At 39.8% G+C, this 72,089-nt stretch overlaps 2 protein-coding genes across 6 annotated transcripts in view; both read right to left on the reverse strand.

The window, feature by feature from the left end:
* Positions 1–18,429: 18,429 nt before the first annotated feature.
* On the reverse strand, positions 18,430–46,641 carry LOC100345558 (NXPE family member 1). 5 transcript variants are annotated; one of them, XM_051827204.3, is made up of 6 exons: positions 46,504–46,641; positions 34,842–34,947; positions 27,954–28,687; positions 25,098–25,156; positions 22,334–22,546; positions 18,431–21,592 (listed from the first exon to the last, which is right to left on the reverse strand). In XM_051827204.3, the coding sequence occupies exons 2-6, from the start codon at positions 34,935–34,937 to the stop codon at positions 21,057–21,059; spliced, it is 1,638 nt and encodes a 545-aa protein (XP_051683164.1). In that variant the 5' UTR covers positions 34,938–34,947; positions 46,504–46,641; the 3' UTR covers positions 18,431–21,056. The 5 variants fall into 5 exon arrangements, 4 of the variants coding, with proteins under 4 accessions (XP_069921175.1, XP_051683164.1, XP_089168889.1 ...); XM_089312763.1 differs by having other exon boundaries at positions 21,453–21,592; positions 22,344–22,546; XR_016220173.1 differs by lacking the exon at positions 18,431–21,592 and adding an exon at positions 24,722–24,961 and having other exon boundaries at positions 22,421–22,546.
* A 20,646-nt stretch (positions 46,642–67,287) lies between these two features.
* The window catches only part of LOC100357878 (NXPE family member 4), a 23,768-nt gene continuing 18,966 nt past the window's right edge, over positions 67,288–72,089 (reverse strand). Inside the window, exons 7-8 of the mRNA XM_008261111.5 lie at positions 70,790–70,996; positions 67,288–68,314 (exon numbers count right to left, since the gene is read on the reverse strand). Of these exons, the coding sequence (XP_008259333.3) occupies positions 67,779–68,314; positions 70,790–70,996 (743 nt within the window). The 3' untranslated portion in view covers positions 67,288–67,778. The remainder of the gene's footprint in view (positions 68,315–70,789; positions 70,997–72,089) is intronic.

Genomic DNA, 72,089 nt, shown 5'->3' on the forward strand with positions numbered 1-72,089 from the left:
CTAATAAAAGATGCTTAAATGTATACACACACATTCCATAGTCTTATGCAAAGGACCAAAGGGGAAAATACTGCTGAAAGTGAATAACATTAAAGAACTTTCTTTTGTAGATACCAAGACTAAAGCTATGGAACGTTGGCGCTGTGGCACTTGCACAAAGAGAAATCAAGGACTACTGAAACAAAATAGAAGGAACACACAGAGGCCCTGCATGTGTGAAACTTGCTCCAGTTGGAGCACTGAACAGCAGCGAGGAAAATACAGTCCCTTCAATAAACAGGAAAAAATAGGACATCCCTGTGGGAAAGAATAAAATTGGAGTCCTATGTTATTCTCTTCTCAATAAAGGCCACGAAGATTGTATACCTAAATGTGAAAAACGAAGCAAATCAGCTTCTTAAAGCCTGTATCTCACACTTTCTGTGATAAAGAGTAGTTTTTTTTTAAATCTAAACTCTCAAGGATCTATGCCTAGTCTTACTGCATGAAACTTCCCTGCAGCTTCTGCCACCTGTGACTGACCACGTGAGTTTGACGTTACCCAAAATGCTGATGAAATGAGTCCATTCACCTTGCATCTCATGCTGTTGTAACAAACTCATAAAAGTCTCTAAATGCTTGTTCTCAAATTATTTCAGAATTGAGCACTAAAACCAGTTTACAAACTCACAAGGAAAGAAATGCTGAATTTCAACTATTTCCAATCAGGATTTCCAAAAACTTCCCTTTAATACCAAAAGTCTATACTAGGACTGCTTAATTATGCTAATATCACCTCTGAAATGACTTTCAAAATTGCATCTATGATCTCTCCTTCTATTACTATCCCACAGTCAAGTTGATTTTACAGAAGTGCTTTATTTAGGACTCTTCCAGATGTTGTATCCAATCATATCAGCTAAAGGACAAAGGAAGCTCAATGACTCCTGTGGTTGAGCAGTCTTAAGGAGTTGATCCAGCTGCAGATAAGGCTGAATGTAGTGGTTCAAACAATGCAATGAAGATCCTCTCTTAGTCTCTACTCTCTTCTTTTCTTGTTCTTACTCTCAGTAAAGAGAACCAAAGAGCTTCAGCCACACACAATCTTTCATTAAATCATACACATACAAAACCCCAGCAACTCCAATGGACTCTGTTTAATCAGTTATGTACAGGAGAGAGTGCTTTGATGGACAGTAGGAGCCACAATAACATGATTGGAAGCTCCACTGTGTGATACAAAATAGAGAATGTATAGTTCTCCAGGACAAGAGAGCCTCTGAAGCTAGAAGCAGCGTTGGTCAGCAGAAAACAGCTGATGCTCAGTCAAGAGGCTACAAAGGGCACATACGAGAGTTAGTCTTATTTTTAGTCACTAATCCTTTACCTTTAGGAAGGTTTTTTAAAAATTTACTTTTCCCCCACAAGTCACATAAGATACTTATTTACTCATTCAGTAGTTTATTTAGCCCCAATAATTTATTACATGTGTGAAGTTTCAAGCTTGAGAATAATTGGAATTGCATGTATGGGTGCTTAGTCCTGAGGATAAAGGATTACTTATATGTGAGTGTAATGAGCCATCATGACAGGTATGATTTAGTTATACTTAATGAGGTAGTTCCCTTGGAGTGTATTACATGTAGAAATATATATAAAGACACACACTTAACATTTTTAACATGATGTAGTTACCAATAAAAATAGTACTATGAGTGCATGGAAGATGGAGTGGCTGAGAGGCCAGCCTGGATCCAGGACTCAGAGGTAACTGGGACAGTGAGAGACTTGACTGAGGAGAGCTGTGAAGGATGCTGTGATATTCTGGCTGAAAATGTAGTAGTGCTGGGACCGGCACTGCAGCGTAGTGGGTAAAGCCACTGTCTGCAGTGCTGGCATCCCATATGGGCAGCAGTTCGAGTCCTGGCTGCTCCACTTCCAACCCAGCTCTCTGCTATGGCCTGGGAAAGCAGTAGAAGATGGCCCGAGTTCCCGGCACCCTGTACCCACATGGGAGACCCAGAAGAAGCTCCTGGCTCCTGACTTTGGATCAGTACACCTCTGGCCATTGCAGCCAGAGCTGTACTGAGTGAAACAATGGATGGAAGAGTGAACCAGTGGATGGAAGAGCTCTCTCCCTCTCTCTCTTCCTGTCCTTCTCTCTCTGTGTAACTGTGACTTGCAAATAAATAAATAAATCTTTAAAAAATGGCAGTAGTGGCACCTGCCCACCAGCACCTCTGCTGTCACTTGTCCCTCAAGATAATGCCCCTAGAACACCTGTGGCAGCCAGGGATGCACAAAGGAAGGTTGGAGATCATAAATCTCGGACTAATCCATTCATTTAGGAAGCTGAGGTGCAGAGAGCTGAAGTGAGTTATCCAAATTTTTAACTGCAGGCAATAATAGAACTAAAGACAAGCTCCGTGAATTCCAGGGTGCCAAGATTTCACCTGTGTTATCCTGTGGTTCAAGTATAATAATTGCTATAGAATGAGATGGTACTGTCAGTGATAGTTATTGTCAAGAAAAAAACATCAGAGGTTTTCAGGATCCAGGAGGCCTTAGAATTTTGTTACTCAGGGCCGGCACTGTGGCTTAGTGGGTTAAAGCCCTGACCTGAAGTGCCGGCATCCCATATGAGCACTGGTTCAAATCTTGGCTGCTCCTCTTCTGATCCAGCTCTCTGCTATGGCCTGGGAAAGCAGAAAATGGCCCAAGTTCTTGGACCCCTGTACCCATGTGGGAGACCTGGAGGAGGCTTCTGGCTCCTGGCTTTGGATTGATGCAACCAATGGATTGCAGCCATCTGGGGAGTGAATCAGCAGATGGAAGACCTCTCTCTCTCTGGTTCTACCTCTCTCTGTAACTCTGTCTTTCAAATAAATAAAATAAATCTTTAAAAAAAAAAGAATTTTGTTACTCTTCTATGACAGCAATAATTTCCTACATTTACTCTATTTTTCTAATTTTGCATTCATAAATGAGAAGAACTTTAGCCCATAGTGTCTTTACTCCCCAATGGCAACAGATAGTGTGGCTCAGATCAAGAAGTGAGGTCATTTTCATGAATATTTTTAGTTCGATTTAAAAATATTTATTTATGGGGCCGGTGCTGTGGCGCAGTGGGTTAAAGCCCTGGCCTGAAGTGCCCAAAGCCAGGAACTAGGAACTCAATAAGGGTATTCCATTTAGGTGGCAGGGGCCAATTACTTAAGTCATCACCTGCTGCCTCTCAGCGACTGCATTAGTAGGTGTCGCTCCCCCTCTTCATGGAGGAACGACACTAAACCCTGCCTAGGCTTCATATCCGAGTCACGGCACCATTATGTCACTCCCCCTCTTCGTGGAGGAATGACACAGTTCCCCCTTTCTTTTTATTTTTTGGTGTTGATACTCGCCTGTCTTCAGTGCCCCGCGGCACACACTCTGCTCTGCTTGCTAGAGTTGCCCACAGGTGCTTACAAGCCCTACCAACCAGGCAAACCGAATCCGGGTCCTCTCTTCACCATGTTGTGAGGAGGTTTTTAGGCACTGATGCGTGCCTGTGTTCAGTGCCCTGCAGCGCATGCTCTGCTCTGCTAGAACTGCCTGCAGGTGCTTACAAGCCCTACCAATCAGGCAAACCGAATCCAAGCCTTCTCCTTGCCGTATTGTGGGGAGACTTATTGATGTTAATTCGTGCCTGTCTTCGGTGACCTGCAGTGGATAAGCTGCTAGCCGCCCGCAGGTGCTCACCACCTCCCTAATCAGGCAGACCGAATCCAAGCTCTCTCATTGACATGTTGTGGGGAGGCCTTATTTTTCTCTATTTCTCTATCTCCGGGCATTCCTATCTCTCCTATTTGACTTCTATCTGCCAGCATTCCTATTTCTCTCATTTTACTTCTAAACTTCTGTTTCTCTTATCCCCGAGGTTTCCCGGCGCCCGCCCCGAGGCTGCTTCTCAGCACCTCGCCCCGCGGCGGCTTCCCGGCTCTGCACGGCTTCCCGGCTTCACGCGCGCTCTGCAGTCTCTGCGCCCTTCGCGCCCGCACCACGGCCGTGCTAGCCCCGCGTTCCCTATCTACTTGCGCCTCGTGCACTCTCCCCATTCGTGCCCCGCGCGCTCTCTCTGCGAGCGGTGGCTTCCGCAAGTCACACAGCCTAGCTCACGTTTCTGCCACCAGTAATCAGTCTAAGTTCCCCGGGCTAACCTGGCGAATTCAACCTAGCTCACGTCTCCGCTTCGGTTTGGCTTCCCGTCTTTTGCTCCCCAGGCTAATCTGACGGATTCCAACCTGGCTTATGTCTCCGCCTCTGGTTTTAGATTTTCGCCTTTTGTTCCCTGGGCTGACTTGACGAATCCCAACATAGCTTACGTCTCTGCCTCAGCCTGCCCCCACGGCTTCATTTTCCCTAACATTTTTCTCTACCCGGTATGTTTCCCTAAGTTTTCTTCCAACAATATTCCCTTCTCATTTCTCCTGGCTTCTCCCCACAGTCCGTATCCAAGTCTGTTTGTTCTAGCTTTCACTTTCGCTTTTGATCTCCTAGCTTCCCCGCCATAGTCCGCATCCGAGTCTATGTTTCCTCCAGCTTTCACTTTCGCTTTCAATCCTAACTTCTTCCAGCACTTTTTCCGTCCGGCTTTTCCCTAGGCTCTCTCTAATCTCTCTCCGGTATTTTCCCACTTTTTCCCGCTTCTTCCCTCCTAGGTTTCCTATCCGAGTCACGGCACCATTATGTCGCTCCCCCTCTTCATGGAGGAGCGACACTAAACCCTGCCTAGGCTTCATATCCGAGTCATGGCACCATTATGTCGCTCCCCCTCTTCGTGGAGGAACGACACAGGGCCCTGCGCTGTTCTTTTGTCTGCTCGGCCCTCCCCGGGTTTGCTGCTGGTTCTTCCCGGGTTGGCTACCGACCCTTCCACCTTTGTGGAAGGGCGGTTCCCCTGCCACTTTCCCCACTTCCGCGGGGGAGCGGCACACCGCCGGCCGGCTCTCTCGGGGGCTGCTCAGGTGTTCCTTCAGATAGATGTTCCTGGTGCATGTTGTCTCTCTCCTCCTTTATAGTCCTCTTCCACCAATCCCAACTCTGCTACCCACACGCCGAGTATGCTGCTCTCCTCCAATCAGGAGCAGGATCAGCTCCTGTAGGTCATCACTCAAGTTGGCGAGAGGCAGCTGCGTAGAAGTTGTTACTCCCTTCTCAGTGCCATATTGTGGGAGAGCAGATGCATAGAATAAGTCTTAATTCCAGTAACAGTCTAGTCCGAGTTGCTCCCCACAGTAGGGAATCTGGAGTAAGGAGCAGGAGGTGGGCATCAAACCCACATACTCCTGTACTGGGATGTAGATGCCCTAATCAGTAGATCAACCAGCTGTCTCTAATTCCAAATCGAAACAGGTAAAGGTTGTAGAGTTCCATAGAGGTCCAAGATGAGCCAGGTGTTAAACCTTCATTCATTGGTTTATGAATAGCCTAGGAAACAAGGGAGCAAGGTGGCTTGGATGAACAGAAGCCTATGATGGCTTGGGGCCAATGATTATTCATCAACCAAAGGAAGTAGTTGGATGTTTTTACAACTAGTATGGGTGTATCCATATGTGTAAGGTGAAAACTACCATTTCTGCACATAGCTACATATTTATACTGCTGTAAAGACAAGTTTATTGGCAATTAGCAAGCTTTTAATCCTAAAATTACAGAGACATAAAAGTGTTCCTTCAAATCATTTTAGATAGTGATTTCCCAGGCTGTTTTGCATTAGAGAAATTGAAGTTAAATAAATATAAATGTGGAACATTTTGTATTTTAAAATTCTGTGAAAGGTGACAAAATCCAAGAGGATGGAATTGTAATGAGCTGACTCCTAGATGGCAGGTTGGAAACTGCAAGGTGGTGATTCTAGGGCTAGCAGTGACATGAGAAGTGCTGATGGTTGTGATGTGGAGACAAGTAGTGTGGAGAGGTAAAGAACTGGGTGTAGGACTGGAAGAGAGTTTTTACGTGTGAAGGCTCACTAGCAGGGAACTGGATCAGAAATGGATTAGCCAGTACTCGAACTGGTGCTCATATGGGATGCTGCAGGTGGAGGCTTATCCCAATATGCCACAGTGCCAGCCCACCAAATACTCTTATGAGTCCCAGTAGTCTCTTAGTGGAGTCTTTTGGTTTCCCTATGTATAGAATCACATCATTTGAAAATAGGGATAATTTGACTCCCTTCTTTCCAATTTATATCCTTTTGATTTTTTGTCCTTGCCCAATGGCTGTGGCTAAAACTTCCAGAACTATATTGAATACGAATGGTGAAAGTGGGCATCCTTGTCTCTTTTTGGATCTTATTCGAAATGCTTCCAAGCTTCCCGTTCCAACTTTCCCCACACTATAATGCTGGCTGTGTGTTTGTCATATATTGCCTTGATTGTGTTGAGGAATATTTCTTCTATACCAAATTTGCTTAAGGTTTTCATCATGAAAGGATGTTGTATTTTATCAGATACTTTGCATCTATTGAAACACTCATATGATTTTTATTCATCAGTTTGTTAATGTGGTATGTCACGTTTATTGATTTGTGTATGTTGAACCCCTTCATCCCTGTGATAAATCCACTTAGTCCGTGTGAATGATGTTTCTGATGTGTTGTTTGACTGGGTTGCCTAGTATCTTGATGAGGATCTTTTCATCAATTGTTCTCTTTTCTTTCTTGTATCTTTTCTGGTTTTGGAATTTAGATGATGCTAGCCTCAAATAAAGGGTTTGGGAGCACACCACACTTTCAATTGTTTTGAATAGCTTGAGAAGAATTGGAATTAGTTCTTCCCTTAAAAGTTGTCAGAATTCAGCAGTGAAGCCATCTGGTCCTTGGCTTTTTTTGTCAGGAGGGTCTTTATTACTGATTCAATCTCCATCTAGGTTACTAGTCCATGTATGTTTTCTATGTCTTCAGAACTCAATTTTGGTAGATTGGATGTGTCCAGAAATGCATCCATTTCTTCTAGATTTTCCAAGTTTTTGGCATATAGCTGTAGTAATTCCCGATATTCTTTTTTTCATTTCTATGGTATTCATTGTAATATCTGATTTTTCATCTCTGATTTTACTAATTTGGGTCATCTCCTTTTTTGTTAGTTGGGCAAATGGTGTATCAATTTTGTTGATTTTTTCAAAAAAACAGCTCTTCATTTCATTGACTTTTTGTATTTTTTAAATTTTGTTTATTCTCTAATTTTAATTAGTTTTTCCTCCTACTAATTTTGGGTTTGGCCTTGTTTTCTAGGTCCTAGAGATGCAGTTTTAGATAATTTATTTGATGCCTTTCCAGTTTCTTGATGTAGTCACTGATTGTTATAAACTTTTCTCCTAACACTGCTTCTGCTATATCCCATAAGTTTTGATATCTTGTGTTGTCATCTTCATTCACTTCCAGAAATTTTTGATTTCCCTTTTGGTGTCTTCTGTGACTCACTGTTCATTTAGAAGCATGTTGCTCAGTCTCCATGTGTTTGCATATTTTCCAGCGTTCCTTAAATTGCCGATTTCCAGCTTCAACTATTGTGGTCAGAAAAGGTGTATGTTTTCAACGTTTTAGAATTTGTTGACAATTGCTTTATGGGCTAGCATATGGTCTATCCTAGAGAAAGTTCCATGTAGTGATGAAAAGAATGTGCATTCTGCAACTGTGGGATGAAATATTCTGTAGACATCAATTAGGTCTGTTTGGTTGATAGTCTAGGTTAGCTCTGTTATTTCTTTGTTGATTTTCTGTCTAGTTGATATGCCCATTGTTGAAAGTGGGTGTTGAAAATCTTCCATTATTATTATGTTTGAATCTATCTTCCTTTAGATCCATGAACATTTGTTTTAAGTAGCCAGATGCCCTGCACTGGGTCCACATACATTTATTATAGAGATATCTTCCTGTTGAACTGATCTCTTAATCATTACATAATGCCCTTCTTTGTCTCTTTCAATAATTTTTGTGTCAAAATCTATTTTGTCTGATATTAGCATGGCTATCCCTGCTCTTTTTTGGTTTACATTAGCATGAAATATCTTTTCCATCTTTTAGCTTTCAGTCTGTGTGCATCTTTGCTGAAGAGGTGTTTCTTGCAGGCAGCAAAAAGATAGATAATTTAGGCTATTTACATTAAAGATTATTATTGATAAGTAATATCTTGGTCCTGCCATTTTCATCAATATTCATGTTATTTGCTTTGGATATCCATTTTACTCTTAACAGGAGATTTTCTGCCTTCACATTCTTTCATAATGATGACTACCTTTCTCTGTTTCTGTGTGTAGCACATCTGCAAGTAACATATGTAATCCTGAATGAGTGGTGATAAATTCTTTCCATTTCTGTTTGCTTGGTAAGGTGTTTATTTCACCTTCATTTACAAATGAAAACTTTGCTTGGTACAGTATTCTGGGTTGGCTGTATTTTTCTTTTTCTTTTTTTAAGATTTATTTATTTATTTGAAAGAGCTACACAAAGAGAGGAGATGCAGAGAGAGAGAGAGAGAGAGAGAGAGAGAGAGAGAGATCTTCCATCCACTGGTTCATTCCCAAGAATAGATTGTCCTTGCTCCAGGAATTGGTTTTAGATCCTTAATCAAATATGAGTTGGCTGTAGATGTTTGGATTGATTTCTGGTGTTTCTATTATGTTCCATTGGTCTATCCATCTCTTTCTGTACCAGTACCATGCTGTTTTGATTACAACTGCTCTGCAGTATGTCCTGAAATCTGGTATTGTGATACCACCGTTTTTTGTTGTTGTTGTTGTACAAGATTGCTTTAGCTATACGATGTCTCCTGTGTCTCCATATGAATTTCAGCATCATTTGTTTCATCACTTTCTACTAAGGCATATCTAGTTTGTTTTCCAAGAGTTTTTCTCACATTTTTAAACTTTTATTTGATGAATATAAATTTCCAAAGTACAGCTTATGGATTACAATGGCTTCCCCCACCCCCTATAACTTCCCTCCCACCCGCAACCCTCCCTTTCCCTCTTCCTCCCCCCTTCCATTCACATCAAGATTCATTTTCAATTCTCTTTATATACAGAAGATCAGTTTAGCATATATTAAGTAAAGATTCCAACAGTTTGCACCCACATAGAAACACAAAGTGAACAATACTGTTTGAGTACTAGTTATAGCATTAAATCACACTGTACAGCACATTAAGGACAGAGATCCTACATGAGGAGTAAGTGCACAGTGACTCCTGTTGTTGACTTAACAAATTGACACTCTTGTTTATGGCATCAGTAATCACCCTAGGCTCTTGTCATAAGTTGCCAAGGCTATGGAAGCCTTTTGAGTTCGCTGACTCTGATCATATTTAGACAAGGCCATGGTCAAAGTGGAAGTTCTCTCCTCCCTTCAGAGAAAGGTACCTCCTTCTTTGCTGACCTGTTCTTTCCACTGGGATCTCACTCGTGGAGATCTTTCATTTAGGATTTTTTTTTTTGCCAGAGTGTCTTGGCTTTCCATGCCTGAATTACTCTCATGGGCTTTTCAGCCAGATCCACATGCCTTTAGGGCTGATTCTGAGGCCAGAGTTCTGTTTAGGACATCTGCCATTCTATGTCTGCTGTGTATCTAGCTTCCCATGTTGGATTGTTCTCTCCCTTTTTAATTCTATCAGTTAGTATTTGCAGACAGTAGTCTTGTTTATGTGATCCCTTTGGCTCTTAGTCCTATCATTATGATCAATTGTGAACAGAAATTGATCACCGGGACTAGTGAGATGGCATTGGTACATGCCACCTTGATGGGATTGAATTGGAATCCTCTGGTATGTTTTTAACTCTACTGTTTGGGGCAAGTCAGCTTGAGCATGTCCCAAATTGTACATCTCTTCCCTCTCTTATTCCCACTCTTATATTTAACAGCGATCACTTTTCAGTTAAGTTTCAACACTTAAGAATAACTGTGTATTGATTACAGTATTAAACCAAAAGTATTAGTAGAACAAACAAAAAAAATACTAAGAGGGATAAAGTATTAAGTTGTTCATCAACAGTCATGGCAAGGGCTGATCAAGTCACCGTTTCTCATAGTGTTCATTTAACTTTAACAGGTTTCCTTTTTGGTGCTCGGTTAGTTGTCACCGATCAGGGAGAACATATGATATTTGTCCCTTTGGGACTGGCTTATTTCACTCAGCATAATGTTTTCCAAATTCCTAACAGGGATCATTTTCAGTTAAAATTTAAACACCTAAGAATAATTGTGTGTTAATTACAGAGTTCAACCAATAGTACTAGAACAAAAAATATACTAAAATGGATATAGTATTACATTGTACAACAACAGTCAGCACAAGAGATGATCAAGTCACTGTTTCTCATAGTGTCCATTTCACTTCAACAGGTTTCCCCTTTGGTGCTCAGTTAGTTGTTGCCGATCAGCGACAACATATGATATTTGTCTCTTTGGGATGGGCTTACTTCACTCAGCATGATGTGTTCCAGATTCCTCCATCTTGTTGCAAATGACTGGGTTTCATTGTTTTTGACTGCTGTATAGTATTCTACAAAGTACATGTCCCATAATTTCTTTATCCAGTCTACTGTTGATGGGCATTTGGATTGGTTCCAGGTCTTAGCTAATGTGAATTGAGCTGCAATAAACATGAAGGTGCAGACCACTTTTTTGTTTGCCAATTTAATTTCCTTTGGGTAAATTCCAAGGAGTGGGATGGCTGGGTTGAATGGTAGGGTTAACTTCAGGTTTCTGAGGAATCTCCAGACTGACTTCCATAGTGGCTTTACCAGTCTGCATCCCCACCAGCAGTGGGTTAGTGTCCCTTTTTCCCCACATCCTCGCCAGCATCTGTTGATGGTAGATTTCTGAATGTGAGCCATTCTAACCAGGGTGAGGTGAAACCTCATTGTGGTTTTGATTTGCATTTCCCTGATGGCTAGTGATCCTGGACAGTTTTTCCTGTGCCTGTTGGCCATTTGGATTTCCTCTTTTGAAAAATGTTTACTGAGGTCCTTGTCCCATCTCTTAAGTGGGTTGTTTGTTTTGTTTTTGTGGAGTTTCTTGATTTCTTTGTAGATTCTGGTTATCAACCCTTTATCAGTTGCATAGTTTGAAAATATTTTTTCCCATTCTGTCTGTTTTCTCTTCACTTTCCTGACTCTCATGCAATGCAGAAACTTCTCCATTTGATGCAATCCCAAATGTTAATTTTGGCTTTGACTGCCTGTGCTTCTGGGGTATTTTCCAAGAAGTCTTTACTGGTACCTATATCTTGCATGGTTTTTCCAATGCTCTCTAATAATTTGATGGTGTCAGGTCGTAGATTTAATCTTTAATCCAAGTTGAGTGAAATTTTGTGTAAGGTGAAAGGTAGGGGTCTTGCTTCATGCTTCTGCACGTGGAAATCCAGTTTTCCCAGCACCATTTATTGAATAGACTGTCCTTACTCCAGGGATTGGTTTTGTATCCTTGATCAAATATAAGTTGGCTGTAGATGTTTGGATTGATTTCTGGTGTTTGAATTCTGTTCCATTGGTCTATCCATCTGTTTCTGTACCAGTACTATGCTGTTTTGATTACAACTGCCCTGTAGTATGTCCTACAACGTGGTATGGTGATGCCTTTGGCTTTGTTTTTGTTGTACAAAAGTGCTTTAGCTATTCGAGGTCTCCTGTGTCTCCATATGAATTTCAGCATCATTTTTTCCAGATCTCAGAAGAAGATCTTCGGTATCTTGATTGGTATTGCATTGAAATTATAAATTGCTTTTGGGAGAATGGACATTTTGATGAATTTGATTCTTCCAATCCATGAGCATGGAAGATTTTTCCATTTTTTGGTATCCTCTTCTATGTCTTTCTTTAAGGTTTTGTAATTTTCATCATAGGGATCTTTAATATCCTTGGTTAAGTTTATTCCAAGGTATTTGTTTTTGTGGCTATTCTGAATGGGATTGATCTTAGAAGTTCTTCCTCAGCCGTGGTATTGCCTATGTATACAAAGGCTGTTGATTTTTGTGCATTCATTTTATACCCTGCTACTTTGCCTAACTCTTCTATGAGTTCCAGTAGTCTCTTAGTAGAGTTCTTTGGGTCCCCTAAATAAAGGATCATATCATCTGCAAAGAGGGATAGTTTGAGTTCTTCCTTCGCAATTTGTATCCCTTTAATTTCTTTTCTTTTTTTTAACTTTTATTTAATGAATATAAATTTCCAAAGTACAGCTTATGGATTACAATGGCTTCCCCCCCATAACGTCCCTCCCACCCGCAACCCTCCCCTTTCCCACTCCCTCTCCCCTTCCATTCACATCAAGATTCATTTTCATTTCTCTTTATATACAGAAGATCAATTTAGCATACATTAAGTAAAGATTTCAACAGTTTGCTCCCACACAGAAACATAAAGTGAAAAATACTGTTTGAGTACTAGTTAAACATTAAATCTCAATGTACAGCACACTAAGGACAAAGATCCTACAGGAGGAGTAAGTGCACAGTGACTCCTGTTGTTGACTTAACAAATTGACACTCTTGTTTATGGCATCAGTAATCACCCTAGGCTCTTTTCATGAGCTGCCAAGGCTATGGAAGCCCCCTGAGTTCACTGACTCTGATCATATTATAGACAAGGCCATGGTCAAAGTGGAAGTACTCTCCTCCCTTCAGAGAAAGGTACCCCCTTCTTTGATGACCCGTTCTTTCCACTGGGATCTCACTCGTGGAGATCTTTCATTTAGCTTAATTTTTCTTGCTTAATAGCTCTTTCTAGAACTTCGAGAACTATGTTGAATAGTAGTGGTGAGAGTGGGCATCCCTGTCTGGTACCAGATCTCAGTGGAAATGCTTCCTGCTTTTCCCCATTCAATAGGATGTTGGCCGTGGGTTTTTCATAAATTGCTTTGATTGTATTGAGGAATGTTCCTTCCATACCCAGTTTGCTTAGAGTTTTCATCATGAAGGGGTGTTGTATTTTATCAAATGCTTTCTCAGCGTCTATTGAGATAATCATATGGTTTTTCTTCTTCAGTCTGTTAATGTGGTGTATCACATTGATTGATTTGCACACATTGAACCATCCCTGCATACCAGGATAAATCCCACTTGGTCTGGGTGGATGATCTTTTTGATGTGTTGTTGCATTCTATTGGCCAGAATTTTATTGAGGATTTTTGCATCTATGTTCATCAGGGATATTGGTCTGTAATTCTCCTTCAGTGCTGCATCTTTTTCTGGCTTAGGAATTAAGGTGATGCTGGCTTCATAGAAAGAATTTGGGAGGATTCCCTCTCTCAGTTATGGGTCTGTTTAGGTTTTCTATGTCTTCCTGGTTCAATTTAGGTAGGTTGCATGTGTCCAGGAATCTATCCATTTCTGATAGATTTCCCTTGTTGCTGGCATACAAGTCCTTGTAGTAATTTCTGATGATTCTTTTTATTTCTGTGGTGTCTGTTGTTACATTTCCTTTTTTATCTCTGATTTTATTGATTTTGGTCTTTTCTTTTCTTTTTTTAGTTAGTTGGGCCAATGCGGTGTCAATCTTGTTTATTTCTCAAAAAGACCAGCTCCTCATTTGGCTGATTTTTTGTAATTTTTTTTTGGATTCCATCCTGTTGATTTCTTCTCTGATTTTAATTATTTCTCTTCTACTAGATTTGGGTCTGGTTTGTTGCAGATGTTCTAGATCCTTGAGATACATGGAAAGCTCATCTATTTGGTGCCTTTCCAATTTCTTGATGTAGGCACCTATTGCTATAAACTTTCCTCTTAACACTGCTTTTGCTGTATCCCATAAGTTTTGGTATGTTGTGTTGCTATCCTCATTTACTTCCAGAAAATTTTTGATTTCTCTTAATTTCTTCTATGACCCATTGTTCGTTCAGGAGCATGTTGTTCAATCTCCATGCATTTGCATATGCTCTAAGGATTCCTGAGTTGCTAATTTCCAACTTCATTCCTTTATGGTCTGAGAAGTTGCATGGTATGATTCTAATTCTTTTGAATTTGCTGAGACTTGCTTTATGTCCTAGTATGTGGTCAATCCTAGAGAAGGATCCATGTACTGCTGAGAAGAATGTAAATGCTTTCTGTGTAGGATGAAAAGTTCTGTAGACATCTGTTAGATCCATTTGGGCTATAGTGTCATTTAAATCTACTGTCTCCTTGTTGATCTTCTGTCCTGTTGATCTATCTATTTCTGAGAGTGGGGTATTGAAGTCCCCCAGTAGTATTGTATTGGGGTCTAAGTCTCCCTTTAAGTCCCTTACCAAATCTTTTAAATAAACCTGTGCCCTGTAATTAGGTGCATATTGATAATTGTTATATCTTCCTGTTGAATTGATCCCTTAATCATTATATAGTGCCCCTCTTTGTCTCTCCTAACTGCATCATTTTGATTTTCCATCAACAAAAGAAAATGCATGTTTTTCCTCATCCCCATCAATATAGAATGTTTGAAACTTTAAGGATTTTTGCCAATGTGATGTATGAGAAATGTTTCTCAGTGTAGTTATAATGTATATATGTATTTCTTTTTCTATGTTTGAGGGCCAGTTTAATATATTTTACTGAATTGCCCACATATATTGTGCTAATTATTTTTTATCTAGATCTTTTCATTATTTTAAGGAGTTTTTTCTGTACTATGCATAGTAGTTTATTGTCTAGGATTTAATTGTAACTCCTTCTCTTTATCATTTATCGTTTGATTTTGTTTATAATGTTTTGGGAGATATATTATTTTTATTTTTAAATATATAATGCAGTTTACCAATCTGGATTTCAATTAATAGGCTGGAAAAAGGGAACAGAGATTTCTTTATTCTATGTATTACAAATGTCTTTTCATAATTTTGATTTTTTTCACTTTTTTAAAGCATTATTTGTTTACTTGAAAGTCAGATTTACAGAGAGAGAGAGAGAGAGAAAGAGAGAGAGAGAGAGGTCTTCCATCCGCTGGTTCACTCCTCAGATGGCCACAATGGCTGGAGCCATGCCAATCCAAAGCCAGGAGCTAGGAGCTTCTTCTGGGTCTTCCACATGGGTGCAGGGGCCCAAGGACTTGGGCCATCTTCCATTGCTTTTCCAGGCCACATTAGAGAGCTGGATTGGAAGTGGAGCAGCCGGGACTTGAACCGGTGTCCATATGGGATGCTGGCACTGCAGGCTGGGGCTTTAACCCACTGTGTCACAAGTGCCGACCCCTATTTTCCAGTGGTGTCTTTCTTTTGTAAGGTTTATTTAGTTATTTGAAAGGGGGAGTGACAGAGAGAGAAAGTGAAATATAATGATATATGTGAATGTGTATATGATCTTTCATCTGCTGGTTCACTTCCCAAGTGCTCAACAACAGTTAGATTTGGGTGGGGCAAAACTGGCTAACCTACAATTCCATCCTGGTTCCATGTGCATACCATGTGCAGGAACTCAAGTATTTGGGCCATCATCTCCTACCTCCAGGTGCATTAGCAGAAAGCTGGATCAGATACAAGGGAGATGAGCCTTGAACTTGCATTCTGATATGGATTGTGGGTATTTCAAGAAGCATCTTAACCACTGCACCACCGCACCTTCCTCCTTAATTGTCTGTTTTGATAAGCAGTTTCTAATTTTAATGTGCTTAAACTGACCAGTATTTTCCCTTATGATTATTTCCTTTAGAACTCAATCTAATAAATCATACTCCTCTTTGAAATCATTTGGATATTGTCTTATATGATCTTCAACAGTGCAGGGATTGTTTATTACTTGTTACTCTAACTGTGGTCTGCAGAACCTGTGTGTTTGTATACTGGTTTCAGTGTTCATTTATGAGATAATTTGAGAATAAACATTTACAGACTTTTATGGGCTCGTTACAACAGCATGTGATGCAAGGTGAATGGACTCATTTCATCAGCATTTTGGGTAACATCACACTCACATGGTGAGTCACAGTTGGCATAGCTGTTTTATGCAATAGGACTATGTGTAGATCCCTAAAAGTTTAGATTTTTTTTAGTTTTATTTAAGTTACACAACTTTCATACACTTCATATATACAGATTTAGAAACAGTGATACTTTTCTCCCTACCTTCCCTTTTGCCCACACTGCAAACCTTGTTCCTCCTCCTTCTCCCCTTCCTACTCTTAATTTTCACAAAGATCTATTTTCAGCTTACTTAATTATGGTAAAGTTAACCCTACACTGAACAGAAGAGTTCAACATATAGTACAAAGAAAAAAACTTTGTTACTCAACAGAAGAGACTGGGGCTGTAAACAATCATCAAATCTCAAAATGTCCATTTCACTTCAATATATTACATTTCAGTTACTCTATTAGTTACCTCGCATCAGGAAAAACATATAATATCTGTTTTTTGGGGGACTGGCTTATTTCACTAAATACAATGTTTTCTAATTGCATCCTTCTTAGTGTCAGATACAGTCTTTAAGAAGCTGAATTTCTTTGCTTTTTCACCATTAGGTCTATTATCTCCCTGACCTTTATTGCAAATAGAATAACACAGGGCTGTGGTTTTATTTTTTCCCACATGGGTATCCCATTTTTTTCTTATTTATCGAAGAGACTGTCTTTTCTTCACTACTGTTCAGTGCTCCATTTGTCATGGAGCAGGTTGCACACATGCAGGACCTCTGTGTGTTCCTTCTATTCTGTTGCACTGGTCCTTGGTTTCTCTATGTGCAAGTGCCACAGTTCCAATATTCTATAGCTGTAAAACAAGTCTTGATATTTACAAAAGTAAGTTCTTCAACTCTCTTAATTTTCAGAAGTATCTTGATTATTTTTAGCCCTTTGCATATACGATGATTTGATCTTTCAATTTACAGAACGTGTATGAGTGTTTTATGCATCTTTTATTTATTTACTCCTAATCATTAGGCTACTCAGGTATTTACTTTTGATAGTTCACTGAGCTGTACATTTAACTTTCATGCACATTTCTTTTTTTTTTTTTTTTGACAGGCAGAGTGGACAGTGAGAGAGAGAGAAAGGTCTTCCTTTTACTGTTGGTTCACCCTCCAAAGGCTGCTGCGGCTGGTGCGCTGTGGCCGGTGCACTGAGCTGATTGGAAGCCAGGAGCCAGGTGCTTCTCCTGGTCTCCCATGCGGATGCAGGGCCCAAGGATTTGGGCCATCCTCCACTGCACTCCCGGGCCACATCAGAGAGCTGTACTGGAAGAGGGGCATCTGGGACAGAATCTGGTGCCCCGACCAGGACTAGAATCCGGTGTGCTGGCACCGCAGGTGGAGGATTAGCCTATTGAGCTGCAGCGCCGGCCTTTCATGCACATTTCTAAACATACTGAATGTTTTGTAGGAGTAGAGATTTTAAAAGGTACATGTAGAGTATGTCAAAAGTACCAATTTTATAGGAATAAATATAATGAAAATGTGCATATATTATCTAAGCATTCCATTATGAGGAAAGTTTTGTATTTTAAGCTTCTACAAGCCTATCTTCTAGATTCTTACATTTAGCCTTTTAATTTTAACTAAGAGTGGTCAAACAACCAGGAGCAGTTATTTCTGGTCCTGCTTGAGTGTATTGCCACCAGTTCATTACTGAATAGAAAAGAGACCTTCCTGTTTGTTTTCTGTCTGACATTAGTAAGAAATGTTTCAATTCATTAAGTTTTTTTTAACTTTTATTTAATGAATATAAATTTCCAAAATACGGCTTATGGATTACAATGGCTTCCCCCCCATAATGTCCCTCCCACCTGCAACCCTCCCCTTTCCCACTCCCTCTCCCCTTCCATTCACATGAGGATTCATTTTCGATTCTCTTTATATACAGAAGATCAGCTTAGCATACATTAAGTAAAGATTTCAACAGTTTGCTCCCACACAGAAACATAAAGTGAAAAATAATAGATGATTTTTTTAAATGATGATGAAATCAGATCAGACCTATTGTCATGTTTAAACCCAGTGAGCATCAAGTTGGGAATTGATAATTTCTTCTTCTTCTTCTTTTTTTTTTTTATAGAAGATCAGTTTAGTATACATTAAGTAAAGCTTTCAACAGTTTGCACCCCCATAGAAACACAAAGTGAAATATACTGTTTGAGTACTCGTTATAGCATTAAGTCTCAATGTACAGCACATTAAGGACAGAGATCCTACAAGAGGAGTGAGTGCACAGTGACTCCTGTTGTTGACTTTACCAATTGACACTCCTGTTTATGGCATCAGTAATTTCCCTATGCACCAGTCATGAATTTCCAAGGCTATGGAAGCCCCTTGAGTTCTCTGACTCTTATCTTGTTTAGACAAGGTCATAGTCAAAATGGAGGTTCTCTCCTCCCTTCAGAGAAAGGTACCTCCTTCTTTGAAGACCTGTTCTTTCCACTGGGATCTCACTCACAGAGATCTTTCATTTAGGTTTTTTTTTTTTTTTTTTTTTTTTTTTTTTTTTTTTTTTTTTTTTTTGCCAGAGTGTCTTGGCTTTCCATGCCTGAAATGCTCTCATGGGCTTTTCAGCCAGCTCCGAATGCCTTTAGGGCTGATTCTGAGGCCAGAGTGCTGTTTAGGACATCTGCCATTCTATGAGTCTGCTGAGTATCTCGCTTCCCATGTTGGATCACTCTCCCCTTTATTTATTCTATCGGTTAGTATTATCAGGTACTAGACTTGTTTATGTGCTCCCTTTGACTCTTAGTCCTTTCATTATGATCAATGGTGAACTGAAATTGATCACTTGGAATAGTGAGATGGCATTGGTACATGCCACCTTGATGGGATTGAATTGGAGTCCCCTGGTATATTTCTAACTCTACCATTTGGGGCAAGTCAGCTTGAGCATGTCCCAAATTGTACATCTCTTCTCTCTCTTATTCCCACTCTTATGTTTAACAGAGATCACATTTCAGTTAAATTTCAACACTTAAGAATAACTGTGTATTAATTACCGAATTAAACCAGTCATATTAAGTAGAACAGACAAAAAAAAAAAAACTACTAAGAGGGATAATGTATTAAGTTGTTCATTAACAGTCAGGGCTATGCTGATCAAGTCACCGTTTCTCATAGTGTCCATTTCACTTCAACAGGTTTCCTTTTTGGTGTTCAGTCAGTTGTCAAGTTTTTTGTTAATTTTTTCAAGTTTTGGGGATTTTCCTCTTTTAAGATTTATTTATTTATTTATTCTAAAAGCAGAGTTATGGGAGAGGGGGAGACAGACAGACACAGAGAGAAAGAGAGACACTTCCATCTCTTGGTTCGCTCTGAAATAGCTGCAAGATGCTGCACTGAGCAGGAGCCAGTTACTCCACCCAGATCACCCATGTGGTGACAGGCACCCAGCACTTGAGGCATCACTGGCTGCCCCTAGGTGCATTTTGCAGGAAGTTACAGTAGAGTTAAGGAAGCTGGTACTTGAACCTGCACTATAATATGGATGCCACTGTGGTAAGCAGGAGATTAACCAGCTGTGCCACAAGGCTGGTCCCATAGGAATTATTTAATACCTTCAGTGTTTTACTAGTTTTTCTCTCATCATCCAAAGAATTTTTGTTCAACTCTACCAGCCTTTTTGCTTTAAACAGATGTCAACAAATGGTGGCCAAAAATGTCTACTACTTTTTTTTAGATATCATGATCAAGGAATATTTTTTGCAATTTAAAAAAGTAGGTAATATCCCAACCCCCCTTAAGTTGGGTGAGAAAAAATAGCATTTTGAGTGTTTGAGCGAGCATGGGGATAGGATTAAAAGACAAAGTGATCACATGGATAGGATTAAGTGTTAAAGTGACCCTAAAAATAGGACTAAATGTTTGAAAGTAATAATAGAAAGAATCAAAAAAAGAGTGAAGGCTCCAACATGGGAAGCAGTTCATAAAGCAGACTCATAGAATGACAATCACTTCAAATAACACTCTGACCACAGAATCAGCCCTTAAGCCATTCTGGTCTGGCTGAAAAACCCATGAAGGCACATCAGGCATGGAAAGCCAAAACACTGTGGCAAAAAGTGTCCCACATGAAATACTTCTGTGGGTGAGACCCCAAAAGAAAGAAGGGATCATCAAAGAAGTATGTACTTTACTCTGAAGGGAAGAGAGAACTTCCACTTTGCCCATGGTCCTGTCTAAATACATAGAGAGTCAGTGTATTCAAAAGGTTTCCATAGCCTAGGCAGCTCATGTCAAGAGCCTCAGGTGATCACTGATGTCATCATACATAAGAGTGCTAATTGTTAAAATAACCACAGGTGTCACTGTGCACTAACTCCCCACACAGGATCTCTCTCCTCAAAGAGTTGGATTATTAGAGTTAATAGTAAAACTTGATCACAATGATCTACCTTGCTTTAATGTATTAAGTGGAGGACATTATTTATGTATCATAAGCTATAGTAATGCCTAAATGCTCACAAAAGATGCACCATTCTTGGGTTCTTCTCCAAACTTAACTCCCTAATATAGATAAGTCAAATCTCAGATCTACTTTTATTGACTTAAAAATGTACTTTCTTCCCTTATTATGAAAACAAGCCTGTGGGTGCTCATTTGCACAGTAGGGTAATGATAGTTGACAATAATATATTGTACTTTTCTAAATAGCTAGAAGAAAGACCTCTGAATGTACGGAATACAAAGAAACCTTGAATATATGAAGCAATGGATGCTAATTATCCTAATATGATCATTAAAATACATGTATGTATTGAAATATTACATTGTACCCAAAATATATACAATTACTGTTTGTCAATAAATAAAAAAAATAAAAAGTAGGTAATTATCAGAAGAATATATCATGACATGTAAAATTATTTGAAATTTGAGCTTTAATATTCATAAATGAAGTTTGACTGAAACACAACCAAACCCATTTGTTACACGTGTTGTCGTTGGCTGTTTTGCACTGCAGTGATAGCCATAGCCATGGACAGTTCTGATAAAGACTATGTGGCCTGAAAAGCCTAAAATATTTGTTAGCTAATCCTTTATAAACAAAGTTAGGTGATCTCTGTTTCAGAATATCATCACAGCCTAGTTCCTCAAATGAACAAAACCTTTTGGCAATATATGTGGGATTATTTGCAGAGATTGTTTCTTGGTGGTTTGTTTGTGTGTATGTCAGCAAATGTAATTTAAGAACATATTAATCTGATTTCCAATCACCTGATCAGGTGGGTGGAGATCTTTGGCATCATATGCAATGGTCATGTCCCAGGCATCAATGACTCCCACGTTGAGATCTTTGAAAATGTCCTTCAGAGTAAGATACTGAATGTAACCATGGAAATCTCCAAATCTCTCTGCCTCAATGTGCATCTCTCTGATGTTTTCTGTCTTAATGATCACTTTGGTGGCTGGGCTTCTCAGGAACAGTCGTTCAATAGCCTGTCGGACACTGATGGCTCTACGAATGAAGATGTCAATGGGGAAGGGTCTGAAGTGTTGTCCAAAGGTGATGACGATGACTGTGTCCTTGTCACCTATTAGCCGGTCAATTTCCCGAGGGATGTAGCCATCATCTATCACTGAGTAGAGCTGAACGGTGAGAAAAGGATGACTGTGTTTTTTCCATTGAATCAGAGTGTGTTTTTCTGCATCCAGAAGCAAATGTTTCTTAAAATTTCCAGTTTCATGAAGATCAAAAAATTTTAGTGCTGATAAAAATAAAGAGACCTTTTAACTAGAAGGTAGTGATTAATATTTAAAAAAGAAAACTCCATCATTTAAAGTACCCACACACCAAGAGTCTTCCTTTCTAATTGCAAAAAAAAATTATTTTTAATGTGTTAGAGAGAGAGGAAGGGAGAGAGAGAGAGAGAGAGAGAAAGAGAGATCGAGAAATCACATCCATTGATTCATTCCCCCAAATACCTGCAATAGCTGGGGCTGCATCAAGCTTTTAAGTCAGGATTTGGGAACTTACTCCAGGTCTCTAAGGTGGGTGGCAAGGACTCAACCCCTTGAGTCATCAGCTGCTGCCTCCAAGGGTACACATTAGCAGGAAGCTTGAATTGGGAGCAGTGCCTTCAGTCCAGGCATTCCAACATGGCAGGCAGGCAGGCATCTTAAGTGGTGTCTTAACAACTTAAATGGTTTTTCAAATATCCTCACTCACCCCTAGATTCTTTCTGACTGGGGCTTTTCTACCTTTGATGGCAGATTACAATTCACATATTTGGAATGTCAACCAAAATGTAAAATTTTCATTGTAATTTATAGAGAAGACCAACATGTCTTATGAAACATGGAATAAAATATATTTTAAATTGAAAGACACAAAGTCAGAAAAATAAATGGAGTAGAAAACAAAATAGTTCAAATAAGGAAATGAGACCTCATTAAACATACTATGACATCATCATGAATTTCTAACAGAGTATAGCATAGCCACATACTTTTCATTACTTTGGGTAAGTAGTAGATCCACTGACGCAGCGTAGAGTCTCCCATGAGATAGATGAGTTTTCCTTTCAAGCAGCCACTTATTTTAGCTGTATCTAACTGAATCTGGTTGCAAAATGTTGTTAACCATCTTCCTTGTAAAGTGTAACCGCCAGGTACAGGGATCTTCATTCCAATTTGGCATTTCTCTTTTATCTCTTTACTCTCTGCCAACACAGATACTTGTAAGTGATTTTATTTGCATAACTGGAGCAGCCAGGACTCGAACTGGCACCCATATGGGATGCCAGCAGTGCAGGCAGCGGCTTTACCCACTATGCCACAGTGCCGCCCCCCAGTCTTCTTTATTGATCTCTTTCTCCCTTCATCTAACTCCTGTATCCTCCTTCCACCATTCATAGTATAAATGTTGCCTGACTTTTGATGGTTTGACTTGTGATTTACACTTTACAATGGTATGAAAGCACTATACATCTAGTAGAATCTGTAATTTGAATTTTGAGCTTTGATCTTTACTACACTTCATCTTAGCCAAAAGGCTGAGAAGCTATTGAGTTTTGATCTTTTCCTGGGCTAGTGACATGCAGTAAGATGCTCCCTTGTGATGCTGGGCGGCAGTAGCAAGCCACAGCACATAGTCCCCATGATCAGGAGGGTGAACAACTGAGATCCATGGTGTTCTATGCTGGTAAGCTGGATCATCAGTAGATTGGGTGTATTACATGAAGTTTCCATTGCATTTGTACTCATTATTTTGAGAGACTTTTCTCCCAATCTGTCCATTGGCTAAGACTCAGTGTTTTATCCTTTCTTTACCATCTCTACTGCTTCTCCAGTGACTTAGATCTTGGTTTGCAACCTGAATGATGATAATAGCTTGCCAATTGTGTCCTGGTATCCAATCACTTACCTTTGTCCTAGTAGTAAAAGAATAATCTTAAATTTTCCATTTTTAAAAAATGCCTTAAGAAACTTCAAAAATATAAAACACGAAGCTTGAGTTTACTTTCTTTTTAATGGGGCTTTGCTAAAAATGACAAGCAATGGATAACAAAACTAATATTCTGAGATATTCCAGCAAGTTCCACTAGAATTACAGACTCCATTGTCACATGGTCTGCTTCCCAAGTATCATAGATAGCAGTGCACCAACTATTTGGCCATGGTATGACAAAACCATCAGCTTTCGCATGCCATGTGTCCTTGCCATTCACTATACTGGTAACCCACCACTGAGTGTTCCTTGCCTAGAATGTAGGTTTTGTACTATCAACACTTCTCTTCTGACACCACATTATGTCTTAAGTAGGAAAAATTCTGGAATTCTGTAAGAAAGGCCAAAAATAATAATGAATTAATAAATAGGAACTTAATACTCGCTCAAGTCACAATCCTGGAGTGAGCAAGCTAGGGATATGATGAAGCTGCACAGTGTCAGGCACTCTAGTGCCTTCTAGCATCTTATTGCTCTGCCGTTCTTAACACGTGACTTCAATCACATGATCTAACATGGCTCCTTTTTTTCCTGCAATTAAATCTACCGTTAAGTAAGTAAGAAGGAAATGGGAAGGGAGCACAAGTTGTTTTGCTTTTAAAGAGGTGAGACCTAGAAGTTCTTCATATCCTTCCATTCACACTCCTAGAGAAAAACAGTCACGGCCATGACTACAAGGAAAGTGACAATGGGTCTGTATGCAGTAGTGATTTCCATTACTGAAGAGGATGGAGGAAATGACTATGAGGATATCTTCATCAGTCTGCTTATTCATCCTTGCTTAGTTCCTGAGAAACCTTACAGTTCCTGTTGCCTGTGTCCACAGAAGAGTACATTATTATAGATTGTACTGTATTTGTAACTTGTGGACAAAGTGGCAAATTTAGAAATTTGCTGGTGGTAGAATTGGAAAATACACTCAGAATATCACCTTAAGTCTTGATGATTGGTTTACTAAAAGACATTTTCATCGTCCTATAATTACATTGGAATTATGTTGGTTTGGCTTTTATGAAGCACAATAACATTTCACCCTGGATTGCTAAATACCGTAATCCTGGAAAATTGAGTTCCATAGTTATTATTTCCCATTCTAATAATGTCTTGGTGTCCTTGAGTGAGAAGATAATTTTTGAGTTTGTTTTTAGAAACCATTTCTTCTATAATATGTATTGTCAAGGTGTTCAATTATGTCAAATATATAACAGACTCTCTTATGATTTCTCTTACATGTTAATTTTATTTAATACTATTATAATAGGCTTGAGTATTCTGAATAGTTTCTGGGTAATAGTATTAGTATTCCTTTGTATTTTTCATTCGAGACTGTTTTATGCCAACTAATGCCCCCCCCCCCAAAAGATATCCATGTCCTATTTACTCATACCTGTGAGTCTTACATGGCTCAAAGGTCTTTGCTCAAAGGATGTGACCTAGGGTATGGACTTTGAGATGGAGAGGTTATCCTACATTATCTGATGGGTTCGATCATATCTCATTTGTCCTCCAAAATAGAAGAAGGAGGCAGAAGGGTGGGTCATAGAGATGTGACACAAGGTCTTGATCCAATGTTGTGGCTTTGTAGATAGAAGAAGGGGACCACACGGAATATAGGCATCCTTAGAAGCTGGAAAATGTGAAGAAGTTATTACTGCTAGGAATTGAACACCAGAAAAACTACAATGACTACAGTTTATATTGATAAGCTTCCCTCTGTGTACATACACGCAAAACACACCCAGCACAGCATGGAGAGGACTTACTTTTACATTGGGAGACATCAATATGTTGGTCTTTCATTATTTCAACTCCCACTTTGGACCTTCAAGAAATAGGACAGCGAATCAGCCTGTTGTGTGTCCACATAACACAGGTAACATAAATCACCTGCTTGTACATAAAGGATAATTTTTATTTTCTATAGCTGAAAACTATTATAATTGTTGTACATTTTAGATTTGTTTGGCATTGCAAATGAATCAGGATCTTGGAGGAGGTTCTGCTCTGCTGAGAGACCTGAAATCCAGGACAGGTCTACTCATGTGCTATAAGAAATCTTTATTTTGTGGAATTTTATACTCAAAATAGTTGTCTCATCTGCAGGTTCTCATCTCTCTTTTTGAATCCAGTTCACCAATTCAGGTTCACATATTTTTTTCCTACACAATGAACAACCTCTAATTGGTCAGACATCTCAGTTAATCCCACCTAAATTTTTCAGCACTCTTTAAGATAGCAAATGCAGCTCTGTCACTATGTAATACCTTTTACTATCTTCCTATCATTTGCCTAACAAGTTCAGGCTTCTCATCCTGGTACATTGACTCTTTTATCAGGGTCCATGGTTCCTTCCCTAGCCTTTTTCTTGTTATGATGATTAGCTTTAATTTTCCCTATGAACTTGCTTTCTGAAGATTCTAAGGTTCATAATGGGAGGTAATACATTTTACAGGCCCACTGCTGTATCCTTAATGCCTACCAAAGTAGCTGGCAGGAAGGAGAATTCTGTCTGATCTTGAATGATGTCCATTGCAATTCTTTCCTCCAGCTGATGAAATACTATACAACTTTTCATGTTTCAAAACTTACTCTCTGACTCAGTCTTTGTTTCAAGCCTGTGTACTGGTTATGTAAGTAGATGTAGGCAGGAAAGGGTTCAGGGGAGAATGAGATCCCAAGTTCCAGGCACAAAAGATATACATGGTACCTGGTTTTCTGCTATGAATGCCTTTTTCAGGTTCAATCTGGAGATACAAAGGATCAGCATTTTTTCATCCTTATTGGGATTTAGGCACAAGGATGTTTGATCAGTGGGTAGGATGAGATTTAATGAGTTGTACCTTTAGAGATAAAAGGGAAGGGACAGAAACCCAACCATCCATTTACTTATTCAGTAAGGACTCCTGAACTGCAGGTCAGGAGCAAAAACTTGGATAACGAGGTCAGATTCTAGAATTTATGTTATTTTTTCCTGTTTGGTATCATTCTTACTTTCCTTTAGTATATATAATTTGAGATTTATTTATTTTATAATCTTTTTCAATTAAGAAATTTTGACTCATAAAAATTGTGCCTATTTTGGGGGTACCATGTGATCTTTCAATACATGACTACATTGTGTAAACTCTAATCAGGGTAAAACTACCCATCTCCTCAAACACTTAATATTCCTTTATGATGAACACATCTGAAGTCTTATCATCTAAGTTTTTAAGTACATTAATGTTTTAGTCACCTTACTGTGCAATCAAACTTTGGAGTTTTACTCTCATCTAGCTATGACTTACAACTTGTTAATTAACCTTTTCTCATCCTGTCCTCCCTCCTTCCTTCGTAAGGCTCTGGTAACCCCCATTATACCTTTAACTTCTGTGAGATCAGCTTTTTCATAGAATCCACTTAAGAGTGATATTGTGTGTTACTTGTGTTTCTGTGCTTGGATTATTTTGGTTTACATAATGACCTACAGTTCCATTTATGTAATTGTAACTTGAGAGATTAAAGAAAGAAAAAAACCCTCAAATCTGACTTTGGACATTGCTGAGAAATGGATTTCTGAGAACCTAGTTTTGTACTCTCACAAGCCTTAAGAAAATGAATCCTCAGGGTGTAGAGGGGGGTGACTATTGGCAGAAAGGGAAGGGAAGCAGAAATGGACTGAGCTCCTGAGACTTATGGGAAGTTAGTCGAAAAGCAAAAGACCATGCAGCTGAATGGTATTTCAGCACTTGGCTTACAGTTTTAGGATTTGTACATCCTCAGAGTGACCCAGGAAGAAACCTTGGTGGTACATACTAAGTAATGAAGTATTTTCCATCCCAATAGAAGCAGGAACCCAGGAAGTGAACATTTGTTTGTGAGCAGTGAGAGAAAGGTGTGACATTCATGCAGCCTTGACTCATCTGAGAAACATACTTTTATACCCAATTTTTAGGAGGGTTCAATCATTAGGTCACAACTTAGGGAGTGTAAAGGGTTGCTTGACCCTGAACAGTAGGTACAGAGAAATATGTGACCGTGAGATGAGCTGGAGATGACTGGTAGGAGTTAGCTTTTTAGAAAGATTGACCAGACTGCAGTGCAGAGAATGGATTGGAGAAGGGTAGGATTGGTGGGAAAGGGGTCAGTTAGGAAGCTGTTAGGAGTCATCTAGAGGAGATAATGGTGGTCTGAACTTGGGTGGCAGCCCTAGGCATGGGGAGAAGTGCATGGATATGAAAGACATTCAAGAGGCAGAATTTATGGAGTATGATCTGAGAGGTAAAGGAGCATGGATGCTATCACACATTTGGGAAAGAACATCTAGAACACACAGAAGAATGATTTTTTCCATTGAACAATTTTTGTTAAATTGAGGTGTATAGTTAAAGACATGACTGAATCTGATAATAGCAATCATCATGGAGAAACACAGGTGTATGCATTATGTGCACCTGTCTTCTACTGAACATGTCAATGAAAACACAAACTTTGTGGTGGAACTGTGAAGAGTGTCCCATGGAGACACCACACATTTGACCAGAACCTTGAGTAGAGGGAGCATCTGAGAAGGTCATACTCAATACACGACACTGTAGTCTTTTTGAGGAGCAGCTCTCAGTGTTTTGGAGTATACTTACTTAACAAAGAGGTCTTTCTCCTTGCTGCTAAGGTAGGAAATATGCTGATGATCTGTTCTCACGTGGGTTAGGCCTTCACAAGGCATGTGTGGAGGTTTCATGCAGTAGAAGATTTCTTGGTCTCTGTCATTCAAGTATTTGCACCCTTTGGTGTTTGAGTTTAAGGTCAGGCTACATTCAGCGAAGACATGGGAAGTCCCATTGACAAATTGCCCTTTGAAAAACATTCTGTCATAGCCTTGGTTCCTTGCCCTCCAGAGAGCTGATGCCCCTTCACTGGGGTGGATGAGCAGAACAGACAGGGAGACCCGGCCCTCCCAGAACAGGGTGAAGCTGACAAGGTAGGTACCATTGTTGAAGTCGGTCACCTTTCCTGAGGCTCCTGCCTTTAAAGCTGGGGAGGACATCCTGGCCCTCAGGAAATCCCCACCATATTCCTTCTGGTGTCCCAAGTGGTCCTTTGCCTCCAGCAAGATGTCCAGCTGGTCTCCCATGCAATACTTGTCTTGTGGGTTGAGGATGGTGGCTGTGCTGTGTGTGGCACTGGTGGTGGTGTTCACGTGGGTGAAAGGTCTGGGTGGGATCAGCCGATCTAATTTCTCCAGGATTTCCTTTACTCTCAGCTCAGTCTCTGTTAGTGACTTCACCGGGCTCACTGGCATTTTTGGGAATGAGGACATCACGGAGGTATTAGAATAGTAGTGGGAGATGGGTAACTTTAGAGCACCCCAAATCTGAAATGACAAGAAATTTGGCCTACTATGAAATGAAGCTTTTGCTAGTCATTTTTCCTTACTATGAATTTGAATATTTAGCTATATATTATCCTCATTATTTTTAAACTCCCTGAACATTTTGAATGAAATATAACCATTTTTCTTACCTTGATATTTAAAGAACAGTTACAAATATATTAAACCCAAAGTATATAGCTCAGAGAATACTTATGAGTAATATATTGATGCTCATATCTTTAGTCTTCCTTTCTGCATACACCTTACATCCAGTAAGTCATTTCTGTTAGTTCTACTGCTATATATTTTACTAGTGTTTATTAGTCTTTTCCTTTCCAACTGCATCATAGGTAAATATACTATCATTTATCTCCTGGATTATAGTAGCCACTGAAAGCATGAAGATTGTCTTGACAATTTATGAAGACAGTCCTGCTTTCTCTGCATTTAATTGTCTGCATTGTGACTAAACCAGTCTTTCTAAAGCAGAAGTCTGTTAGTGAACTCTGCCTGCTGAAACTACTTCAATGGTTCTTCAGTTCTTAGAGGAATATTTCATATTACTATAAATTACTATGAATTTGTACCATGACCTCTTTAAAAACATTAGTTTTTAAATTTTATTTGTACTGGGGGCGGAGCCAAGATGGCGGAATAGTGAGGGCATGCACCGATAGTCTGGGAAAAGATAGTTTAATAAAAGTGGAGTTCCGGTAGCCTCAGGAAAAGGATCAGGGAAAAATAGCAGAGGAAACTCTTCCGGATCTAGTGGCTGTGACTCGGAGGACCTACGGGGAGAGCAAGGTCGCCCACCGCGTGGAAGCCAAGCCACGGGAGCCACTGGAGCCGCGGGAGCCACTGGAGCCGCCGGAGCTGCAGAGTCTGCAAGCCAGCGCTGGAAGGGGAGGTGAGACAAAAACCTCTCGGTGACCTGAGACATTGGCGGGGAAAGGCAGAAAGAGCCTGCAGAGAATGAGGCTTGAAACCCCCTGGGGAAAGTTCACCAGGCTGGCTGGAGGAGAGAAAAAAATCGAATAAATAAGGGGAACCGGCACGGACATTTAGCCTCTCTCTCCACTCACCTTACAAAGCCGAGCAAGACAAAGGGCAGGCGCCATTTTACGTAAGTAAAGCAGTGCACGCCATTTTGCATATGTAAATCTTCAAGATTATAAAGATGATGACATAGAAGAAATGCAAGAAGCTGATCTCAAAAAATTGATAAGAACATTAAGAAGTTCTCAAAAACAAATTCTCGAACTACAGAAATCCTTAATGGACAATATAGAACATCTCTCTCGTGAAAATGAAATATTAAGGAGGAATCAAAATGAAATGAAACAACTAGTAGAAAATGAAACTGTGATAGTAACAAGAAATCATAATGAAATGAATAATTCAATAGATCAAATGACAAACACATTAGAGAGCCTTAAAAACAGAATGGGTGCAGCAAAAGAGAGAATATCAGACTTAGAAGACAGAGCACAGGAAAATATACAATCAAACCAAAGAAATCTAAAAAATATTGTTGGGAATCTTCAGGATACTATTAAAAAACCCAACATTCGGGTTCTAGGAGTTCCTGAAGGCATGGAGAGGGAGAAAGGATTAGAAGGCCTTTTTGGTGAGATAAAAGCAGAAAATTTCCCAGGTTTGGAGAAGGACAGAGAAATTCTAGTACAGGAAGCTCACAGAACCCCTAATAAACATGACCAAAAGAGATCCTCACCACGACACGTTGTAATTAAATTCTCCACAGTGAAACATAAAGAAAAGATCCTAAAATGTGCAAGAGAGAAACGTCAGATTACTCTCAGAGGATCTCCAATCAGACTCACAGCTGACTTCTCATCAGAAACTCTACAAGCCAGGAGGGAATGGTGAGATATAGCCCAGGTACTAAGAGAGAAAAACTGCCAGCCCAGAATATTATATCCTGCAAAGCTCTCATTTGTGAATGAAGGTGAAATAAAGACCTTTCACAACAAACAGAAATTGAAAGAATTTGTCACCACTCGTCCAGCCCTCCAAAAGATGCTTAAAGATGTGTTACACACAGAAACACAGAAACACGGTCATCAATATGAAAGAAGGTAAATGAAGGAAATCTCACACCAAAAGATCACAGGAAGTTCAAAACATATATCAGAAAATAGCTTTGGCAAGTGGCAGGGCAAAGCTATTACTTATCAGTAGTCACATTGAGCATTAATGGACTCAACTGTCCAGTTAAAAGAAACCGATTGGCTGATTGGGTAAAGGAACAAAACCCATCTATTTGCTGCTTACAAGAAACACATCTTTCCAACAAAGATCCATACAGACTGAAAGTGAAAGGTTGGAAAAAGATATACCATGCCAACAGAAATGAAAAAAGAGCAGGCGTAGCCATCTTAATATCAGACAACATAAACTTTACCACAAAAACTGTTAGGAGAGACAAAGAGGGGCACTATATAATGATTAAGGGATCAGTTCATCAGGAAGATATAACGATTATCAATGTATATGCACCTAATTACAGGGCACCGGTTTATCTAAAAGATTTGTTAAGGGACTTAAAGGGAGACTTAGACCCCAATACAATACTACTGGGGGACTTCAATACCCCACTCTCAGAAATAGACAGATCAACAGGACAGAAGATCAACAAGGAGACAGTAGATTTAAATGACACTATAGCCCAAATGGATCTAACAGATGTCTACAGAACTTTTCATCCTACACAGAAAGCATTTACATTCTTCTCAGCAGTACATGGAACCTTCTCTAGGATTGACCACATACTAGGCTATAAAGCAAGTCTCAGCAAATTCAAAAGAATTAGAATCATACCATGCAGCTTCTCAGACCATAAAGGAATGAAGTTTGAAATTAGCAACTCAGGAATCCCTAGAACATATGCAAGCACATGGAGACTGAACAACATGCTCCTGAATGAACACTGCATCATAGAAGAAATCAAAAGAGAAATCAAAAACATACTGGAAGTAAACGACAATAGCAACACAACATACCAAAACTTATGGGATACAGCAAAAGTAGTGTTAAGAGGAAAGTTTATAGCAATAGGTGCCTACATCAAGAAATTGGAAAGGCACCAAATAAATGAGCTTTCAATGCATCTCAAGGACCTAGAACATCTGCAGCAAACCAGACCCAAATCTAGTAGGAGAAGGGAAATAATTAAAACCAGAGAAGAAATCAACAGGATTGAATAAAAAAAAAAAATTACAAAAAATCAGCCAAATGAGGACTGGGTTTTTGAAAAAATAAACAAAATTGACACCCCATTGGCCCAACTAACTAAAAAAAGAAGAGAAACGACCAAAATCAATAAAATCAGAGATGAAAAAGGAAACGTAACCACAGACACTACAGAAATAAAAAGAATCATCAGAAAGTAGTACAAGGACCTGTATGCCAGCAAACAGGGAAACCCTATAAGACAGATAGATTCCTGGACACATGCAACCTACCTACATTGAACCAGGAAGGCATAGAAAACCTAAACAGACCCATAACTGAGACAGAAATTGCTACAGTAATAAAAGCCCTCCCAACAAAGAAAAGCCCAGTGCCGCATGGATTCACTGCTGAATTCTACCAGACATTTAAAGAAGAACTAACTCCAATTCTTCTCAAACTATTAAGAATAATCGAAGAAGAGGGAATCCTCCCAAATTCTTTCTATGAAGCCAGCATCACCTTAATTCCTAAGCCGGAAAAAGATGCAGCACTGAAAGAGAATTACAGACCAATATCCCTGATGAACATAGATGCAAAAATCCTCAATAAAATTCTCGCCAATAGAATGCAACAACACATCAGAAAGATCATCCACCCAGACCAAGTGGGATTTATCCCTGGTATGCAGGGATGGTTCAATGTTCGCAAATCAATCAATGTGATACACCACATTAACAAACTGCAGATGAAAAACCATATGATTATCTCAATAGATGCAGAGAAAGCATTCGATATAATACAACACCCCTTCATGATGAAAACTCTAAGCAAACTGGGTATGGAAGGAACATTCCTCAATACAATCAAAGCAATTTATGAAAAACCCACGGCCAGCATCCTATTGAATGGGGAAAAGCTGGAAGCATTTCCACTGTGATCTGGTACCAGATAGGGATGCCCACTCTCACCACTATTTAATATATAGTTCTCACTATTCAATATAGTTCTCAAAGTTCTAGCCAGAGCTATTAGGCATGAAAAAGAAATTATAGGGATACAAATTGGGAAGGAAGAACTCAAACTATCCCTCTTTGCAGATGATATGATTCTTTATTTAGGGGACCCAAAGGACTCTACTAAGAGACTATTGGAACTCATAGAAGAGTTTGGCAAAGTAGCGGGATATAAAATCAATGCACAAAAATCAACAGCCTTTGTATACACAGGCAATGCCACGGCTGATGAAGAACTTCTAAGATTAATCCCATTCACAATAGCTACAAAAACAATCAAATACCTTGGAATAAACTTAACCAAGGATGTTAAAGATCTCTACGGATAGAATTATGAAATCTTAAAGAAAGAAATAGAAGAGGATTCCAAAAAGTGGAAAAATCTTCCATGCTCATGGTTTGGAAAAATCAATATCATCAAAATGTCCATTTTCCTAAAAGCAATTTATAGATTCAATGTGATACCAATCAAGATACCAAAGCTCTTCTTCTCAGATCTGGAAAAAATGATTCTGAAATTCATATGGAGACACAGGACACCTAGAATAGCTAATGCAATCTTGTACAACAAAAACAAAGCCGGAGGCATCACAATAGCAGATTTCAGGACATACTGCAGAGCAGTTGTAATCATAACAGCATGGTACTGGTACAGAAACAGATGGATAGACCAATGGAACAGTATAGAAACACCAGAAATCAATCCAAACATCTGTAGCCAACTTATATTTGCTCAAAGATCTAAAACCAAATCCTGGAGCAAGGGAATTCTATTCAATAAATGGTGCTGGGGCAGGTGCCACGGCTCACTAGGCTAATCCTCCACCTGCAGCACCAGCACTCTGGATTCTAGTCCTGGTTTGGGCCCTGGTTATGTCCCAGTTGCTCCTCTTCCAATCCAGCTGTCTGCTGTGGCTTCAGAAGGCAGTGGAGAATCGCCCAAGTGCTTGGGCCCTGCACCCGCATGGAAGACCAGGAGGAAGCACCTGGCTCCTGGCTTCGTATCGGTGCAGGGTGCCAGCCATGTTGGTGATTTGGGGGTGACCCAATGGAAGGAAGACCTTTCTCTCTGTCTCTCTGACTGTCCAACTCTGCCTGTCAAAAAAACAAAACAAAACAAAACAAAACAACAACAACAAAAAAACAAATGGTGCTGTGGAAACTGGATTTCCATGTGCAGAAGCATGAAGCAAGACCCCTACCTTAGCCTTTACACAAAAATCCACTCAACATGGATTAAAGATCTAAATCTATGACCTGACAGCATCAAATTATTAGAGGGCATTGGAGAAACCATGCAAGATATAGGCACAGGGAAAGAGTTATTTGTAAATACCCCAGAGGCACGGGCTTCAGAGCCAAAATAACAATTGGTTTGGCCTAGTGCAGCTCCAACACTTGCAGCCATCTGTGGAGTGAACCTATGGATGGAGGAGATCTCTCTTTCTCTCTCTGTCACTCAATTAAATAAAAAAAACCTCTTTGATTGAAATCACAGACAAAAAGACAAAATAAGAAACCAGATTCAAATGGTTAAGTAACAGGATAGTAATTAAGAAATGGAATTCAAAGATACATTTATTTGGGCTGAAAATATTTTGAAATCCATGCATAGTTTTTTTCATAATACCTATTTTATATGAATGTCTTTGAAGAACCCTCGTACCTGAACCTGATTTAGTAACAAGGTAATTATTAAGTTGGTGACATTTCCAAGAGCTACTTTAGGGGCTTGTGAGAGGTCAAATCTGAATTAAAGTTGATTGAACATGATGGGCAATGAGGAACCAAAGAGAGTCAGGATCCAAAATTCCTCATAGTAATTAGCTAGGGAAGGTGGTAGGAATGGAAGAATTGGTCAAAGAGGGATGGGATTGATTGACAAGGACAAACATGACACAGGTCACACAGGTAAGAGCTTCACATAAAATGGGGAGAACTGTGCTTACCTTTGTAGAGTTCTGAGAAACAACAAATATTATACAGATAACTGTTAACAGATATATGAACTTCAGCATTTTTTGTAGCTTTGTACTTGAGAACATGATGAGTGTCCTAGGAAAGACAACATGAGAAGGAGACAAGTGAGAAGTGAATCTCTCCATACTTATTGTTTTATAAGGGTTCTTCAAAATGTTTGTGGAAAAGTGGAATGAAGACTATGAGTTTATTTTGGTGCCAGACTCCTCTTTTGAAATATCCGGAAAATTTGTATTATGCAAATACTATGTACAGATTTCAAAAGTTTTTCTATTACAATAAACTCATAATTTTATTTAATCCCATTTTTGACAGACTTTTTGAGTGTTCTTGTATTTTTAACCTTCAATTTACCATTGAGACTTTGTTCTTCTTTGGGGAAGCACTTTTCTTCTTTTTATTTCCTAACTCAAAATGCACCCCCAATGCCCTTCATCCCACCTGTTGGCTACTCCTACCCTAGTTTCAGTTAGGATTGTTTCTTCCTCCTTCCATGACCCTGAAATGGGAACCAGATGCCCACATATGCTCGGTTACTGTACCCTGTTATAAAACTTATAATTACAATGAAAAGAAGGGAAAATCATTCATCAGCATATTTGGGGAGACCTGGGAAAGTTTATAGGACCACAGAATATGTTTATTTTTAAAAAACCACAATTTGTGAGTGTCTTTAAAGATTGTTGGACTTGTTATTTTGGCAGGAATTTGGGACAATTTGTTTTTGTTTTGTTGAGCAGCAACTGTGAAATTCGGAGTTAGGAACTCCTTCAGGACTGAATTACTCTGTAGAATAAAGAGATGATACATTAAGGTGAGATACTTCATGAGGAAAGGAAAGGAGAAAAAACAGCAAGAGATGGTGGAGGGGTGAAGCCATAGGAGAGAGAGAGGGAGAGAGAATCTCCTATGCACCAATTCCGAGTAAATATACTCATGGAGAGCAGACATAAGCCTCATTAGTTAAATAGTTTATTTTTGGATGCAAAATATAAGCCCTTTCCTCTCTCTTTATGAACTCCTCAGTGAAGTATAGATAGTGTGACAAGATTTTAAGTTGGTGGATTGATTTGGTAGAATTAAAAAAGATCCTAAGTTTTTCATCCTGTTGGTGCAGAACAAAAACAAATGTTTCATATGCAAAAGAGAAGCTAGAGGGCACAGGTTGAGTTTAGAGCTGGTTTACCTTTGGAGAGTTCACAAAGAACTGTTTTGAACAAATGCAGTACACAGACACATTTCATACGTGTCTTCTGACTTTTGATTGAATGGCAATTGCCCCATTATCAGAACATACTGTAGGTGACAGTGTAGAGGGGTTTAATTCTAGGTCCAGATTGGTGTTGAGACAAAAATGAAAGAGTGGAGGAGAGGACAAAGGAACACCTTTAAACTATGTCGCACATTGCAAGTATATTGCAATAGTTTATTTGTTATCCAATTTCCAAAAAACTGCCAGTTACTAAAGAATTAGAATAAAGTCCATCTAAGCATTGTTTGCCCAGTGCCTGACAAACACGGTACTTGTTGAATGAATAATTTTTTTTAATCTTTTATTTAATGAATATAAATTTCCAAAGTATGACTCATGTGTTACAATGGCTTCCCCCCCCATACCGTCCCTCCCACCCACAACCCTCCCCTTTCCCACTCCCTCTCCCCTTCCATGTTGAATGAATAATTTAAAAGCAAATCCTGCTTCTCAGACCAACTTTAATTTATATTAAGTGGAGTTTCATATTTTCTCAGAATGTGCAAATAGCAGTTTCAAAAGGACTGAGAAACAGAGTCAAGGGGTTTCTCTCAGTAGACTGGGGTGCCCATACTCCAAGACTGATCTAGGATTCCTACATTGAAAGAATTTGAAAAGTGTGTGTTGCAAAGTTTAGTGTGATTCATTTTAGTGTGTGTTGATAAATTTACCAACACTGAAAAAAACAAACAGCAAAACAATATTACCAGTGCACTTTTGTGAACATTAGCTTCTCAACCTGCTTCTCATAGACATTTAAACTTATTTGGTTTATTCATTTATTTTTAAAAGCTATTAGCTACTCACCCAGTATCTGTCAGGTACCATGAAATGTGCTGGAGATGAAGAGAATCAATCAAATGAACTACATAAGCATTTATGTGGGACTAGAATACAGTACCAGAAATATTGCATTTCTGTTAGTCTCTATATAATCCTTATTCATCCATGCTCTCAAGTCTTTGCATGTCCTATGCCTCCTGAAATTCTCCTCACTTCTTTCTGCCCTGCACTGGAGATACCCTCCAGTTCTCATTGTGCACACTGGTAATTTAGGAAAATTCCTATTCCTTCTTTTGGTTTGAATTTTAGTATCTGCTCTTCTTTCCTCAATAATTTTTAATAATTTATTCCTCTGTTCTCCCGTGCATAGTTTGGTTATAACAGATTCTACATCTTATTTTTTTTTTTTAGCATTTAGGTCTGTCTTTAATTAAAACTCTTCTCCATTCCAAGATCATACAGAAAGCTCTTCATTATTTTATCTACTATGTTATTATTTCATTTAAAGTTTTTTTTTTAACTTTTATTTAATGCATATAAATTTCCAAAGTACGACTTAGGGATTACAATGGCTTCCCCCCCATACCGTCCCTCCCACCCACAACCCTCCCCTTTCCCACTCCCTCTCCCCTTCCATTCACATCAAGATTCATTTTTGATTATCTTAATATACAGAAGATCAGCTTAGTATACATCAAGTATGGATTTCAACAGTTTGCTCCCACACAGAAACATAAAGTGAAAAATAATAGATGATTTTTTTTAAATGATGATGAAATCAGAGCAGACCTATTGTCATGTTTAATCCCAGTGAGAGTCAAGTTGGGAATTGATAATTTCTTTTTTTTTTTTTTTACAGAGGATCAGTTTAGTATGCATTAAGTAAGGATTTCAACAGTTTGCACCCCCATAGAAACACAAAGTGAAATATATTGTTTGAGTACTCGTTATAGCATTAAATCTCAATGTACAGCACATTAAGGACAGAGATCCTACATGAGGAGTAAGTGCACAGTGACTCCTGTTGTTGACTTTACCAATTGACACTCCTGTCTATGGCATCAGTAATCTCCCTATGCTCCAGTCATGAGTTTCCAAGGCTATGGAAGTCCTCTGAGTTCTCTGAACTCATAGAAGAGTTTGGCAAAGTAGCAGGGTATAAAATCAATGCACAAAAATCAACAGCCTTTGTATACACAGACAATGCCATGGCTGAGGAAGAACTTCTAAGATCAATCCCATTCACAATAGCTACAAAAACAATCAAATACCTTGGAATAAACTTAACCAAAGACGTTAAAGATCTCTACGATGAAAATTACAAAACCTTAAAGAAAGAAATAGAAGAGGATACCAAGAAATGGAAAAATCTTCCATGTTCATGGATTGGAAGAATCAATATCATCAAAATGTCCATTCTCCCAAAAGCAATTTACAGATTCAATGCAATACCAATCAAGATACCGAAGACCTTCTTCTCAGATCTGGAAAAAATGGTGCTGAAATTTATATGGAGGCACAAGAGACCTCGAATAGCTAAAGCAATCTTGTACAACAAAAACAAAGCCGGAGGCATCACAATACCAGATTTCAGGACATACTACAGGGCAGTTGTAATTAAAACAGCATGGTACTGGTACAGAAACAGATGGATAGACCAATGGAACAGAATTGAAACACCAGAAATCAACCCAAACATCTACAGCCAACTTATATTTGATCAAGGATACAAAACTAATTCCTGGAGCAAGGACAGTCTATTCAATAAATGGGAAAATTGGATTTCTACGTGCAGAATCATGAAGCAAGACCCCTACCTTACACCTTACACAAAAATCCACTCAACATGGATTAAAGACCTAAATCTACGACCTGACACCATCAAGTTACTAGAGAACATTGGAGAAACCCTTCAAGATATTGGCACAGGCAAAGAATTTCTGGAAAAGACCCGGGAGGCACAGGCAGTCAGGCCAAAATCAACTATTGGGATTGCATCAAATTGAGAAGTTTCTGTACTGCAAAAGAAACAGTCAGGAGAGTGAAGAGACAACCGACAGAATGGGAAAAAATATTTGCAAACTATGCAACAGATAAAGGGTTAATAACTAGAATCTACAAAGAGATCAAGAAACTCCACAAAAACAAAACCAACAACCCACTTAAGAGATGGGCCAAGGACCTCAATAGACATTTTTCAAAAGAGGAAATCCAAATGGCCAACAGGCACATGAAAAAATGTTCAAGGTCATTAGCAATCAGGGAAATGCAAATCAAAACCACAATGAGGTTTCACCTCACCCCGGTTAGAATGGCTCACATTCAGAAATCTACCATCAACAGATGCTGGCAAGGATGTGGGGAAAAAGGGACACTAACCCACTGTTGGTGGGAATGCAAACTGGTCAAGCCACTATGGAAGTCAGTCTGGAGATTCCTCAGAAACCTGAAGATAACCCTACCGTTCGACCCAGCCATCCCACTCCTTGGAATTTACCCAAAGGAAATTAAATTGGCAAACAAAAAAGAGGTCTGCACCCTAATGTTTATTGCAGCTCACTTCACAATAGCTAAGACCTGGAACCAACCTAAATGCCCATCAACGATAGACTGGATAAAGAAATTATGGGATATGTACTCTTTAGAATACTATACCGCAGTAAGAAACAACGAAATCCAGTCATTTGCAACAAAATGGAGGAATCTGGAACACATCATGCTGAGTGAAATAAGCCAGTCCCAAAGGGACAAATACCATAAGTTCTCCCTGATCGGTGACGACTGACTGAACACCAAGAGGGAAACCTGTTGGAGTGAGGTGGACACTATGGGAAACGGTGGCTTGATCAGCATAGCCCTGACTGTTAATGAACAACTTAATACATTATCCCTCTTAGTAGTTTTTTTTATCTGTTCTACTTAATATGACTGGTTTAGATCTGTAATTGATGCACAGTTATTCTTAAGTGTTGAAAATTAACTGAAATGTGATCCCTGTTGAACATGGTGGTGGGAATGGGAGAGGGAAGAGATGTATAATTTGGGACATGCTCAGGCTGACTTGCCCCAAGTGGTGGAGTTGGAAGCATACCAGGGGATTCCAATTCAATCCCATCGAGGTGGCATGTACCAATGCCATCTCACTGTTCCAGGTGATCAGTTTCAGTTCACAGTTCGTCATGGTGGAGGGACTGGGAGTCAAAGGGAGCACATAGACAAGTCTAGTACCTGCTAACGCTAACCGATGGAGTAAATAAAGGGGAGAGTGATCCAACATGGGAAGTGAGATACTCAGCAGACTCATAGAATGGTGGATGTCCTAAACAGCACTCTGGCCTCAGAATCAGCCCTAAAGGCATTCGGAGCTGGCTGAAAAGCTCATGAGAGTATTTCAGGCATGGAAAGCCAAGACACTCTGGCAAAAGATCTCTGCGAGTGAGATCCCAGTGGAAAGAACAGGTCATCAAAGAAGGAGGTACCTTTCTCTGAAGGGAGAGAGAGAACCTCCACTTTGACTATGACCGTGTCTAAACAAGATAAGAGTCAGATTCTACATCTTATTGTATACCTTTATGTGCCTCCATCTTCCTTATATTATGGATATCCCACAGGGGCTTCCCTTATGCAAGAGGAGAATCACATCAGGCTGAATCTACCATGTAGGATTCTGGATATTTGTACCACCAGATCTAAGTCTTAATAATCAACCAGTTCTATTGCATATATTTCTGGTCTAACAACTACGGTGAGGCACTGCACGATTACAGCCAGAATTGGTTGCTTTAAAACAGGCCATTGTACTTCATTATAAGAAATTTTTCTGATGGCAAGGCCCATTCCTCTACTCATAATTATTTTCCAACTATCTTCTACTTGGAACCTTTAATCAAGAGACTTGGAACCTTTAATCAAGAGACCATTTATCTAAATCAAAAACAAGAATTCTCTTGGAACTTTAGGGTCAGATAATCTCATTTATTACCAGATCAATGCGGCACTCAGATTCTTACTCCTTAGCTTAGTAACTTAGTTCTGTATATCCAATTGTCTTCAGGATATCTCTACTTAGAAATCTGCTTTTGCAGACACGTGCTAGCCCTGGCTTATACTATCAAGTGAGATACTATTGTGCACATATCTTCCCAACTTCTGTTCCAGTGACTTCATCTTGGTAGCAAAATAGGCCATGCTGAGTGTATTTACATCATGGAAATCAGCAAAGGCTGCAAACAGATTTTTTTTTTCCTGGCAAATCAGATTTATTAGTGCATCTCTACTCATAGGAATCTCACATCCAACTTGTGCAATTGAGTGTTTTCTCTTCCTCAGAATGTCTTCTGTCTCTTTCTCTCCTTGTCTTTGTGAATGGTATCACTGGACGCCAACTCTCATTCATGTGTCTCCTTTATGCTCATATCCTGTCAACCTCTGATATTTTTAGTCATTGTGCAAACAGTGCTAGCTGTCCTTTCACCAGTGATAATAAAAACATGTATCTGGGTACATGATCACTAGTTACACATCATAACTTCTCCTCCTTTTTTATTTGAATGTTGAAGTGGGACTGTATTCATTCTCTGAAATGGAGGCTAAACAGATGGTGTGTGCCATATCTCTTCCAGACTTCCTTTCATGTTCCTACCTGCTATTATTTAGATGAGTATACAGCTTTAATCATGGATAAGACAACAGTATTCTGGGAACAAGGAGTTCTTAAAAACTTCTTTTAACATGGGCTCCATTGGTAGGCTGATAGTCTTTGGATCTTTTGGATGGCAAAGCCTCCATGGTGCCTGGCTTCCTGGAGAACCTCAAGGGGCAGAAGCTCACTAGGCAGTGACATGAGCATGGAATAAACCTCTGTCTCCTTTCCTTGTTTGAGGCATTGCATTTGGGAGTCCTTCTTACCCCCACAGTGGTTCAGCCTCTTTACATCTACTCATTAAGCATATCTTTAGTTTGTGGTCCATTTTCTAGCACTATTGCTGCCTGGGACAGATAGTTCTGAAGTTTTACCAGTGAACTGCTTCAGCTTTGAAAGAGAACCTCTGTTGAGGTATAGTGTACATACAACTGGAATATTTGCATTTAAGCCAGAGTTTTATGAGTGTATAAAATGGACACACCTGTGTGCCATCACGCTAAACAGAGAATATTGTCATCCCCCAAGTTCCCTTGCCCCAGCTTCCAGGTAAGTATGTCCTTCTTCCCCAATCCTACTGTGCCTCTGGCCCCAGGCAACCTCAGGTCTGTTTCTTGGCACTGTAGATTAGATTTGTTTTCTAGTGTTTCCTAAAAAAGGAATTACATTGAATGTAACCTTTCATGGCTGGTGAGTCAGTGGAATGTGTTGCTATAGTTACCAGCAGTTAGTTCCTTTAATTACTGGCTCTGAATCCATTACGTAGACATACCGTAGCATTTTAGTTCATTCTTCATTTTTTTGAACATTTGGGCTAACTTGAGTTTGGGGCTACTGTGAACAGGACTGCTATGAATATTCACATAGAGTTTCTTATATGGACAGATTTTCATTTAATTTTGGTGAAAGCTCAAGGTGGAATAACTGGATAATAGGGGAAGTAAATGTTTAACTTCTGACAGATTCATGGAAAGCCTGCTTGAATTTACTGCTCTTAGCTCATAGGTAAATTTGGTTGAAATTGTTCTAACAAAAATATTGAGTTTTTCAGTTCAGGAAAGTTTTTCTCTCTCAGTTTGACTGGGTGATGGCTTGGTTTTTTACACTTTAAGATGGATTTTGAAAACATTCTGCTCTTAACCAAACCCTTCTACTTTTCTGAGACTCAAACTTCAAATTCTGTTTACCCTGCGTTGGGTAACAGGTGAAGTCCTTACAGAGTCATTTCAAGCTTCCAGAAAGCTCTTTTCTGCTGGGCTCCTTAGAGTCTCTATTATGCACACACAATTCTTGGTCACTCAATGATTTCAATGTTATACACAAATTTTAGGGCTCTTCCCTCTAAGGCTTTCCTCCTTCTTGGATACCCCCGCTCAATTTCCAACCACTCACACTGCCTTGAACTCCATCAGACCAGAAAGCCTGTAGTTTTCTGCTTGAACTCAAGATGACCTTGCACAATAGACATTAGGGTGTGAAATCCCCTCCAATTCGTCTTTCTGCAGTGCATTCAGATAATTTATTGAAAAATATATTTTACTAGGGCTTAGTACTGTTATTTGCAAAATGTTAGTCCCAGGTAAGCAAATCTGCCATCTTTTGCATTCTAAGTTATCATTAACACATCTGGAATTTTATCTTATTTGGTTTTCATCTGTCCTGCCATCTCTATTTTCCTCCTTTTTACTCATTTGTATAAATGAAAATTTTTTAGTTATTCTATTTTTTCTTTCAGCTTATCATTTTTTTGACAGGCAGAGTGGACAGTGAGAGAGAGAGAGACAGAGAGAAAGGTCTTCCTTTACCGTTGGTTCACCCTCCAATGGCCGCTGCAGCCAGCGCGCTGTGGCCAGTGCACCGCGCTGATCCAATGGCAGGAGCCAGGTGCTTCTCCTGGGGTGCAGGGCCCAAGGACTTGGGCCATCCTCCACTGTACTCCTGGGCCATAGCAGAGAGCTGGCCTGGAAGAGGAGCAACCAGGACAGAATCCGGCACCCTGACCAGGACTAGAACCCGGTGTGCCGGTGCCACAGGTGGAGGATTAGCCTATTGAGCCGTGGCGCTGGCCTCAGCTTATCATTTACATGAACTACTTTAGTAGTTTTTACTCTATTTTAGAAATTTCAATATGCAGATTTGATTTTATGAGATCTAATATACTTTGGAACTTTTACTAATTTCTGGTAATGAAGGATCTTACAGATTATACTTCACTTACATTTAACTCCTTCAGTTTTTTTTGCTATTATTGTCAGATATTTAAATTCTAGAATAACACTATGATGTATAATTTGTACAACTTTGTATAATCCTTACTCATTTATATTTGTACATTTAGTTTCTTTTTCATTCTTCATTACATTTTTCTACTGTCATTTAGAGAATTTTCCTCTGCTTGAAGAGCTACCTTTAATATTCTTGTGTAAGTTACATTTTCTAGGGACAAATCCATAAATTACAACCCACCCCCTTATTTTGTTTTCAATTTTGCAAAAATTTGTACTGGATATATAGTACTATATTGCAATATTTTGTTTGGTGGAGGTACAGGATTTTGAATATGGTATTTCATTTTCCTTTTATTTCTCTAATTACTCTTTGCTTCGCTCATACTTTCTTCTGAGAGCTGGATCATTCAAGTTCTTCCTGTCTTGGTAGCTCTCTGATCTTCAAATTGACCAGAAATAGAGTTATTCAGGTTCTCCTTTTGTCCTTAAAAGGTGGTTCCATGCCAGTCTATTGGAAACATATATATTATATATATATATATTCCTATAAATAAGTATTATCTACACACATTTGTATGTGTCTCTATATATTTGTTATTTATATAATACTATTTAATTTCATTTTCTAAATAAATGATATGCATGACCTATATAAATGCAAACTTTATTTTATACACTTTTATAATAGTGCACATACAGAACACAAGGGATCAGAGAGGCCACACTGGGCACCTTGTCTTGTTTTCCTTAGTAGTTTCAACATTTCTCCACTTTTAATGAAATATATGATGCTTATGTATGATATTGGGCTTATTAATGCTTTCTCCATAGTAAGTTTTATTTCTAACAGCAGTTAGCTAAGTATATTTATCATTAATAGGAATTGAATTGTTATCAAAGACTTTTTCTGATTCAAAGGTATTGATAAATTTTTAAATTATATTTTTTTGACAGGCAGAGTTAGACAGTGAGAGAGAGAGAGAGAAACAGAGAAAAAGGTCTTCCTTTTTCCGTTGGTTCACCCCCCAAATGGCCGCTCCGGCCGGTGAATTGCGGCCGGTGCGCTGCGCCGATCCGAAGACAGGAGCCAGGTGCTTCCTCCTGGTCTCCCAGGCGGGTGCAGGGCCCAAGGATCTGGGCCATCCTCCACTACACTCACAGGCCACAGCAGAGAGCTGGACTGGAAGAGGAGCAACCGGGACAGAACCAGCGCCCCAACTGGGACTGGAACCCGGGGTGCCGGTGCCACAGGCGGAGGATTAGCCTATTGAGCCGTGGCACCGGCCAAATTGTATCTTTAAATACTATAAATTGCATTCATGTATTTTCTAAAGCTAACTTGTCCTATCATTGGTGACATAAATCCAACTGTAATAATATAGATCACATTTCTATCCATACCTATGCTGCACTGTTGAATACAAATTAATATAATATTTTTTTTTGACAGGCAGAGTAGACAGTGAGAGAGAGAGACAGAGAGAAAGGTCTTCCTTTGCTGTTGGTTCACCCTCCAATGGCCGCCGTGGCTGGCGCACAGCGGCCGGCGCACCGCGCTGATCTGATGGCAGGAGCCAGGAGCCAGGTGCTTTTCCTGGTCTCCCATGGGGTGCAGGGCCCAAGCACCTGGGCCATCCTCCACTGCACTCCCTGGCCACAGCAGAGGGCTGGCCTGGAAGAGGGGCAACCGGGACAGAATCCGGCGCCCCGACCGGGACTAGAACCTGGTGTGCCGGCGCCGCTAGGCGGAGGATTAGCCTAGTGAGCCGCGGCGCCAGCCCTAATATAATATTTTTTGAAAGCTATATAGAAGCATTTTTGAGGGTTTGTTTTAAAATGTGTCAACATATGCTGTAAGCCCAGTTTGTATATGTCACAGAGGACTTCGCAGTCAGGTCCACAAAAATATCACATAAAATTTTATTTCAGTTGATTGTGTATCTTGTGTAGCTGTTGGGAAGCTGATGAACTTTCATATGCATTACTATAAAAGTTAAGATAAATGTAGTGGATGTGTACTGTGGGACACTATCTAGCAGTTAGGATCAGCTACACACAACATGGAAGGCTATTCAAGTCAGAGCTAAGAGAACAAAGTAATAAGAATTAAAAGTCTGTACCACGCATTCTTTATGTAAATTAAAAATATACACACAAGTCACAACACAAAGACACACACACACAGATTCAAGGACACAAATAACGAAAAAAATATTCCTGGTTTTATGACTTTATGACATACCCTGCTATTCACCTGGGACAGCTTGCCTTTACCTCACCCACGTTAGTGGTCGGCCATTCCCCAACATAAGCCCCACCTCTACAGACAACTTCCCAGGATAACTCTACATTGCGCTGCTCTTCCCATGTTCTGAGTTCTTGTGGTATATTTACAATTTCCCCCAGAAATGCCACACATGAAACAAGGCAGAGGAATGTAACTAGGTGTAAGCCTGTGTTTCTCACACCCATCTCCCCTCTCTGACTGGCTGTAAGGCTGAGTGACCATGTCCATGCCTGCTCAGCACTTTCTGTGTTTGTCTCCCACCATTTTCTTCTGAACTCTCTCTCTTTTCTTCTCTGTCTTACTTGAGAGAAGACCTTGGCTCACAAAGTCTCTATGATTTCTTTTTTTTTCCTGGCCCACCTCCCCCACCCCCTTCACTGACCACAGGCAAGACAGCAGGCCCAGAAGCACAGGGTCCTCATCACTGGCTTTCACTTACCTCTTCCGATGACTGCCTCTGTCTGTGTAGTTGGAAAAACACCTCTGAGTTCTTATGTGGCTCCCCTCGATGTGCAGAAGTCCCCTTTATCCTTGTCTGTGAGCACATTTGTTTTCATCAATCTGTATTCACTGCCCCTTGGTTTATTATTACCTTGGGGCGTAGTTGTGAAGATACAATAAAGAAAAGTGCAATTAAATGGTGACATAATCCCAGAGCCTCTGCAGACTGGCTGTCTGTCAGAATCTTTTTTTTTTTTTTGAATTGAGGTAAGTTTATTTTGGTGCAAAAGATTTTGATATCTTTGCATAGTTGTTTCATAATTCATGTATTCCATGAACGATTTGATGATCCCTCTTTTTTTTAACTTTTTTTTTTTTTTGACAGGCAGAGTGGACAGTGAGAGAGAGCGACGGAGAAAAAGGTCTTCCTTTGCCGTTGGTTCACTCTCCAATGGCCGCCGTGGCCGGCGCACTGCTGCCGGCGCACTGCGCTGATCCAATGGCAGGAGCCAGGTGCTTCTCCTGGTCTCCCATGTGGGTGCAGGGCCCAAGCACTTGGGCCATCCTCCACTGCACTCCCTGGCCACAGCAGAGAGCTGGCCTGGAAGAGGTGCAACCGGGAAAGAATCCGGCTCCCCGACAGGGACTAGAACCTGGTGTGCCAGTGACGCAAGGTGGAGGATTAGTCTATTCAGCCGTGGCGCCGGCCTCTTTTTTTTTTTTAAACTATTACATGAATTTTTCTTTAAAGATTTTTATTTATTTATTTGAGAGGTAGAGTTACAGACAGTGAGAGGGAGAGACAGAGAGAAAGGTCTTCCTACCATTGGTTCACTCCCCAGATGGCTACAACAGCTGGAGCTGTGTCGATCCAAAGCCAGGAGCCAGGTGTTCTTCCTGGTCTCCTACACAGGTGCAGGGGCCCAAGCACTTGGGCTATCCTCCACTGCTTTCCCAAGCCATAGCAGAGCTGGACTGGAAGAGGGGCAGCTGGGACTAGAACCGATGCTCATATGGGATGCCAGCAGCACAGGTGGAGGATTAACCTACTGAGCCACGGCGCCAGCCCCACCGGCCTTTTTTTAACTTTTATTTAATGAATACAAATTTCCAAAGTACAGCTTATGGATTACAATAGCTTCCCCCCTCAATAACTTCCCTCCCACCCGCAACCCTCCCCTTTCCCACTCCCTCTCCCCTTCATTCACATCAAGATTCATTTTCAATTCTCTTTATATACAGAAGATCAGTTTAGCATATATTAAGTAAAGGTTTCAACAGTTTGTACCCACACAGAAATACAAAGTGAACAATACTGTTTGAGTACTAGTTATAGCATTAAATCACACTGTACAGCACATTAAGGACAGAGATCCTACATGAGGAGTAAGTGCACAGTGACTCCTGTTGTTGACTTAACAAATCAACACTCTTGTTTATGGCATCAGTAATCACCCTAGGCTCTTGTCATGAATTGCCAAGGCTATGGAAGCCTTTTGAGTTCACCGACTCTGATCATATTTAGACAAGGTTGTAGTCAGAGTGGAAGTTCTCTCCTCCCTTCTGAGAAAGGTACCTTCTTCTTTGATGGCCCTGTTCTTTCTACTGGGATCTCACTCATGGAAATCTTTCATTTAGGTCTTTTTTTTTGCCAGAGTGTCTTGGCTTTCCATGCCTGAAATACTCTCATGGGCTTTTCAGCCAGATCTGCATGCCTTAAGGGCTGATTCTGAGGCCAGAGTGCTGTTTAGGACATCTGCCATTCTATGGGTCTGCTGTGTATCTCACTTCCCATGTTGGATTGTTCTCTCCCTTTTTTATTCTATCAGTTAGTATTTGCAGACAGTAGTCTTGTTTATGTGATCCCTTTGGCTCTTAGTCCTATCATTATGATCAATTGTGAACAGAAATTGATCACTGGGACTAGTGAGATGGCATTGGTACATGCCACCTCGATGGGATTGAATTCGAATCCCCTGATATGTTTTTAAGTCTACCGTTTGAGGTAAGTCAGCTTGAGCATGTCCCAAATTGTACATCTCTTCCCTCTCTTATTCCCACTCTTATATTTAACAGTGATCACTTTTCAGTTAAGTTTCAGCACTTAAGAAGAATTGTGTATTAATTACAGTATTCAACCAAAAGTATTAAGTAGAACAAACAAAAAAATTACTAAGAGGGATAACGTATTAAGTTGTTCATCAACAGTCAGGGCAAGGGCTGATCAAGTCACCGTTTCTCATAGTGTTCATTTAACTTCAACAGGTTTCCTTTTTGGTGCTCGGTTAGTTGTCACCGATCAGAGAGAACATATGATATTTGTCCCTTTGGGACTGGCTTATTTCACTCAGCATAATGTTTTCCAAATTCCTAACAGGAATCACTTTTCAGTTAAAATTTGGACACTATGAGAAACAGTGACTTGATCAGCTCTTGTCTGTCAGAATCTTTGAGATTTCCTTTTTTTGGTGTAAGAGGTTTCCAGGAATTTGTTTTCTTTTTTAAAAAAAGATTTTATTTATTTGAAAGACAGTGTTACAGAAAGAGGTAGAGATAGAGAGAGAGATATCTTCCATCCACTGGTTCAATCCCCAGATGGCCGCAGCGGCCGGAGCTGTGCCAATCTGAAGCCGGGATTCTCATGTGGGTTCAGGGGCCCAAGTACTTGAGCCATCTTCTACTGCTTTCCCAGGACATACAGAGAGCTGGATCAGAAGAGGAGCAGCTGGGACTCAAACTGGCACCCATATGGGATGCCGGCACTTCAGGCCAGGGCTTTAACCTGCCGTGCCACAGCACCGGTCCTGGAATTTTTTTTCTAGTTGCTTGTGGCAGCCTTTGTCACTGGTGATGCTGCCTGAGGAAGAACCTCATGGACCTCATTGACTTAGAGTCCATCCTGGAGCAGTAGCAGAAGACAGGGTGCCCACCTAATCGCATGAGTGGAGAGCACGTTGTTTTCTTTCCATCCTCTCAAAGGGTGCTTGGTGACTAGCAGAGAGGAAGAGCCATTTAATAAGGGAAGCAGGTGCAGCTACAGTCATGTAAGATTGGGGGATTTTATCTGTGATCCCCACTGAATTTTAGGCTTGCCTAGAGAGTTGGCAGGGGGCAGGGTCTCCAGGTAAGCCTGTAAAGCATTCCTCTCCCCTCACTCTGTTAAGGCACCAGGACTCAACTTACCAAGGTGGGACATTGACCAACTGCTATTAGGCAAGCATCTGGCTCACACTGCTGCTCTCTCCACAGACAGGGGGAGGCTCATGGGCCTGATAGTGGATCTCCATGCTCCCTGTGAATGTAAAAACAAGTGCTTCCACAAATGCCCGAATAAAAACAGAAATACAAGAAGCATAAACAAGGAAGTAAATATGACTCCTCAAAAGGAACAACACAACACTTCAGTATTAGAATGTGAAGATGAACAGATTGATGAAATGCCTGAAAGAATTCAAAAAATGATCTTAAGATTACTCAAAAACACCCAGAAGCAAATACATGAGTTAAACAATTCCATACATGACATGGAAAGAGAAATTTTGCTTGGATATAGAGATATTGAAGAGAAATCAAACTGAAATATTAGAAATGAAGAATTCAGTATGAATTCAAATAAAAATACAGTGGAAAGTCTTTTTCCTTTTATATTTTTTTAACTTTTATTTCATAAATATAAATTTCCAAAGTACAGCTTTTGGAAAACAGTGGCTCCCCCCCCCCAACATAACTTTCATCCCACCTGCAACCCTCCCATCTCCCGCTCCCTCTCCCCTTCCATTCACATCAAGATTCATTTTCAATTATCTTTATATACAGAAGATCAGTTTAGTATATATTAAGTAAAGCTTTCAACAGTTTGCACCCACACAGAAACACCAAGTGTAAAGTACTGTTTGAGTACTAGTTACAGCATTAATTCACATTGTACAGCAATGTGGTTCCTGGTTCCAGGTCTTAGCTATTGTGAAGTGAGCTGCAATAAACATGAAGGTGCAGACAGATTTTTATTTGCCAATTTAATTTCCTTTGGGTAAATTCCAAGGAGTGGGATGGCTGGGTCAAACGGTAGGGTTATCTTCAGGTTGCTGAGGAATCTCCAGACTGACTTCCATAGTGGCTTAACCAGTTTGCATTCCTACCAACAGTGGGTTAGTGTCCCTTTTTCCCCACATCCTCGCCAGCATCTGTTGATGGTAGATTTCTGAATGTGAGCCATTCTAACCGGTGCGCTGCGCCGATCCGAAGCCAGGAGCCAGGTGCTTCCTCCTGGTCACCCATGCGGGTGCAGGGCCCAAGTACTTGGGCCACCCTCATTGCACTCCCTGGCTACAGCAGAGAGCTGGCCTGGAAGAGGGGCAACCGGGACAGAATCCAGCACCCTGACCAGGACTAGTACTCAGTGTGCCAGCGCCGCAAGGTAGAGGATTAGCCTAGTGAGCCGTGGCGCCGGCTGAGAATGGACATTTTGATGATATTGATTCTTCCAATCCATGAGCATGGAAGATTTTTCCACTTTTTGGTATTCTCTTCTATTTCTTTCTGTAAGATTTTGTAATTCTCATCGTAGAGATCTTTAACGTCCTTGGTTAAGTTTATTCCAAGGTATTTGATTGTTTTTGTGGCTATTGTGAATGGGATTGATCTTAGAAGTTCTTCCTCAGCCATGGTATTGCCTGTGTATACAAAGGCTGTTGATTTTTGTGCATTGATTTTGTATCCTGCTACTTTGCCAAACTCTTCTCTGAGTTCCAATAGTCTCTTAGTAGAGTTCTTTGGGTCCCCTAAGTATAGAATCATATCGTCTGCAAAGAGGGATTGTTTGAGTTTTTCCTTCCCAATTTGTATCCCTTTAATTTCTTTTTCTTGCTTAATGGCTCTGGCTAAAACTTCCAGATCTTTATTGAATAGCAGTGGTGAGAGTGGGCATCCCTGTCTGGTGCCAGATCTCAGTGGTAATGCTTCCAACTTTTCCCCATTCACTAGGATGCTGACCGTGGGTTTTTCATAAATTGCTTTGATTGTATTGAGGAATGTTCCTTCTATACCCAATTTGCTTAGTGTTTTCATCATGAAAGAATGCTGTATTTTATCTAATGCTTTCTCTGCATCTATTGAGATAATCATATGGTTTTTCTTCTGCATTTTTTAAATGTGGTGTATCACATTGATTGATTTGCAAACATATTACCATCCCTGCATACCAGGGATAAATTCACTTGGTCTGGGTGGGTGATCTTTCTGATGTGCTGTTGCATTCTATTGGCCAGAACTTTATTGAGGATTTTTGCGTCTATGTTCTTCAGGGATATTGGTCTGTAATTCTCTTTCAGTGCTGCATCTTTTTCCGGCTTAGGAATTAAGGTGATGCTGGCTTCATAGAAAGAATTTGGGAGGATTCCCTCTTTTGCGATTGTTCTGAATAGTTTGAGAAGAATTGAGTTACTTCTTCTTTAAATGTCTGGTAGAATTCAGCAGTGAATCCATCCAGCCCTGGGCTTTTCTTTTTATTTCTGTAGTGTCTGTAGTTACATTTCCTTTTTCATCTCTGATTTTATTGATTTGGGTCTTTTCTCTTCTTTTGTTTGTTAATTGGGCATATGGTGTGTCAAATTTGTTTATTTTTTTCAAAAAAGCAACTCTTCGTTTGGCTTATCTTTTGTAATTTTTTTTTGGATTCAATCCTGTTGATTTCTTCTCTGATTTTAATTATTTCTCTTCTCCTACTAGTTTTGGGTCTGGTTTGCTGCAGATGTTCTAGATCCTTGAGATGCATGGAAATCTCATTTATTTGGTGCCTTTCCAATTTCTTGATGTAGGCACCTATTGCTATAAACTTTCCTCTCAACACTATTTTTGCTGTATCCCATAAGTTTTGATATGTTGTGTTGCTATTGTCGTTTACTTCCAGTATGTTTTTGATTTCTCTTTTGATTTCTTCTATGATGCAGTGTTCATTCAGGAGCATGTTGTTCAGTCTCCATGTGCTTGCATATGTTCTAGGGATTCCTGAGTTTCTAGTTTCCAGCTTCATTCCACTGTGGTCTGAGAAGCTGCATGGTATCATGCTAATTCTTTTTAATTTGCTGAGATTTGCTTTATGGCCTAGTATGTGTTCAATCGTAGAGTAGGTTCCATTCACTGCTGAGAAGAATGTAAATTTATTTAGTAAATATAAATTTCCACAGTACAGTTTATGGATTACAATGGCTCCCCCCCCATAATTTCCCTCCCACTCGCACCCCTCCCATCTCCCGCTCCCTCTCCCATTCCATTCACATCAAGATTCATTTTCAATTATCTTTATTTATAGAAGATGAATTTAGTATATATTAAGTAACAATTTCATCAGTTTCCTCCCGCACAGAACATAAAGTGTAAAATGCTGTTTTGCCAATTCTTTCTACTGGGATCTCACTCACAGAGATCTTTCATTTAGGTCTTTTTTTTTGCCAGAGTGTCTTGGATTCCATGCCTAAAATACTCTCATGGGATCTTCATATGGATCCGAATGCCTTAAGGGCTGATTCTGAGGCCTGAGTACTGTTTAGGACATCTGCCATTCTATGAGTCTGCTGTGTATCCTGCTTCCCATGTTGGATCGTTCTCTGCCTTTTTTATTCTATTAGTTAGTATTAGCAAACACTAGCCTTGTTTATGTGATCCCTAAATAGGGCAAATCAGCTTAAGCATGTCCCAAATTGTATATCTCCTCCCTCTCTTATTCCCACTCTTATATTTAACAGAGATCACTTTTCAGTTAAATTTAAACACCTAAGAATAATTGTGTGTTAATTACAGAGTTCAAGCAATAGTATTAAGTAGAAGAAAATACTAAAAAGGATAAAGTATTAAGTTGTTAATCAACGTTAAAGACATGGGCCAATTAAGTCACTGTTTCTCATAGTGTCCATTTCACTTCAACAGGTTTCCTTTTTGATGCTCGGTTAGTTGGTTTATGGCCCAGTAAGTGGTCAATCCTAGAGTAGGTTCCATGCGCTGCTGAGAAGAATGTAAATTCTTTAAATGTAGGATTGAAAGTTCTGTAGATATCTGTTAGATCCATTTGTGCTATAGTGTCGATTAAATCTACTGTTTCCTTGTTGATCTTCTGTCTGGTTGATTTGTCTATTTCTGAGAGTGGAGTATTGAAGTCCCCCAGTACTCTTGTATTGGAGTCTAAGTCTCTCATTAAGTCCCTTAACATATCTTTTAAATAAACCAGTTCCATGTAATTAGGTGTATATATATTTTTAAACTTTTATTTAATAAATATGAATTTCCAAAGTGCAGCTTATGGATTACAGGGTCTCTTCCCCCCCATAACTTCCCTCCCACCTGCAACCCTCCCATCTCCCGGTTCCTCTCCCCTTCTATTCACATCAAGATTCATTTTCAATTATCTTTATATACAGAAGATCAGTTTAGTATGTATTAAGTAAAGCTTTCAACAGTTTGCACCCACACAGAAACATCAAGTGTAAAGTACTGTTTGAGTACTAGTTACAGCATTAATTCACATTGTACAGCACATTAAGGACAGAGATCCTACATGGAGAGTATATGACAATGACTCCTGTTGTTGACTTAACAATTGACACTCTTGTTTATGGCGTCAGTAATCACCCTAGGCTCTTGTCATGAGTTGCCAAGGCTATGAATGCCTTTTGAGTTCGCCAACTCCGATCTTGTTTTTTTTTTTAAGATTTATTTATTTATTTGAAAGTCAGAGTGACACACAGAGAGAAGGAGAGGCAGAAAGAGAGGTCTTCCTTCCACTGGGTCACTCCCCAAATTGGCTGCATAAGTTGGGGCTTTGCTGATCTGAAGCCAGGAGCTGGGAGCTTCTTCTGGGTCTCCCATCTGGCTGCAGGAGCCAAGGACTTGGGCCATCCTCCACTGCACTCCCAGGCCACAGCAGAGAGCTGGATCAGAAGTGGAGCAGCTGGATCTGAAACCTGCAGCCATATGGGATGTTGGCATTGCAGGTGGTGGCTTCACCTGCTATGCCACAGCACCAGCCCTGGTCTTGGCTTTAACTCTGGAATTCTCCCATCCCAGGACCCATGTCTGTCCTGAAGTAAGACTCATGGAAGCTCAAACAATATAAGGGCAGGAGTTCATTAAAATTTTTTAATGGTAAACAAGGCAATGGAAGCCTCTTGAGTTCACAAACTCTGACCTTATTTAGACAAGGGCATAATCAAAGTGGAAGTTCTCTCCTCCCTTCAGAGAAAGGCACCTCCTTCTTTGATGGCCCATTGTTTCCACTGGGATCTCACTCGCAGAGATCTTTCATTTAGGTATTTTTTTTGCCAGAGGGTCTTGATTTCCATAGGTGCATATACATTTATAATAGTATCATCTTCCTGTTGAATTGATCCCTTAATCATTATATAGTGCCCCTCTTTGTCTCTCTTAACAGTTTTTGTGTTAAAGTTTATTTTGTCTGATATTAAGATAGCTATGCCAGCTCTTTTTTTGTTTTTGTTGGCATGGAATATCTTTTTCCAACCTTTCACTTCCAGTCTGCATGCATCTTTGTTGGAAAGATGTGTTTCTTGTAAGCAGAAAATAGACGGGTTTTGATCCTTAATCCATTCATCCAGTCTGTGTCTTTTAACTGGAGAGTTGAGGCCATTAACGTTCAATGTGACTATTGATGAGAAGTAACTTTGCCCTGCCATTTTCCCAAAGATATTTCTAATATATGCTTTGAACTTCCTGTGATCTTTTACTGGGAGGTTTTCTTCCTTTACCTTCTTTCATATTGATGACCGTGTTTCTGTGTTTCTGTGTGTATCACATCTTTTTTTTAACTTTTATTGAATGAATATAAATTTCCAAAGTATGGCTTATGGATTACAATGGCTTCCCCCCATAACGTCCTTCCCACCCGCAACCCTCCCCTTTCCCACTCCCTCTCCCCTTCCATTCACATCAAGATTCATTTTCGATGCTCTTTATATACAGAAGATCAGCTTAGTATACATCAAGTATGGATTTCAACAGTTTGCTCCCACACAGAAACATAAAGTGAAAAATAATAGATGATTTTTTAAATGATGATGAAATCAGATCAGACCTATTGTCATGTTTACTCCCAGTGAGAGTCAAGTTGAGAGTTGATAATTTCTTCTTTTTTTTTTTGTACAGAAGATCAGTTTAGTATACATTAAGTAAAGATTTCAACAGTTTGCACCCCCTTAGAAACACAAAGTGAAATATACTGTTTGAGTACTCGTTATAGCATTAAGTCTCAATGTACAGCACATTAAGGACAGAGATCCTACAAGAGGAGTAAGTGCACAGTGACTCCTGTTGTTGACTTTACAAATTGACACTCCTGTTTATGGCCTCAGTAATCTCCCTATGCACCAGTCATGAGTTTCCAAGCCTATGGAAGCCCCTTGAGTTCTCCGACTCTTATCTTGTTTAGACAAGGTCATAGTCAAAGTGGAGGTTCTCTCCTCCCTTCTGAGAAAGGTACCTCCTTCTTTGAAGACCTGTTCTTTCCACTGGGATCTCTCTCACAGAGATCTTTCATTTAGGTTTTTTTTTTTTTTTTTTTTTTTTTTGCCAGAGTGTCTTAGCTTTCCATGCCTGAAATACTCTCATGGGCTTTTCAGCCAGATTGGAATGCCTTAAGGGCTGATTCTGAGGCCAGAGTGCTGTTTAGGACATCCACCATTCTATGAGTCTGCTGAGTATCTCACTTCCCATGTTGGATCACTCTCCCTTTTATTTATTCTATCGGTTAGTATTAGCAGGTACTAGACTTGTTTATGTGCTCCCTTTGACTCTTAGTCCTTTCATTATGATCAATGGTGAACTGAAATTGATCACTTGGAATAGTGAGATGGCATTGGTACATGCCACCTTGATGGGATTGAATTGGAGTCCCCTGGTATATTTCTAACTCTACCATTTGGGGCAAGTCAGCTTGAGCATGTCCCAAATTGTACATCTCTTCTCTCTCTTATTCCCACTCTTATGTTTAACAGAGATCACATTTCAGTTAAATTTCAACACTTAAGAATAACTGTGTATTAATTACAGAATTAAACCAGTTATATTAAGTAGAACAGACCAAAAAAACTACTAACAGGATAATGTATTAAGTTGTTCATTAACAGTCAGGGCTATGCTGATCAAGTCACCGTTTCTCATAGTGTCCATTTCACTTCAACAGGTTTCCTTTTTGGTGTTCAGTCAGTTGTCACCGATCAGGGTGAACATATGGTATTTGTCCCTTTGGGACTGGCTTATTTCCCTCAGCATGATGTGTTCCAGATTCCTCCATTTTGTTGCAAATGACTGGATTTCATTGTTTCTTACTGTGGTATAGTATTCTAAAGAGTACATATCCCATAATTTCTTTATCCAGTCTACTGTTGATGGGCATTTAAGTTGGTTCCAGTCTTGGCTATTGTGAATTGTGCTGCAATAAACATTAGGGTGCAGACCGCTTTTTTGTTTGCCAATTTAAATTCCTTTGGGTAAATTCCAAGTTGTGGGATGGCTGGGTTGAATGGTAGGGTTATATTCAGGTTTCTGAGGAATCTCCAGACTGACTTCCATAGTGGCTTGACCAGTTTGCATTCCCACCAACAGTGGGTTAGTGTCCCTTTTTCCCCACATCCTCGCCAGCATCTGTTGTTGGTAGATTTCTGTATGTGAGCCATTCTAACCGGGGTGAGGTGAAACCTCATTGTGGTTTTGATTTGCATTTCCCTGATTGCTAATGACCTTGAACATTTTTTCATGTGCCTGTTGGCCATTTGGATTTCCCCTTTTGAAAAATGTCTATTGAGGTCCTTGGCCCATCTCTTAAGTGGGTTGTTGGTTTTGTTGTTGTGGAGTTTCTTGATCTCTTTGTAGATTCTAGTTATTAACCCTTTATCTGTTGCATAGTTTTCAAATATTTTTTCCCATTCTGTCGGTTGTCTCTTCACTCTCCTGACTGTTCCTTTTGCAGTACAGAAACTTCTCAATTTGATGCAATCCCAATAGTTGATTTTGGCTTTGACTGCCTGTGCCTCCCGGGTCTTTTCCAGAAATTCTTTGCCTGTGCCAATATCTTCAAGGGTTTCTCCAATGTTCTCTAATAACCTGATGGTGCCAGGTCATAAATTTAAGTCTTTAATCCATGTTGAGTGGATTTTTGTGTAAGGTATAAGGTAGGGGTCTTGCTTCATGCTTCTGCACGTGGAGATCTAATTTTCCCAGCACCATTTATTGAATAGACTGTCCTTGCTCCAGGAATTGGTTTTAGATCCTTGATCAAATATAAGTTGGCTATAGATGTTTGGATTGATTTCTGGTGTTTCAATTCTGTTCCATTGGTCTATCCATCTGTTTCTGTACCAGTACCATGCTGTTTTGATTACAACTGCCCTGTAGTATGTCCTGAAATCTGGTATTGTGATGCCTCCGGCTTTGTTTTTGTTGTACAAGATTGCTTTAGCTATTCGAGGTCTCTTGTGCCTCCATATGAATTTGAGCATCATTTTTTCTAGATCTGAGAAGAATGTCTTTGGTATCTTGATTGGGATTGCATTGAATCTATAAACTGCTTTTGGGAGAATGGACATTTTGATGATGTTGATTCTTCCAATCCATGAGCATGGAAGATTTTTCCATTTTTTGGTATCCTCTTCTATTTCTTTCTTTAAGATTTTGTAATTTTCATCGTAGAGATCTTTAACGTCCTTGGTTAAGTTTATTCCAAGGTATTTGATTGTTTTTGTAGCTATTGTGAATGGGATTGATCTTAGCAGTTCTTTCTCAGCTTGTGTATACAAAGGCTGTTGATTTTTGTGCATTGATTTTATACCCTGCTACTTTGCCAAACTCCTCTATGAGTTCTAATAGTCTCTTAGTAGGGTATTTGGATCCTCTAAGTAAAGAATCATATCGTCTTCAAAGAGGGATTGTTTGAGTTCTTCCTTCTCAATTTGTATTCCTTTAATTTCTTTTTCTTGTCTGATGGATCTGGCTAAAACTTCCAGCACTATGTTAAATAGCAGTGGTGAGAGTGGGCATCCCTGTCTGGTACCAGATCTCAGTGGAAATGCTTCCAGCTTTTCCCCATTCAATAGGATGCTGGCCGTGGGTTTTTCATAAATTGCTTTGATTGTATTGAGGAATGTTCCTTCTATACCCAGTTTGCTTAGAGTTTTCATCATGAAAGGGTGTTGTATTTTATCGAATGCTTTCTCTGCATCTATTGAGATAATCATATGGTTTTTCTTCTGCAGTCTGTTAATGTGCTGAATCACATTGATTGATTTGCGAATGTTGAACCATCCCTGCATACCAGGGATAAATCCCACTTGGTCTGGGTGGATGAGTTTTCTGATGTGTTGTTGTATTCTATTGGCGAGAATTTTATTGAGGATTTTTGCATCTATGTTCATCAGGGATATTGGTCTATAATTTTCTTTCAGTGCTCCATCTTTCCCTGGCTTAGGGATTAAGGTGATGCTGGCTTCACAGAAAGAATTTGGGAAGATTCCCTCTTTTGCGATTGTTCTGAATACTTTGAGAAGAATTGGAGTCAGTTCTTCTTTAAATGTCTGGTAGAATTCAGTAGTGAATCCATCTGGTCCTGGGCTTTTCTTTGTTGGGAGGGCCTTTGTTATTGTTTCAATTTCTGTCTCAGTTATGGGTCTATTTAGGTTTTCTATGTCTTCATGGTTCAATGTAGGTAGGTTGCATGTGTCCAGGAATCTATCCATTTCTGATAGATTTCCCTTGTTGCTGGCATACAAGTCCTTGTAGTAATTTCTGATGATTCTTTTTATTTCTGTGGTGTCTGTTGTTATGTTTCCTTTTTCATCTCTGATTTTATTGATTTGGGTCTTTTCTCTTCTTTTTTTAGTTGGTTGGGCCAATGGGGTGTCAATTTTGTTTATTTTTTCAAAAAACCAGCTCTTCGCTTGGCTGATTTTTTGTAATGTTTTTTTTTTTTTATTCAATCCTGTTGATTTCTTCTCTGGTTTTAATTATTTCTCTTCTCCTAATAGATTTGGGTCTGGTTTGCTGCAAATTTTCTAGGTCCTTGAGGTGCGCTGAAAGCTCATTTATTTGGTGCCTTTCCAATTTCTTGATATAGGCCCCTATTGCTATAAACTTGCCTCTCAATACTGCTTTTGCTGTATCCCATAAGTTTTGATATGTTGTGTTGTTATCTTCATTTACTTCCAGAAAGTTTCTGATTTCTCTTTTGATTTCTTGATTGATCCAGTGTTCATTCAGGAGCATGTTGTTCAGTCTCCATGTGCTTGCATACTTTCTGGGGTTTCCTGAGTTCCTAATTTCCAGCTTCATTCCACTGTGGTCTGAGAAGCTGCATGGTATGATTCTAATTCTTTTAGATTTGCTGAGACTTGCTTTATGACCTAGTATGTGATCAATCCTAGAGAACGTTCCATGCACTGCTGAGAAGAATGTAAATTCTTTAGATGTAGGATTGAAAGTTCTGTAGATATCTGTTAGATCCATTTGGGCAACAGTGCCGATTAAATCTGCTGTTTCCTTGTTGATCTTCTGTCCGGATGATCTATCTATTTCTGAGAGTGGAGTATTGAAGTCCCCCAGTACTATTGTATTGGAATCTAAGTCTCCCTTTAAGTCCCTTAACATATCTTTTAAATAGACTGGTGCCCTGTAATTAGGTGCATATACATTTATAATTGTTACATCTTCCTGTTGAATTGAACCCTTAATCATTATATAGTGCCCCTCTTTGTCTCTCTTAACAGTTTTTGTATTAAAGTTTATTTTGTCTGATATTAATATGGCTACACCTGCTTTTTTTTGTTTCTGTTGGCATGGAATATCTTTTTCCAACCTTTCACTTTGAGTCTGCATGCATCTTTGTTAGAGAGATGTGTTTCTTGTAGGCAACAAATAGTTGGGTGTTGTTTCTTAAGCCAGTCAGCCAATCGGTGTCTTTTAACTGAAGAGTTAAGTCCATTCACATTTAATGTGACTATTGATACATAGTGACTTTGCCCTGCCATTTTCCTGGAGATATTTTCTAGTATATGCTTTGATCTTTCCATGCTCTTTTACTGGTAGGTGTTCTTCCTTTATCTTCTTTCATATTGATGGCCGTGTTTCTGTGTTTCTGAGTGTAGCACATCTTTAAGTATCTTTTGCAGGGCCGGACGAGTGGTGGCAAAGTTTTTCAATTTCTGTTTGCTGTGAAAGGTCTTTATTTCACCTTCATTCACAAATGAGAGCTTAGCAGGATATAATATTCTGGGTTGGCAATTTTTCTCTCTTTGTACCTGGGCTATAGCTCGGCATTCCCTCCTATCCTGTAGTGTTTCTGATGAGAAATCTGCTGTGAATCTAATTGGAGATCGTCTGAGAGTAATCTGACGTATCTCTCTTGCACATTTTAGGATCATTTCTTTATGTTTCACTGTGGTGAGTTTGATTACAACGTGTCGTGGTGAGGATCTCTTTTGGTCATGTTTATTAGGGGTTCTATGAGCTTCCTGTACTTGGATGTCTCTGTCCTTCTCCAAACCCGGGAAGTTCTCTGCTAGTAGTATCTCACTAAAAAGGCCTTCTAATCCTTACTCTCTCTCCATGCCTTCAGGAACTCCTAGAACTCGAATGTTGGTTTTTTTAATAGTATCCTGTATATTCCCAACAATATTTTTTAGATTTCTAATTTCCTCTTCTTTTCTTTGGTTTGACTGTATCCTTTCCTGTTCTCTGTCTTCTAAGTCCGATATTCTCTCTTCTGCTTCACCCATTCTGTTTTTAAGGCTCCCTAATGTGTTTGTCATTTGATCTATTGAGCTCTTCATTTCATTTTGATTTCTCTTCACTATCACACTTTCCTGTTCTACTAGTTTCTGCGTTTCATTTTGATTCTTCCTTAAAATTTCATTTTCACAAGAGAGATTTTCAATCCTGTCCAATAAGGATTTTTGTAGTTCAAGGATTTGCTTTTGAAAACTTCTAAATGTTCTTATCATAAATTTTTTGAAATCTGTATCTTGCATTTCTTCTATCTCATCATCTTCATAATCTTGGCTTGGGGTGTTTTGTTTATTTGGAGGCATCATAATGTCATCATTGATCTTGTTCCCTCGATTTCTGTGTTTATTGCTTGGCATGGTTAATTCTTTTTCCCTCACTGTGAGGTGTTTTTTTTTATACTATGTCTGTGTTAAATGGACTGCCTGCTGTTGGAGGAGCCTTGGAGGCTTGAGATGGGTGTGGCCTGAGAGCTCTGCTTGGTTCTTCAGGGTTACAGGTGTGCAAAGGTGACACCCTCAGGTTATGCATGGTAAATCTCGGGCCACTGTGGGCATTTGGGTAGTGATCCAATGAATGGCAGCTCTCTGTCTTCCTGTCTCTCTCTCTCAAATACATTTAGAAATTTTAAATATAAAGACCTGTTCAGCTGCCATGTAAGTCTCCTTCAGCCTACTCCATTATATGCATCTCAACCCTTTTTACCATTATTAATCCCTAGCAAACACTAACCAGTTTAAATCTCTATAATATTCATATATACAATCACTATATAAATAAAATAATTCATACAGTATGTGATGTTTGAGATTGAATTTTTTAATTCAGTTGAGTTATATGTTGCATATAACAATAGCTTATTCATTGCTGAGTAATATTCCATTGTGTTTGTGTATAATAGTTTGTAGAGACATTCACCTATTGAAAAAGATGTTGGTTGTTTCTGGGTGATGTGTTTTGCAAATAAAGCTGCTATGAACAACTGCACACTGGTTATTTCAAAAAACTTAAAAATGAATTTATTTATTTGAGAGACAGAAATCAAATACAGGCATATATATTGAGAACTTACAACAGCTGGATCACTCCTGAAATGCCTGCAGTGGCCAGGGCAGGGATGGGCCAAAGCTGGGAGCTAGAAACTCAATTCAGGCCTCCCATATGAGTAGTAGAAAACCAATTATTTGCACCACCACAGCTGCCTCCCAGGGCCTGTATTATCAGGAAGCTGGAATCAGAGACAGAGATGAGGCTTAAACAAAGGGGTTCTGATTTGGGATGGATGTGTCCTAAATGGCATCTTAAACACTATGCCAAGTGTCCACCTCCTGTGAACAGGTTTTACATGAACAAATGTTCCCTTCCTCAGGGATAAATGCTCAGGAATGCAGTTGCATGGTTGTTTAAGAACATAGTTAGATTTTTAATTTTTAACCCAACCTCTCTTTGATTTAAGAATTTTTAACTCCTTTAAGAAAAATCTTCATAAACTTTTTGGAAAATGTGTGGTATGGTTTTGGAAAATATGTGGATTTCAAATTCTTTTTGCACCAAGATAAACATCTTTTAATTTCATATTCATAAATATGTATAAACTTATTTCTATTATCTTAATTTTAAAATCCAATTAATATGCCGTATTGATTTCTACCCATTTCTCATTAAATACTGATTACATCTTTCTTTCTTGTGGCTTAATATTAGACATACTTATGAGGACCTTTTAATTTTTATGTCTTTAAAAATGTTCTTTATTTTTTTTGAAAGGCTGAGAGATAGAGAAAGATAGACGCCTCTCATCTGCTGTTTCACTTCCCAAATAACTGCAACAGCCAGGGTTGTGCCCATTCAAATCCAGCAACTAAGATATAATCCAGATCTCCCATGTAAGGGGCAAAGACCTATATACTTGAGCCATCACCAGCTCCCTCCAAGGGTGTGCATTAGTAGGAATTTGGAATTGGGAGCAAAGTCAGGGCTTGGTTCCAATTTGGGATATGGACATTCCAAGCTGCATTTTAACCACTGTATCAAATGCCTATCCTTGCTATTAATTACAGACAAAAAGTAAGCTTAAATTTACACTGTACTTTGAACAATGAATATAGAAAATTCATAAGCCTTAAATTTTCCTTTAAACAGGTAAATAGTATCACTATACTGTTATCATTTTTCACTCTAAGTTCTTATTTCTCATGTTAACATCACCTGGAATATTCTCCCATCCTTTAAATATATGAACGTTCATAATCAGTGCTATTTTTAGGTTCACATCCTGGATCACCCACCTACTGTAAGTAGTTCTGTGACAGATGGCAAGTTGTTCAACTTCTCTATGCCTTTGTATCATCAACTTCCAACTCATAGAAGGTTGTTAGAGAGACAAAATGAGCGAATACACTTTGAATATGTAGAATTAAGTCTGGCATTTCATTTAAGCACTCAGCAATTTTTTTTGACAGGCAGAGTTAGACAGTGAGTGAGAGAGAGAGAAAGGTCTTCCTTCTGTTGGTTCACTCCCCAAATGGCTGCCACGGCTGGAGCTGCGCCGATCCGAAGCCGGGAGCCAGGTGCTTCCTCCTGGTCTCCCATGCGGGTGCAGGGCCCAAGCACTTGGGCCATCCTCCACTGCCTTCCCGGGCCACAGCAGAGAGCTGGACTGGAAGAGGAGCAACCGGGACAGAATCCAGCGCCCTGACCGGGACTAGAACCTGGGGTGCCACCGCTGCAGGTGGAGGATTAGCCAAGTGAGCCATGGCGCCGGCCAAGCATTCAACAATTTTCATCACATATTTCCAGAAATAATACTACTATTACTATTTATGCTTAAGAGTACATTTTCACTATTTTCATTCATTAAGTGTAATAAAATCACTTCTTATTCTGGCTTCTTTAATCAATATTGCTTCTAAAACACACTCCTATCTATTGGATTCAATTACTGTCATTTTAGCTGGCACCATGGTGCACTGGGTTAATCCTCTGCCTTTGGTGCCAGCATCCCATGTGGACGCTGGTTGTAGTCCCAGCTGCTCCTCTTCCAGTCCAGCTCTCTGCTATGGCCTGGGGAGGCAGTGGAGGATGCCCAAGTGCTTGGGCCCCTGCACCTGCATGGGGTGACTAGGAAGAAGCTCCTGGCTCCTGGCTTCGGATCGGTGCAACGCCGGCCGTGGCGGCCATTTGGGGGGTGAACCAACGGAGGGAAGACCTTTCTCTCTGTCTGTCTCTCTCACTGTCTGTAACTCTACCTGTCAAATAAATAAATAAAATCTTAAAAAATTATTATCATTTTGTATAAAATTCATTGGATTTTTTATGTTAATACTTTATCTCCCCAGTTCGTTTCAAATTTTTTGTGGGTCTCTCACTTTTCTGTGTTTCATCTATCACATTTGAATTTGGCAATATTCTAATTAAGTATGGGTGCAGTGTCCCCTTATGTCATTCTGGAAGTAGCAGGTCATACTTACTCCAAATTCATGTACCTGCTGCTCTTTTAACTCTACTTTCTTCACTTGTAATTTTCTTCTGACTTTTTTTGCTTGATGCCTCTCTTTCAAGTGTTAGTCTTTTTCAAATGATTGGCAATCTGTGGTTATATTTTCATGCTTGCATTGGAGAGCTCCTGCAATCTTCCTTGTCAGATTTGGAGTTGCTTGCTCCACTTAATCTCTGGGAGAGCTGTTGGAAACCTTTACTGCAGCTGCATGCTAACAGGTAGCATTCTGAGAGCCATCCACTTTCTTTTTCCTCCCAGGTGTTAGCCTAGCACTTCTCTGACACTCTGGGTCAAGCATGCACCCTCAATTCTTTCATATAGTATGTGGGGTACTTATGCCTCCTGAGTTTTCCTGTCAGTCACAGAAGAGCTTCTTCCTGTTCCTGATATCTGAAACTTAGGAAAATCTAGTTATGAATTCATCTTGGACTATATTTTATATTTTAATCAGTCTCTTCTGATTTTAGTCTGTTGGAACTTTTCTCATATTTTTTGTTCTTTTTAAATAATCTCTTCACCTCCAGGATTGTCATGAAATTTATAAATCTCTTTTGAGACAATTCTGTGGTCTTATTAGGGCATGAAGTCTGCAGCAAGTGACAGGTCTACCATTTAAAAATATTTCATTGTCCCTTATTTATTGTTCACTTTCTAATTTACACTGAGAATTTCTTGTCCATCCTTCATCACCAACACCTGTCTGGTGCATAATACCTGATAAACAAAAGATCCTCTGCAGATTAGAAAAGGAAGCTCACTGACTCCTGCGGATGAGCAGTGTTAGGAGTTGATCTGGCTGCAGATAAGACTGAGTGCAGTGGTCCAAACAATGCAGTGCAGATCCTCTCTTAGTCTCCACTCCCTTCTTGTCCTTACTCTCAGGATGACTCTTTTCCTAATGCAGTCAAGAGAACCAGGAGGCTTCAGCCACACACAACCTTTCATCCGATCATACACTCACAAATCCCCAGCAACTCCAATGCACTCTGTTTAGACTAATCAGTTATGCAGAGGATACTTTGGTGGACATCAGGAGCCAAAATAACATGATTGGAAGCTCCAGTTGTGTGATATACAATAAAGAACATATAGTTCTCCATATGGGAAGCCAGCACTGTAGGAGGCGGCCTTACGCACTATGCTACAGTGCTGGCCCCAGGAAGCTTTTTTGATTTACTTTTCCCTCCATAAGTCATGTAAGATACTTATTTATTTTTTCATTAGTTTATGTAATCTCAATAATTTGTTCAATGCATGAAGTTTCAAACTTGAAATGATTGGAATTGCGTGGATGTGCACTTAGCTCTGAGGATAAAAGATTACTTATATGTGAGTGTAATGAGCCATCATGACAGATATGATTTAGCTGTAGGTGTATGATGTAGTTTACTTGTAGTGATTTACATGTATAAATGCATATGCAGACATACATTTAACATTTCTAGCATGATGTAGCTAGCCAATAAAAATAGTACTATGAGTGCATGGAAGTGGCTGAGAGACCAACCTGGATCTGGGCCTCAGAGGTAACTGGGACAATGAAAGACTTGACTGGATAGAGCTTTGAAGGAGGATGCTGCGATATTCTGGACTGTGGAGACCGGGCAAGGCTGAATCTGAGATGTGCACGAGCAGCCTGAAGAACACTTCAGGGAATAGGGCAAAAGTCACCGTGCATCATGTACTAATCTGAAAATGTTCCTTGGCCAGATACTGCAACCCCCTTTTCTCATGTAGCTGCAGACTATATCTGTCCTTGAAGGCAAATATTTTGATCATCTTTTTAATATGGATTATTCCTTCAAATTATACGAAACACGAATATTATCTCGTTTGATAGAAAACATATTTCCTTGAACTAATCTTGTACTAACCCCCTGGATAAGAAGCATGCTGTGATTGTGCGAATATGAAAGTCCATGTAAAACTAATAAATTTTTTAAAAAAGCTAATAAAATTTGACTATTGCTCTGACAGTAGTCCCAATCCATTTTTTGACTCACGGTTCCAAAGCTCACTGGAAAGCAGCACATTGGATGAAGTGATAGGAGTGGCACCTGCCCACCAGGCACCTCTGCTGTCACTTGTCCCTCAAGATAGTGCCCCTAGAACACATGTGGCAGCCAGGGATACACAAAGGAAGGCTTGGAGATCATAAGTCTGGGACTAATCCATTCATTTTGGAAGCTGAGGTACAGAGAGCTGAAGTGAGTTATCCAAAATTTTTAACTACAGGCAACAGTAGAACTAAAGACAAACTCCATTTAATTTCAGGGTGCCAAGATTTCACCTGTGTTATTCTGTGTTCATTGACAATAATTGCTATAGAATGAGATGCTGTCAGTGATAGTTATTGTAAAGAAAAAACATCAGAGGTTTTCAGGATCCAGGAGGCCTTCTTAGAATTTTGTTACTCTTCTATAACAGCGATAACTACCTTACTGGACTCCTAATCTGGAACCTATCCTGAACCTGCCTTCAGTGATAGAAATAAGGAAATGAGAATTTTTCTCCAATTGTTTATTTTACATTTACTCTATTGTTCTAATTTTCCATTCATAAAAGTGAAGACCTTTTACCCATAGTGTCTTCACTTCCTATTGGCAATGAGTAGCGCAGCTCAGATCAAGAAGTGTAGGTCATTTTCATGAATATTTTTAATTGCATTTAAAAATATTTATTTGTTTGATAGAGATTGTTCTCTTATTTTCTGATTCACACCCCAAATACTTGCAGGGGTCTAAGTGACCAAAGCCAGGAATTAGGAACTCAATCCAGCTCTTCCACTTAAGTGGCAGGGAACAATTACTTGAGCCATTACCTGCTATCTCCCAGGAACTGCATTAGTGGGGAACTTAGGAGCAGGACGTGGGCAACAAACCCACATACTCCTGAATTGGGATGCAGATGTCCTAACCAGCAGGCCAACCAGCTGTCTCTAATTCCATCTTAAAGTAGAAACACTTCGAAGGATGCATTTCAGAGATATGTGTTATCTAGCAAATATAATTTAATAATATATTAATCTGATTTCCTACTACATTTTGAGGTGGGTGGACATCATGTGTCCCATATGCAATTGTTATGTCCCAGGCATCAATGAGGCCTACATTTAGGTCCTGGAAAATGTCCTTTATGATAAGATACTGAATATAACCATGGAAGTCACTAAATCTCTCCACATCATTGTTCATCTCCCTGATGTTTTCTGCTTTGATGACAACCAGGGTGTCTGGGCTTCTCAGAAGAAGACGCTGAACAGCCTTGTGGACATTGAGAACTCTTTTGATAAAAACGTCAATGGGGAAGGGTCTGAAATGTTGACCCAGAGAAATAACAATGATAGTATTCTTCTCTCCTCCAGTTCTGTCAATGGCCCGGGCGATGTACTCAATCTCTTTGACTGAGTAGCTAATTGATCCAATCAATGGGTAACCATGCTTTTGCCACTGGATGTTGATATTCCTATCCAGGTCCACAGCAAGTTGGTGTTGCAACTTTCCAGTTTCATGCAGATCCACTGGCTTCAGTGCTGATGGCAAACAGGAAATCCCAAAGTGAAAGGAGAATAGAATTACAAAGGTTGACAAGTCAAAAAGGTGGGGGAAAAGATTTGGTGCTGAAATTAAGCTAATCATGTTTCTTTCATTATAGGCTTTAGTTTGGAATCGTTGTGAAATTTGAGCAATCAAAGAAGTGTTATACCCATATAAGAGATAATTATGCTCTCTTTTGAAAAATAAACATTTCTGTATTCTCATGAAAGAGACAGACTGATCTTCCATCTGCTGGTTCACTCCCCAAATGCCCACAATAGTCAAGGCTAGACCAGGATGAAGCCAGGAGCAGGAATTCCACCTGGGGCACCTGTGTGATTGGTGGAGACCCAAGTATTTGAGCCATTGCCTGATGCATCTCATGATGACCATTAACAGGAAGCTGAGTGAAAGCAGAGAAACTTGGGCTTGCATCATGCACCTGATGTGAGATGCAGTCATCAAAAGCAGTGACATAGGCATTTTGCCAAGTGCCTACCCCTAAGTGTACTCTATTGTAGAAACATGTAGAACATCTTAGAAGTAAATGGCTAGGGGCTGGCACTGTGGCATAGCACGTAAAGCTGCCACCCGCAATGCCAGCATCCCATATGGGTGGGTGCCAGTTCGAGCTCTGGGTGCTGTACTTCCCATTCAGCTCTCTGCTATGGCCTGGGATAGTGGTAGAAGATGGTCCAAGTACTTGGGCCCTGCGCCCACGTGGAAGACCTGAAGAAGCTCCTGGATCCTGGCTTTGGATCAGCCCAGCTCCAGCCATTGTAGCCATCTGGGGAGTGAACCAGCAGATGGAAGACTGTTTCCCTCTCTCTCTCTCTCTCTCTGTCTCTCTCTCTCTCTCACACACAACTTCGCCTTTCAAATAATTAAATAATTTAAAAAAGAGGTAAAGGCCTACACTCTAGATCTGAACCCAATGAGGTTGGAAAGTAGAGTTGCTGGAGGGAAGGTTGGGGAAAATAGAATATTTTCTTCACTCCATTTCCAAATTTCTTCAATTTTCTTTTCCAATGCATACTGTGACCATATAGAATTTTCCTTTGGACAAAATGTACAACAGAAACTTTCTGACCACAACTAAAAGATGAGCTGAAGAGGGTAATCAAAAAACCCAGCATTGTATATGACCTCAGAGACCCACTGTTACAGAATGCAATGTTAAAGATTATCAGCAGACACTTCGTTTTCCTAGATGAATATACTGAGCTGTTGAGGAGTTCATTTACCAGAGAACACAATTTAAAATTCTCCATCTTCTGTAAATTCTTATAATGCTGATGTAGTGCCTTACTGACTTTCCCCATCTATTGTGTGGACCATCTTTCCTTCTAAGTTTGAGATTATAAGGCTACTCTCATAGCAGGAGAGCTAAGATGGAACCACAGCCACCACAGCCGTTGCACCGATCTCTGTGAAATGAGTTAGGGTCCTGGATTATAGCAGGGACAGGTAGAGATGATTATCTAGCTAAGATAGCTAAGGACTACTAGTGGATGCTGAATTCTTACTAGCATGTTTTGGTTCAGAGAATAGCACAGTTAGGCTAGGATTTTAGCAACTGGATTCCAGCCCCAGTTCTAACATGATCATGATAATAATAACGAACGCTGTTGCTTTTTTGGGCATGTTCTATATGCCAATGTACCTTGCAAAGTATTAAATTCTTTTTATCTGTTACCTTATTTAGTCCCCAAAACAAGCACGAGGTAATATTATTATTATTCCTGGTTGATGAGGGAATGAGACAGAATAAATAAATAACATCCCCAAGATCATTGTCTCTAAGTGGCTCAGTCTAGGTGAGTCAGACTCCAAGTCCCGTGCCTAAGCATTGCGCTCACTTGTTGCCAAGCCCTCACTTGATGCCAAGTCCTTGCCTTTCTCCTGCCATCTGCCCTCTCAGGTAAGAATAGTGATGTTAGCTTACAGCAGAGAAGTTAACACCTTAGCAAACGGCTTCTGAGTTGTACTCTACACAGTACTGTGTATATGACCTCATTTTACCAATGGGGGACTGTTCATCTAGGCTGACAGATGAGGAGACTGAGGGACAGGGTGGGTTTGTAACCTGTCCCCAGATAACCCAGATAGGAAGCCAGGTTTTAAAATGAGGCCATCTAGACCCAGAACTCAGAGCCTTAATCATCATGCCAGTTGTACAAGGAGGCCAATTCAATGTCTTAAACTTCTTTGGCCCCATCAGTACTTTTCTGAGCATGCTAAAGCATGTGTTCTGCAGGACTATGAGTATAATAAGCGTTTTTCTACACTGTCTCCCCTCTGGTCAGATTAATAGGTTCTTTTAGAGGAAAGATAACAATATCTGGTGAACGATGTTGCCATATTGTGATTTAGAAATATGAAACAGGAAAAGCTGGTTCATATTCCTTTCTCCTTTTGAAGTGATGAAGTTTCTGAAAGAGCTAAGAACACTAGTTTAGACTGAGGCATACTGTCAATACTGGTTTTGAAGTATTCCATCCACTGTCGGACTGTGGAATCTCCCATTAGATAGATGAATTTTCCTCGAAGGCACTCCTTCATTTCTACAGGAGCCAAACTGCAGGAGACGGGTTTCCAGGAATCTTTCCAGACATGCCCGCTGGGGATTGTAGATGTCATTCCAAACTTGCATTTCTTCTTCACTGGAACTGTTCCTTCTGCCAAAGAATCAGTAAGACAGGACCTTTTAAAACACGAAATTGTCCATCAGTATTAACAAGAGCCTTCCATCATTTCTGTATCCTCTTAAAAGAGGATGAGTGTGGTGCAAAAGAATTGCTGAAATGTCCTCTTAATGGATAGCTACTTTCTAGCACATTTTTTCTGTGATGTGGATCTTCCACATGATGCCCACTAATATTCATTTTAAGGGTTCATGTTTTCTCTCTGAAAAAAAAATGCTTTCTGTATAAACCTTAAGTTATTGTTAGCTCCCTTATGAAAGGAAACTCATCAATTCTTGCATAGTAATGAAAGCTCCATTATCCTATCATGTTAGCCCACTTTACCTCTAGGTTTGTCATTCTCTGTTCCAGGGTCTTAAGTGCCACAGTCAACTATAAATCCTTTGAGTTAAATACAGTTTGATACAAAAAATATTAACTGTTTTTGGGGGAACTGATCACTCTAAATGGACATGGGTAAAGGCTGGAGGGTATCTGGAGGTCCAAAATGAGCCAGGTATTAACCCTTCTGTCCCTGGGTTATGAAGAGTCCAGGAATCTGAGATGGCTGGGATGCTCAGGAGCTGTGTTAGGTTGGGGCAGTGATTATTCATCAACCAAAGGAAGTAGCTGAACAGTTCACAACTAGTATGGGCATGTCCATGTATGTAAGATGAAAACTAGCATGTCTGCATCTAGCTACATATTTACACCTTCATAAATACAATTTTATTGGCAATTAGCAAGCTAACTTTTAATGCTGAACTTGCAGAAACATAAAAGCTGTTCCCTTAAATCATTTTAGACAGTGATTTCCTAGGCTGTATTGAGTCAGAGAAATGGAAGAGAAGTTAATAACTATAAATGTGGAACTTTGTATTTTAAAATTCTTTGAAAGGTGACAAAGGCCAGGAGGCTGGAACCGTAATGAGTTGCCTCCTAGATGGCAGTCTGGAAAACTGTAGACGGTGATTTTTGGGCTAGCAGTGACATGAGAAGTGATGATAGTGGTGATGTGGAGATGGGTAGTGTGGAAAGGTTAAAATGAGATGAGAATTTTAATGGGTGAAGGTTAGAATATAACATG

The sequence above is a fragment of the Oryctolagus cuniculus genome, chromosome 1, assembly GCF_051225735.1.
Source record: "Oryctolagus cuniculus isolate XC-2025 breed Fujian yellow rabbit chromosome 1, ASM5122573v1, whole genome shotgun sequence".
Taxonomy (NCBI): Eukaryota; Metazoa; Chordata; class Mammalia; order Lagomorpha; family Leporidae; genus Oryctolagus; species Oryctolagus cuniculus.

What these genes read in the sequence shown, in the direction of transcription:
- LOC100345558 (XM_051827204.3), bottom strand. Translation starts at nt 34,937, where the DNA reads ATGTTCTCAAGTACAAAGCTACAAAAAATGCTGAAGTTCATATATCTG. An exon ending in TTTCTCAGAACTCTACAAAG is followed by an intron (nt 28,688 to 34,841) that starts GTAAGCACAGTT and finishes TTGTCATTTCAG; the next exon opens with ATTTGGGGTGCTCTAAAGTT. An exon ending in CTTACCCAAAGTAATGAAAA is followed by an intron (nt 21,593 to 22,333) that starts GTATGTGGCTAT and finishes TATTTTTATCAG; the next exon opens with CACTAAAATTTTTTGATCTT.